The sequence below is a fragment of the Mercurialis annua genome, linkage group LG2 (genome assembly GCF_937616625.2).
Source record: "Mercurialis annua linkage group LG2, ddMerAnnu1.2, whole genome shotgun sequence".
Taxonomy (NCBI): domain Eukaryota; kingdom Viridiplantae; phylum Streptophyta; class Magnoliopsida; order Malpighiales; family Euphorbiaceae; genus Mercurialis; species Mercurialis annua.
In genome coordinates this window covers 50286723-50347670 of record NC_065571.1, presented here as the reverse complement: position 1 = coordinate 50347670, position 60948 = coordinate 50286723, and the positions used below count along the sequence as shown (strand labels likewise).

General features: G+C 30.4%; 3 protein-coding genes and 2 long non-coding RNA genes across 7 annotated transcripts; 4 read left to right on the top strand and 1 right to left on the bottom strand.

The window, feature by feature from the left end:
* The first annotated feature begins 16100 nt into the window (after positions 1-16100).
* On the top strand, positions 16101-16841 carry LOC126669316 (uncharacterized). The gene has a single exon (XM_050362761.2). The coding sequence runs from the start codon at positions 16234-16236 to the stop codon at positions 16666-16668; it is 435 nt and encodes a 144-aa protein (XP_050218718.1). The 5' UTR covers positions 16101-16233; the 3' UTR covers positions 16669-16841.
* A 3276-nt stretch (positions 16842-20117) lies between these two features.
* On the top strand, positions 20118-23248 carry LOC126667007 (uncharacterized). Its single transcript, XR_007638032.2, has 3 exons — positions 20118-20253; positions 21656-21754; positions 22954-23248. It is a non-coding gene; the product is annotated as an uncharacterized LOC126667007 (long non-coding RNA).
* Positions 23249-27198: 3950 nt separating this feature from the next.
* Positions 27199-30333, top strand: LOC130014627 (uncharacterized). Its single transcript, XR_007638033.2, has 3 exons — positions 27199-27334; positions 28741-28839; positions 30039-30333. It is a non-coding gene; the product is annotated as an uncharacterized LOC130014627 (long non-coding RNA).
* Positions 30334-35163: 4830 nt separating this feature from the next.
* LOC126669772 (uncharacterized) lies at positions 35164-35949 on the top strand. Its single transcript, XM_050363326.1, has one exon. It carries the CDS (start codon positions 35364-35366, stop codon positions 35805-35807), a length of 444 nt encoding a protein of 147 aa, XP_050219283.1. The 5' UTR covers positions 35164-35363; the 3' UTR covers positions 35808-35949.
* Positions 35950-36787: 838 nt separating this feature from the next.
* On the bottom strand, positions 36788-41694 carry LOC126668069 (homeobox protein knotted-1-like 3). 3 transcript variants are annotated; one of them, XM_050361286.2, is made up of 6 exons: positions 40662-41694; positions 39696-39816; positions 39333-39526; positions 38964-39095; positions 37712-37848; positions 36788-37211 (listed from the first exon to the last, which is right to left on the bottom strand). In XM_050361286.2, the coding sequence occupies exons 1-6, from the start codon at positions 41352-41354 to the stop codon at positions 37175-37177; spliced, it is 1314 nt and encodes a 437-aa protein (XP_050217243.1). In that variant the 5' UTR covers positions 41355-41694; the 3' UTR covers positions 36788-37174. The 3 variants fall into 3 exon arrangements, with proteins under 3 accessions (XP_050217243.1, XP_050217244.1, XP_050217242.1); XM_050361287.2 differs by having other exon boundaries at positions 36788-37203; positions 40662-41693; XM_050361285.2 differs by having other exon boundaries at positions 36788-37214; positions 40662-41692.
* Between the last annotated feature and the right edge of the window lie 19254 nt (positions 41695-60948).

The following is a 60948-nucleotide window of genomic DNA, read 5'->3' as shown; positions in this document are numbered from 1 at the left end:
CGGCGCCATTCACGGCCCTTATAGACGAAACTACCCTTTTGGTTTTGGCGGCTGTCCTTTTTTTTGGAAAAAAAACAAATAGTGGCGCCACATGTTAATTGACACGTCATTTAATGTCAAAACAAAATTGAAACACCCAAAATACCCCCTAAAAAATTAAACCAAATCAAATTTACTTAATCAAACCGAACCCACGGTCAATCCACCCGCCAACCCGAACCACTCACCGCACCCGCCGCCGACCACCATCCGCCGCCCGCCGCCGATCCATCGGAATCTGCTCTTGAAGAGCAGATCTGAATCTGTTCTTGGAGAACAGATTCAGATCTGTTCTCCAAGAACAGATCTGAAATCTGTTCTTGGAGAACAGATGCACATCTGTTCTCCCAGAACAGATGTGCAGAAGACGAGCAACAGGTCGTCTTCTCAGAGAAGACGAGCTGCTGCTCGTCTTCTGAAAAACGGAGAAGACGAGCTGCTGCTCGTCTTCTCACAACCGGAGAAGACGAGCAGCATCTCGTCTTCCCCTGAGAAGACGAGCAGCAGCTCGTCTTCTCAGATTTGAGAAGACGGTCGTCTTCTCAGGTGAGAAGACGACGAGCTTGGTCGTTTTCTCACCTGAGAAGATGACCGGAGGCGGGTTCGGTTGTGGCGGTTCAGTTTCGATAATTCAGTGGTTTGAATGGGTTGATTTGCTTTGATTTTTTATTTTTGTTTTAATTAAATTTTAATAGTTGTAAGGGTGTTTTGGGTTTTTCAATTTTTTTTTAGATATTTTGCCACATGTCAGATGACACGTGGCGCCGTCTTTTTTTTTTTTTTAGAATTGTAGCCACCAAAAAAAGACGGCGCTTAGGGGTATTTACGTCCATAAGGACCGTGAATGAGCGCCGCCATAAAGGTTGGGGGGTTTAGGGAAGCTTTTGAAAGGTTGGGGGGTTTACGGAAGCTTAGAGCAAAGGTCGAGGACCGTCGGTGATTATTAGCCTAAAAGTTAAGACCTAAGTAGCAATTTGCCTATTAAACTTATAAACAATGGCAGTTAGTACATAAATTAACTTCGTTGGCAAATCAATACACGACCTTGATGATTATTGGCAGTTAGCCCATTTTGGCAAATTAACTTACAAGTTAAGGGGAAAATTGCTAATTTAAGGACAATTAACTTAGAAATTGAGGGGGCAAATTGCAAAATGGGACAAATTGCCCATAATCATCAAGTTCGTGTATTGATTTACCCACAAAGTTAATTTATGTGTTAATTGTCATTGCTTACAAGTTGCGGGGGCATTTTGCCACTTAAGTGTAAAAGTTAAAACTAATGCATAATAATTTGCGCTTATTATTGTTTTAATATTTTAAATGCAACAGTTAATTTTTTTATACTTTTTAATAAAAATGAAATCATTTTATTTAGGGATAATGTTAAAAAATATCACGAACTTTACATGTTTTTTCATTTTAATCACGCAGTTTAAATTTTGTTATTTTCATACATGAACTGTCACTTTTTTCCAAATTCATACATGGTGCTGAGGTGACACAGTTCCACTGGTGTAACTCGCTGAGGTGAAGGTCATTTTTCACCAATGAATGAGTGTCACCTCAGCACCGTGTATGAACTTGGAAAAAAGTGGTAGTTCGTGCATGAAAATGATAAAATTTAAACTGCGTGATTAAAATGAAAAAAACATGTAAAGTTCGTGATTTTTTTGACATTAACCCTTTTATTCATTATAATAAACTGACTCCTCGAGTCTCGTCTCTAATTACCACACTTGGGCTGGAGAATTACAACAACAAAAACTATCACATAGAGCTTTTTGAGCAACGGAATGTGCCACCTAATTAACCAATCTATTAACAAAGCCTAAAGTAAAAAGAGAAAAAAAAAACTCGCTTAGCTTTCTACAATCTTCAATAACTTACTTCACAAGCTACATCCACCGTTTTGTACTCCGTCATTGCGTCAATAATAGTATTAATTTTTAAAATTTTAAAAAACTATTCAAATGATAATAAATAGGGTTAAATGCAAATTCATACACCAACTTTGACCTAATTTGCAATTACAACATAAACATTGAAACTTGGCAATATCAGTAACCAACTTTACACTTTTGGCAAATCGATACACCAAGCTCAAAAAACACTAACGTGGACATTGTAATAAACCGCCATTTGTCGTTTTATGATTGGTCGGTGTACCAATTTGCCAAGAAATGAAAGTTGGTTACCGACATTGCCAAGTTTAAAAGTTTATGTTGTAATTGCAAATTAGATCAAAGTTGGTGTATGAATTTGCATTTAACCCTAATAAATATTGCGTGATACAAATAGAAATAAAAATATGGAGAATTTTGAATTTTGTCAAATCTATCGATTTCAAAATCCCTCAATACAAACGGTACCTTAACAATGTATGAGGAAGGGGTTTAAATAGACCACTTTAAAATCATTAAGCGTAAATTAAATGAAAAAATTTATTAAGGGTTTAGTTATGCTCCACCATATACTACACGGACATATTCGCACCTTTTTCCTATCCTATTCAATCAAGGGCTAATTACCCAATATACTTAAATTTGGGCCAGGTTTACTTTTATACTGACCCAATTTATTGTTTACTTTTCACACCACCCAAAATAAGAATTATAACCTAATTGCTTTGAATTATAACTTTCTTACCGTTTTTTCTTTTTCCCTTTGATTTTGGCGGTTTCTTCTTCTTCTTCTTCGTGATTCTCGTTCTGCTCCTCCACGATCTCTGCGATCAAAGTTCTGGTGCTCCACGTTCTTACTCGCTTTCTTCCATTATCACATTCGTTTAAGTTTTCATCTCCATTATCTCATACATTTCCGTTATCTTCTTCATTATCTCCGCCTCCGCCTGTAATACCCCAAAATATTTAAGTATTTAATTGGACCATGTGTCCAGTTCTGATTCGCCAGGGTGGCGATATCGGAAATAATTTCCAAGAAATTAAAGTAAATAAGCATTTAGTAGGTCGGTCTTGGGAAAGTAATTATGCGGAATTTAATATCATATTCCAATTCTAAAGTTGGAGTTTAAATTAAAAGAAAAAATGTCAAGAAAAGTCCCAAACTAGAGTTCAGGGACTAAAGTGGTACTTTAACCAGTTAAGTCCCAAAAAGGAAAATTATTTCGCCAAGGTCCGCGAAATGTTTTATAGTATATGTGGTAAAAGTCTCGAGTTAATCGAAGACCTTTTAAAATTTGGACGCGGATGCGTTTTGGGCTAAATTGCAATTTTGAAAAGTTCAAGGACCTAATTGTAAATTAGCCAATTAAGCCTCGAGAATAGCAATTGAAAGATTATTGACGGAAAGTAATAATCTTGTGTTAGTATTATTTATTGGAATATAAATAATACGTAAGTAATTGAGTTAAAGTGAATAATTAACTATTTGGTTAAATTAGAAAGTTTAAAAGAGAATTGGTTTAAGTTAAAGAAATTAAGGACGAAAGTGGTTAATTAGCCAACATATATATATATGAATTCCTTAATAATAAGGAAAGGTTAAGATAAGAAGAGGAAAGAAAGAACAGACGAGAGAAATTTGGCGATCGACTTCGATCCGTCGTCGTTTCGCCGTTTCTCGTCCAAATCGCAAGTTCTTTATATCGATTTGTTCAGAATTCGATTCTCTATCCTCCTCAAGCTTCAAACCAAGGTAACTTTGTCGTTTTGAGTGCTGAAATTGAAGAATATAGGGCTGCCATGTCGAGATCGAATCGTATCAACCGTAATCACGTTGTTTTTGACGTTTTTGATGATTATTGAGTTGAATATTGTGTTATATTGATGTAGAAATATGTCGGAATGAGTTAGGGATGTCGGGAGCATGTCGAGATGATATTTAGGGCTGTTTTAAGGTGTCGCACGACGTGCGACAAGGTCTCACTACGTGCGACATAACCTCGCGACGCGAGCAGACTTGCGATTGGCATAATTTCTTCGTTCGGACTCGGAATTCAGCAATTCTCGTTGCGTTGGAAAGAGGAAAGGATTGTCTATCAATCCTAAGCATCATATCAAGGTAATATTGCTGATTTGGATGTTAAAATTTGAGGTTATAGGCTGTCTCAACGAAAATGTTACGCTCGAATCGCGTACGTCGGAATTGAGACGTTTACGGTTGATTTCGAAGTGATAAAAGTGTTTATAATGTGTTTAAATGATCTAGGTATGTGTTGGAATGAATGTGGAGTAATTTGAGGCTTTGAAAAAGGTCTAGGAGCCTCTAAAATGCTGCTTCCAATGTGCGCACGACGTGCTGCACTTCAGCACGTCGTGCTGGTGCGCGACGTGCACCACAAGGGTGCACGACGTGCACCAGTGAAGGGCACGTCATGCCCTTCATGAAAAATAAAGGGCACGATGTGCCAAGCTGGCACGACGTGCCCTACTTCGATTGTGACCTCCCTGGGAATCCGGGAGCGAAAACTGGCTTCCGCATGATACGGGTGTAGAACTCTGACAAATGTCTTAAAGTGAATATTAATAAGACATTATAGCAATGAACATTAGCATGATAGTGCAGTTTTTAAGAATATGATTCTCTAAGTATATATTTTAGCAATTGAATCCTATGATAGATGTGACAGACTATCGAGTTACGAGTGTGACGAACCAAGAAGCTCGATGAGGATTGACGGACCAGTCTCCTGAAGCTTACGTTCGGATATAAGGAATAGCGTTCACCGTGAGTGGCAATTTACTTTCGCGTATTATTTTAAAAGTCATTTTCTTATATTATGAATATTATTATTATATACATCGTATCTATATGATTTGTTCGTATAAGATATTGTGTTTGATGAGTTTGATTATATGCACGTTCTTGTATTCATTGTTTGAATATGAATAGCTAGTATGAGATCTATAGAAGTCAATACCTATTGAATGTTAATAGGCTATGAGATTATCAGTAAGTCAGTCTAGCGTGTCTAGATTGTCTATGAGACTACGAAATGCGCATACGATAAGAGTGCGATACGAGAGTGAACTCGGTTAAAATAACCTGAGCCCCACGAGAGTGAACTCGGTTAGTAACCTGAGCCCCGTATCTAGTGGGTTGGACCCACCAGTGAGTTGGACTCACACTTTGGAATTAAGAGATTGGTCGCGACTGACGTGGTCGAGTGTAAACACTCCCGGGTTGGACCATTTGGATCAAGTTGATTCGATTATATAAGTTTAGCGAATCAAGGATTAGAATTTTGATAGAGTCTGTTACCTAGGAATGTTTGTTGTGTGCTTATATTATGTATGGAATTTACATACGTATTAAGCATGCGATGCTATAATTTGATAATACCATTAGTAACTTGCAAACTCACTCAGTATTTTCCCAAATACTGACCCCTCACTCTGATGTTTGCAGGTATTAGAAGTCGGATCAGACAAGCCAATTCCATTGTGCCAGAAGTCCTTGGACTTGCACAAGCAAGAATTCCTAAATCTGCAGTAGTCAGTAGTTGTTAGTATTAGATAGACGCTTTACTTCAAATGATATTTTATATTGTAAACTCTGATATAATACTTTAATATCTATAAGTATATTATTTAAAAGAGTTCTTCTGAAAATGTTTTAATATATATCATATATTATACTTTTAATTGCGAAAAATTATTAGAGGTTTTAGGCTTGCTACGGGTTTCGGAGCTACCACTCCCATTCCCTAGCGCCGGTCTCGGCTCAATAATTTGTGTCGTGACAATTGTGGTATCAGAGCAGTTGGTCCAGTTACCTCTGCTGAGATGCATTTGTCGGTTATGTAACCTAGGAACTACTGCAGCTATAGAGTTGAGGTTTGTCTGATCCAAGTCGTTAGTGTGATTTGCTTGGTGATCATTATAACAAATTGATTTGTGAAACGTTTGTTTGTTTCTTGTGACATGTATATATGTATATGTTGAATTTCTAAATATTAATATGAGCAAATTACTCTAAGGCCCTTATATTTGTTATGATTCACAGTTTGACACCCTTTCTTTAAAAATCAAACGATTTGGTACTTTAATTTTGATTTTATACACTATAAGGCCCTTCTGTTAAATATAGGTACTAAATCGTTAACGAAATGAAATGTTAGGTACCAAATCGTTTAAAAATAAAGTATCAAATCGATTACATAATTTAAACTGAGGTAACAAATCGTTTATATAATCAAAACTGAGGTAGCAAATCGTTTGAAAGTAAATTTCAAGTTATTACGGAACTAACATAAGAGCCTTATAGTTTATAAAATCAAAATTGAGGTAACAAATCGTTTGATTTTTAAACAAGCGGTACCAAACTGTGAATTATGACAAACGTGGGGGGTCTTAAAGTAATTTGCTCTATTTATATTTACCTTGGGTTATTGATAATTTTTGAAGTTACAGTTCTTCATAGGCTCCCATCGTGTCAAAATCGTTTAGATGTGAGATGCAATGTTTTAAAAATTAGACCGGTAACCGAATTGGTAAGACTATCGGTTCCCGGTGCAATCGGTTTAACAAATTTAAAAAAATGATGGTTTAGGTTTAACCTCCAGTTTACTGATTTAAACCGCAAGCTTTTACCGGTTTGATTCGGTCAAACACGGTCCAATCATAAATTCTGCTTTTTATATTTTTAGATCGACCACTAGCCAATTTGCCATCTAACCGATTCGATCAGCTGATCCGGTCCAATTTTTAAACTACTGGTCAGATGAATTGAATTCGAGTGCAGCTCATTTTAGCTTTTAAATGAATAAAATATAAACTAATCACTTTAAGTTCGGCTCGTTTAAACATGTAAATGAATAAGAAATAAGACGAGGTCGGCTTCAGTTTGTGTTTAGCTCATTTAAATAAGTATAATATATTGTTAGATTGGGAGACACATAATGTCATTTAGTTTTTTAGTTAACTTGATTGTTAAAGTTAGTTTTTCCCTTTATCAATTTTAATTAAATTGTTAAATACAAATTTAGTTTGAATTTAAATGTAATTCATCAAAATAAAATTCATTTAATATAATAATCTCTATCTAAATTCTTGATAAAGTAAAATAATACTACTTTAATTTAATATTTTATAATTAAATAATAAATAATTTTTGATAAATCAAACTTTTATTTAAAACCTCAGAAAAAGGCAAAAAATAACAACCAACAAGCGAAAATGCCTAGAAGGTTACAACTTTAAAAAGGATAAGCTAATGAAGAAAAATAATGTCTGAATTTTTAAACAAATCTACACCCGAATAAATAAAAGAAGAATGATTACACTTATAATAGAAAACCGTGTTGGTGAAGAAAGGGAAAATAACATCGCCTGGAGACGAATTTTTATTAACATTCCATATTTTCCAAATGAAAATAATCCAAGTAATAGACTAAAACTTTTTTACTCCACCTTTCAGAACAATATCAATCCATTGGAGAAAAAAAAATCTTCAAAACTGGACGGTAAAACTCACGCCAAATCCATCTTTTGTAGAACAATACACCATATTTTTCTTGCAAAAATGCAATGTAAGAAAATATGGTCTAAGTTTCAATACCTCCACAAAAAATACAATTCACATTGCCGTCAATGATAATACCTCGAGAAGCTAGGAAAGAACGAGAAGTAATACTCTTATGTAATGTCGTCCAGAAGGAGGATTTGATCTTTGGTGGAGCGTATGATTTCCAGCAAATTTCGAAGGCTGATGTCCCGCCTACGGCTGCAGAATCTGATATGAGGATACAAGACATAGAAGCTGCTGTGAATCCCTTATTTCCAGACTTCCAAATGACTTCATCTTCCTCTTCCAAAATTACAGGTCTGATGAACCTCGCCATGGTTAATTTTCTGCTGAAAGTAACACAGTATCATACTCCTGGAATGATTTCTGCTACCATTGCAATTACTTCATCTGCAAGACACACATGCTGCATTAGCTACTTCAGCATTGGAGCATTGGATTCTCTTCTATTCCAGCTCAGCATTTGTGCCAGCTCATGACAGCTCATCAAAACACACTTTCAGTGTGTGCTCAGCTCCTTAGCTTGTGATTGGTAGATAGTTTATGAGCGGTTATTGTTAGAGTAGTATAAATAGAGAGTGTGATGCTTAAGCCATTTCTTAAGCTTGTAAAATCTTTTTGATTCAATAAAGATTAAGTTTCTCTCTGTTTTGATTTGTAATATGGTATCAGAGCTTTGAATTGCTCTTATTGATCTTCATCTTCTTCGTAGAATTGTTCTCTGGTTTTTCAAGCTTTTAGCCTCAACAATGGCAGCTTTTCATGTGAGACCTGAAGACTCAATGTCCAGTCCATATTTTGTTCATCCTGGTGAGAATCCCTCGCTTGTTTTGGTTTCTACTTTGTTAAATGGTAGTAATTACCATTCCTGGTACAGATCAATGCGTATGGCATTGATTTCTAAAAATAAGTACAAATTTGTTGATGGATCTATTCCTGTACCAGCTGTTGATGATATAAATTTCTCTGTTTGGGAACGATGTAACACACTTGTTATGTCCTGGATTTACAGAGCTTTGAATCAAACTATAGCTGATAGTGTTGCTTGTCTTGATAGTGCTTTAGATATTTGGAGTGATTTGAAAGAGAGATTTTCTCAGGGAGATTCTTGTAGAATTGGTGATTTGCAAGAGGAGATTTACAGTTTTAAGCAAAATAACATGTCTGTGACTGAGTATTTTACACATCTTAAAACTCTGTGGGATGAGTTGCATAGTTTAAGATCAGTTCCAGTTTGCTTCTGTGAACCTAAATGTCCTTGTGGTATTATTAATGCCATTAAGGTAACTCAGTCTAATGATGAAGTGATAAAGTTTCTTAAAGGTCTCAATGATAATTTCTCAAATGTCAGAACTCAGATTATTATGAGAGAACCTTTACCTGCTATAAACAAGGCTTTTTCCATGGTTATACAATATGAGAGACAATTAGCTGGATTGAACAAACCTGCTGTAGACTCAAACATTTTCATGGCAAAGGGAATGCATGATTCAGATTTTGAGTCAGAATATGAATCTAATGTGTGCTATGCTAGAGGAAGAGGCATGAATAACTTCAGAGGAGCTTACAAAAGAGGAGGTTATAATTCATATTCCAACATGAAGCAGAAACTTTGCTCTCATTGTGGAAATTCTGGACACACTATTGATTTTTGTTATAGGAAACATGGATTTCCTCCTGGTTTTCAATCTTCTTTTCAGCCAAGAACCAAACCAGAAAGCTCTTATGCTAATCAAGTTCAATACTCTGAACAAGATTATCAAGATTTTGATGAAGAAAAATCAATGTCACAGAAGTTCAATCACAAACAAGAGGTTTTTAAGCAGAATATACCTGGAGAGCAGATTCAAAATTCTAATTTGCAGGCAGGGCAAATTTTTCCTTTCACACCAGAACAATGTCAAAAGTTGATGGCATTGATACAGCCTAATTTGACTGAAGCTGGAACTTCTCAAGTGAACTCTCTAACTGCAACTTTTAAACCACAGATGAATAATCAAGGTATTGTACATACTTGTTTATTATCTGCAAAATCTTATGAAAATATATGGATCTTGGATACTGGTGCCACAGACCATATTATTTGCAAAAGTGAGTATTTTACTCACTCAAAACCAGTCAACAATGTGAGTGTGAAGTTGCCAAATGGATCTTTGATCCCAGTCTCTCATATTGGTTCTGTACAACTAAGCACTGATCTCATACTGCAGAATGTGCTGTTTGTGCCTGTGTTCAATTTCAACCTCATTTCTGTTAGTAAATTGACTGATGATGATGTCAACCTTTGCTTGATTCTCTATCGTGATTCATGTTTCATTCAGGACATGGTCACTTGGAAGAAGATTGGCTCAGCTAAAAAGAAGGATGGATTGTACCAATTCAGACCTATAGATTCAGTTTTATCTAGTTGTAATTCTGCTATTTCTAAAACAGAATCCAATAAAGATATGGATATTTGGCACTATAGATTAGGCCATTTATCTCATAACAGGATCAAACTTGTTCAACAATTTGATACCTCAATAAAATCTTCTTTCAATCCTGTTTGTGATGTGTGTCATTTTGCTAAACAAAAGAGGTTGTCTTTTCCTTTGAGCTCCACAGTCACTGCTGCTACTTTTGACATGATTCATGTGGATATTTTGGGCCCTATGTCAGTTGCTTCTATAGATGATCACAAGTATTTTTTGACTATAGTAGAAGATCATTCCAGATATACCTGGTTGTTTCTTATGAGGAACAAATCAGAAGCCAGAGGACATTTACAAAGTTTTATTAACTTTGTTCAGACTCAGTTTTCTAAAACAGTTAAAGTTTTGAGATCAGACAATGGAGCAGAATTTAATGATCCTCTATTCTATAAGAATCATGGCATGCTTCATCAAACCAGTTGTACATATACTCCAGAACAAAATAGCACTGTTGAGAGAAAGCATCAGCACATTCTCAATGTTGCCAGAGCAATCAGGTTTCAATCATCCTTGCCTTTACATTTTTGGAGTTATTGTGTACTGCATGCTGTTCATTTGATAAACAGGCTTCCCTCTCCTGTTATTAACAATAAGACACCATATCACATTTTATACAATAAACCTCCTACCTTAAGTCATCTAAAGGTATTTGGATGTTTAAGTTTTGCCAGTACATATGGTCCTTATAGGACAAAGTTTGATAGCAGAGCTACTAAATGCATCTTTCTTGGTTTTCCACCAAATACAAAGGGTTATATCCTTTACTGTTTGTCCACCAAAAGAATTTTTGTTTCTAGAAATGTCATATTCTATGAAAATTTCTTCCCTTATTCTACAGAGTCTGTTCATCATGAATCAGATTCTTCTCTCCCTTTTGATATCTTGCCATCCATTCTTGATTCTTCTCCTACTCCTGTTCCATCTACTTCTCCACAATCTCCTTCTCCAAATCCTTGGAGATCACCATCACCATCATCTTCACCACCTACATTACCATCATCATCTAATCCCTTATTTTTTGAGCAGGATTTTCCTCCTCTCAGAAAATCAACCAGAACCACCTCCCTTCCTTCTTTTCTAAAAGATTACCAGTACAATTTACCTTCTTCCCTTCTTAAAAACACCACTTCTCCACACCACATTTCTTCTGTCATCTCTTACACCAACATTTCAGATCCCCATAGAGCTTATCTTTTCAATATAGACACCATTACAGAACCTAGAACATACAATGAAGCTATCAAACACAACTGCTGGAAAAATGCTATGTCTGCAGAACTCACAGCTCTTTCACAGAACAAAACATGGCACTTAACTCCTCTACCTGCTGATAAGAAAGCAATAGGCTGTAAATGGGTGTACAAAGTCAAGTATAATTCTGATGGTGGTATAGAAAGATGTAAAGCAAGGTTGGTGGCAAAGGGATATACACAGCAGGAAGGTTTGGACTATTTAGCAACTTTTAGTCCTGTTGCCAAGATGACAACTATAAGGACTCTTTTGTCCATTGCATCAGTTCACAACTGGCATCTCCATCAGTTGGATATAAACAATGCATTCTTACATGGTGATTTAGAAGAAGATGTTTATATGCAGCTACCTCCTGGTTTTGAAACTCATGATCCTTCCTTGGTCTGCAAATTACAGAAGTCACTCTATGGCTTAAAACAGGCCAGCAGGCAATGGCATGCTAAACTCACTGGTGCTCTTCTTTCTCAAGGGTTTAAGCCTGCTTCTTCAGATCCTTCTCTTCTCATAAAGCATACTGATTCATCTTTCATTATTCTGCTCATATATGTTGATGATGTCATTCTGGCAAGCAGTTCTCTTGCAGACATTCATTCCATCAAAGATTTCCTTCATGCTCAATTCAGTATCAAGGATCTAGGTGTTTTGAAATACTTTCTTGGTTTAGAGGTGGCTCATTCTTCTTCTGGCCTAAATCTTTCTCAAAGAAAGTATGCCCTTGATTTGCTCACAGACACTGGATTTTTGGATTCAAAACCAGTTCCCACACCAATGATTACATCTAAGAGATTGTTTAAGGATGATCAGGATTTATTAGTTGACAATACAGAATATAGAAAGTTAGTTGGCAAACTTCTATATCTCTGTTCCACTAGACCAGATATTTCTTTTGCTGTGCAACAACTTTCTCAATTCTTGGATTGTCCTACTAATGCTCATTTAGTAGCTGTTCACAGAATCTTGAGGTATATAAAAGGATCTCCAGGCAAAGGTCTTTTCTTCCCAAGATCTTCTTCTTTGCAGCTTAAAGGATTTTCTGATGCAGATTGGGCAACTTGTCCTGATACCAGAAGATCTATTTCTGGATCCTGCATATTTTTGGGCAATTCTTTGATCTCTTGGAGATCTAAAAAGCAGACAACTGTCTCCAGATCCAGTTCAGAAGCAGAATACAGATCTCTAGCTGCTTTGACCTGTGAGATTCAATGGTTAGTTTTTCTATTGACTGATCTTCACCAAAACTGTGCTTTGCCTGCTCAGCTTTATTGTGACAGCAACTCAGCAATACAACTTGCTCACAACTCAGTCTTTCATGAAAGATCCAAGCATATAGAGATAGACTGTCATATAATCAGAGACAAGATCAATGCAGGTGTCATTCATCTTCTTCCTGTAACTTCTGCTGCACAACTTGCTGATTGTTTCACCAAGGCTTTACCTCCTGGAATGTTTTCTGCTAACATTGCCAAGCTGGGAGTACTTGATATATACTCTCCAGCTTGAGGGGGGGTAACACAGTATCATACTCCTGGAATGATTTCTGCTACCATTGCAATTACTTCATCTGCAAGACACACATGCTGCATTAGCTACTTCAGCATTGGAGCATTGGATTCTCTTCTATTCCAGCTCAGCATTTGTGCCAGCTCATGACAGCTCATCAAAACACACTTTCAGTGTGTGCTCAGCTCCTTAGCTTGTGATTGGTAGATAGTTTATGAGCGGTTATTGTTAGAGTAGTATAAATAGAGAGTGTGATGCTTAAGCCATTTCTTAAGCTTGTAAAATCTTTTTGATTCAATAAAGATTAAGTTTCTCTCTGTTTTGATTTGTAATAGAAAGGGAACAGCAGCTCGACAAAGATGAAGCTTTCAGCTATTCGAAGTCTTCGTCATCATCTCCATCCGATCGTTAAAACAATATTCACCATAGCTAATTATTATAAGAAATTTCATTAATTAGAAAATTATGTTCGGTAAATTACAGGTTCCTCATTCGTAGGTTTACAAATTATATAACATAAAATATTGTTTTAACTCATTTCATTTAGACTAACAAACGAGCACGAATTGAGGTCGTATCAAGCTGACACCGTTCATTTATAGTCTAAAAGAGAGATTTTATAATTTACTATATAGTCTATAAATAAAATGACAAAATTGTTAACAGGGTATTTAAATGGGTATAACTAAACTAATGAATACCTTAAATAAAAAATAATTTAAAAGATGGTCAATTGTCCGCCATTTATGATCATTTACATTCAATTTTTTTCAAACTAACAAATAAATTTTTAATTTTTTTACTGTAATTTAATCTTTATAGTTAAATTTTTATTAAAAATTAATAAATCATTTTCGCATAAAAAAATCCCAAGATTGTTAAAAGAAATTACTATAGAAAAGATAAAGCACTATACTTTGTCAAAATCGACATATGAAAATACTCCCTCCGTCCCATTTAAGAAGGGACATATCCCATTTTTATTTGTCCCACTTAAGAAGGTCATATCGTGTTTTTTGTGCCAATTTATATGAATTTTCTTTTTTTACCCCTTTTTCTCTTTCCATAATTAATGACTATTAGTCTATACACAATATACAATACTATCATAAATAGGGGTAAAATAAGAAAAGACTATAGTAGTTAATGTTTTCTTAATATATGTGAAAAGGTCATTTGTCCCTTCTTAAACGGGACGGAGGGAGTAGGATTTAATTTTTGAGGGAGGCAGCATCAAAGACGCGTGGGTACGGATCAATGCATTTGGATAAAGTTTAATCTCCATGCATGAATCTATTATATCTAGATTATACTTAAAAGGTAGAGACAACAAATATCGTTAATATGTACTACTAATGTCGGGATTAACAGATTAATCAATTTTGCTAATTTTGAGATTAGAAAACTGAGTATAGTACAAGGGGGAGCTACTAATAAAACAACCCACTCTATCCAATACTGAATACTATTTCCTCCAGTACATAATATTTGTCGCATTTGAAAAAAATTTATGGTCCATAATATTTATTATGTTATAATATCAAAAAAACATTAATTATTATTTTTTCATATTTGTCCCCCATTAATTTATTGAAAGCATACAATAAAAAAATAAAAATGGTAGTCATAAATGTAAACAAATTTTAATATAGGATTAACTTAATTAAAACATATTAATTGTTTTTTTAGTTCTTGTGCCAAAACCAAATGAGATAAATATTATAGACCGGAGGGAGTAGTTGTTAATGATATTCTCTTTGTGAAAGGAGCTAATAATTACCATTTTTTATGTCCTTTTTTTATTTTCCCATTAAACTAAAATTATACATATCAAAATAATATTATTTTTGTTTTAAATTATAAATATAAATATCATATACTATTAACAATACTAAATGTTCATAAATTGAATATTAAAATTATTTATTAAGAATAGATACATTTGGAATATAATGATTATAATCATCTTGAAAATCTAAATGGACGGGTAATTATAGACAAATACATTTATCGAAATGGACAATTAATAGAAAACGGGAGTGGCTCCCCTCAAATTCATAATTTCCTCCATTTTCCACAAGTCTATTTAGATGAATGACACATAAACAAATCTTAATTTAGTTTGATATTATTTTCAACATTTTACTTATATGTCATCCATTTAAATGGATTTAAGGGAAATGGAGGGGATTATGGACTTGAGGAGAGCCATTTCCATAGAAAATAGTGAGAGTAGCTATTGGATTATTGTATAGTAAGTAGTTAGTATGTGATTTAAACTAAAACACACCGATTTGAAAAAAGAAATTAAATTCTACAAGTAATATTACCATAAAAATTCATTACCTCTTCTAAATTGGTATAAAATGTCAAAATATTCTAAATTTATGATTTTAGATAAATAACCATCAAAACTGATGAAGGCTAGTGCCATATTAGGGTGTAAAATAGTAGCGGAACCACTTACAGCCCGAGTTTTTTTTTTTGAAGAAATACAGCCCGAGTTAATCTCCAGTACGTACTATCATTATCTTTTAATATGGTTTGTAAGTTAGAATTAGAAGGGGGTTAAATTCAGACGATCAGAAGGCAAATATTAACTAAATAGTTCACATGTTATTTAACTCGGGCTCATTTTCTTTTTAATTTCGCAACACTGGACACAAACGACCTAAAACTTGTAATTTTAATTTTTTTTGTTGATAATAAGTTTAGATTCTTTTAATTCTTTGTCCCATTTTTTTTTCCAGAGATAGAGATATTTTATGTTAGGTGTTAGCGGAAGTTAGCAGAAATTAATTAATATTAGTATTCACTTTTCAAATCAGGCAAAATAATTGTCTACAGAAAATCAGAGTCGACCCCTAATTTCCGGATGTACATAAAGGGACTTAGCCATTAGATTAAGCCTTCAAGTACATTTGTCCCAAGTTAAGGACCTGTTTGGTTCAACTGTTTTTTATAGCTGATAGCTGATAGCTGTTAGACCATGAGTGTTTGGTGAAATACAAAATAAATCACTATTAATTTTCTACTATAATTAAAAAGTACAAATCAAAGATATTTTAATTAATTACCCCACATAATCATAATAAGTAAATTTATCATCATAACTAAGTAGAGAAAAAAAAACAATTCAATTACTTAATTTATTTTTTGCCAAAGAATTCAATTACTTAATTTAGAGGCCGGTAATAGTTCCGTTAAGCAAAGTCTAAAGTTTTAACGCGGGGGAATTGTAACCATAAACCAAACCCACGCACGCTCCGCGGTTTTTTCGGTTAACTTTTTCCAGCCTGTACACTCAAAATTTACTCTCTCGTCCTTATCCTCAATGGCTCCTCTTCAATTCCAACTCTATATATAAAACACCATCACTCACTCTCCTCCTCCACCACCACCACCGCCGCCGCCAGTTTTTTTTTCTCCGTCAACATTCAGTTAAGTTTCACTCTCTCTCGCAAATTCTCACACTAGCAAAGCTATGAAAATGACAGTACCAATAATTTACGAATACAATTCCCCGTCTCTGAAGAACAAACTCAAATCCTCCGTTTGCTGCTTCGCTTCTCAGCATCTGCAGCACCACGAGACTCTCGGAGACGGAGGAGCCGACGACGGCGTCAGAAGGATGACTTCACCATACGCGTGGCTGAAATCGACTGCTCAAGAATTTGAAATTAGGGAGAAATGCCGGAGTTTAATCGGAAGAAGAGGGAAAAATCGAAGACGGCATAATTCGGGTGATTTTAGATACGACGCTGCGAGTTATTCTCTTAATTTTGAGGATGATATTAATAGAGAAGAAGATGATTATATGTGTTTTAATAATTTCACGGCGAGATTACCGGCTACTCCTGACAGAATATTCCGGCAGGAGGTGGAAGCACCGGAGCGTGTTCTCATAGCCTGGTCTTAATATAGTTTGTATTTAACAGCAGTTACGTAGTAGTAATTGAGTAATGTATATATAGAGATTAAAAAACCTAATCCTCCCTAAAGAGAGACGATCGGAATTAGTGTTTGAGTTGTAATGTAAATCGTGTGTACTTTGAGATTCTTCATTTCTTAATCAACTGAATCTTGAACTTATTAGTTAAATTTTATTAATTTCATAGCTTATTAACTGACCTATGTCTGTGTTCTTCTTAATTAACATTTCGATTTCTTTTTTTTCCCCATAACATTTCGATTTCTTTATAAAGAAGACTGGCAATTTTTGAGATAGATAGCACGAACACGGTGAAACGGAACACTTGGAAACGAATACAGTAAATTAGTGTTCTTTTAAGAATTTTTATATTTTAAATGAAAATTCTTGTCCGAAACATCAAATCGTCAGCATGTTTTTGCAATAGAAAATGTTGATTGAAAGAAATATTTATGCTATCTCAACTTTGAAATAAGTATTGATAAAAGAGACATAAACAGCACAAGTTTGTTTAGGGCCATAGAAAAGTGTCAAGTAGGACCAAATTGACTGAAAAAGATAATTGAGTAGTAAATTATAGTAGTTTTTATAAGATTTATTTATAATTTCATGCAAACTGTTTTAGTTCTTTTACTTATTTGAAATTTTAGAACAATAAAAGATAATAGGTATAATATTGAATAACAATTATAGCCATTCTCGATCAACTTACAATTAGAGAATTTTAATAAATAAATTTTATTACTCATGTTTTGTGAATTCTGGATCTATTTTTTATGCAGTAGACTAAAAAATTTAAAGGAAGATGAAAAGTGTCTGTGTGATAGTTTAAATTTAAAATTTTCCATTATTAATTTTCTTTTTTTGGCTTAGATGGGTGCTTAGTCAAGGGTGATGTGAGAATGAAGCAAGCAATAACTACTTCTAACCATCTTCTATTTTTCAATCTAATTGTATGTTTTTGATAGAATTTAACCCTATTTGTGCATTAGAATTTAATTATTACTATTGTCATAGGGGCCAAAACAAACAATGATAGAAGAGATTATGGTGAAGAAGCAACAAAGAAATGTAAAGTAGTCTAAATTTTGATTAGTCATATTCTCTGAACTAAAAATGCTCCATTTATTATGTAGTTTATGAACTAGGGATTGAGCCGAAATGAGATTATGAGGTTCTAGCTCCTTATATGAATGAGGTTTTTCGTATTTGGCTTGAACTCGGTTTCAATTTTAACCAATGAATTCGAATTCAGTTTATTTAAACTTAAATATTTGTATTTGATTCACGCTCGGCTCAGGTCCATTCGTTTAGATGTTAAAGGAATCGAGTTCAACCTCAACTCACACTTAAATGAACAAATATGGACTGAGTTCAAATTCGACATGTTTAGTATCTGAACCAATGAACACGATTGAGTTTGGACTCAGTTCCTCTTTAGCTCATTTAGGTGTTAAACAATTCAAGTTCGAATTTGAATCATTTGAAATTCGGTTCGTTTTAACTTAACTCATTTTCCACCAAAATGTATAAAATGTGAACTAAATTTAAATTCACGTAAAACAGTTAATAAGTTTAAAAGAGTAATAATATATAATAGTTTTTATTTTCAAACATATACTATTTCAATCATTATTCAAAACATCAATAATAAGAGTTGGTTCAAGTGATAAGCGGCTTGATATTGCATAAGAAAGGTCTCGGTTTCGAGTCTTGTGAATGTAGAAAATTCCCGCTGGCAGACTTATCCACTATATCAACGGCTAAAAGTCCTAACTTTATAGAATCAAACTAGATCGTTTGATTTGATACTTGTAGGCCAACTAGTTAAATGGATTTTTATCAGAAAGCCCATAATAATATATGTTGCATGTTAGGTGGGCCTTTCAACAAGCAATAGGCATTTACAACAACTAGAGTTATTTTATGAGTTAATTAGACAATATACTACCATATATCATTTTAATCTCAAAAATACGGGCCTAGGTTTCATTTTTGGCAATTACGTTTTGACTTTTTTTTATTAGATTTCTACCTTTTTGCTTTTTCATAAATATTTCTTACTCCAATAAATTCCTTTAAAGCAGCAAAACCTAATTTCATTCAAGAAACCTAATTAACTCGCCGCCTCTTCTCTTCTTCTCATTCCGGCGCCGTCTCTTTTCGTCTTCTCTTCCCGTCCTCTTCTCTGAGCTTGAATCTCACTCACTCACGCCGTCGTCATCTTCACTATTGTTGCTATTGAGATTTTCGATCTTTCTTTTATGTCGCTGTTAAACGCCGTAACCGCTTTCCGTCTCGTTTTTACTTCCGCTCCATTCCACCGCTCTGCCGCTTCTGCTGCGTTGCGCCGTTCGAAGATGTCGCTCCCTTTTTCCGCTAGTTGCGGCTGCTCTCTTTTATAACAGGCTTTGTTTTGTTCTTTGATGTGGCTGGATTATTGAGTTTTGTTGGGTTTATTGTGGAAGTTGGTGGTGGATTGTCGTGGATGTATATATAGAATCAATGTTCAGCTTGCACTCTAGGTGTTTGAAGAAATGCTTATGAGAATTGTAATGTTTTTGGGTGGGTAACTAATGGTTAATATTGGGTAAACCGTTGGTTAACTTGTAATAAATTTTACTTTTAATATATTATTAATAAAATCATTTGTAAATTGTTGCTGAATTTTATTTTTGTTGCTAGTTAACTAATGGTGTATTAATGGTGCACCAATAACCTTGTTTTTAGTACACTATTAGTATACGTTAGGTTAATCGTTGACAAACCTATAGCTAAGTATTATTTAGTATATCATGAATAATTTTTTAGTAAACCTTAATTGCGCATTTTAAAATAAAATTTATTTTAAGTCTACTGTTAGTAACCTGTTAGTATACCATTGGTTAACCAAATCGTATTTTTTCGAATATTGAATATAATCAGCTTTAATTAAATAAAATTTGTTTTAAATCTACCGTTAGTAACCTGTTAGTATACCATTGGTTAACCAAATCATATTTTTTCGAATATTGAATATAATCAACTTTAATTATATATCAAGATAAACGTTTACCAGATATTACCCTTGATTTTTGTAATGCCCCGCATTTTTTGGAGAAATGTTTAATTGGATTAGACATATTATTTTAGCTAAAGGGAGCTAAAATAAGGAAAAATAGCCCGTATAATTTTTATCATTGGAAAATTCGGATTTAAGCCCGGAATTATTATCGACGTGCTTAAGTAATAAATTAATTTAATAAATTAATAAGCAAAAAAAAAATATAAAATATAGTGTAGAGACATATTAAATAGTAGGCCTAATTAACAACAATACAAGTCCAAACAAATAGTAAAAGAGAAAACTCAAAGTCCAAGCCCAATTTCTTTCATTATTAATAATTAAAATAGAGGTATTAATAAGGATAATAGAAACAAAGGAGAAAAAGAAGGAGATTTCCAGAATTTTCCTCTCCTTCTTCTCTAAACCATTTCTCATCCCAAAACTTCCATTTTCCACCAAAATCATGAAGGAATCTTGGATATTTTGAGGATTAAGCTAAGATTCTATCTATAGCAACAATAATCAAGGTAAGGTTTCTAAACTAGTAAGTTATTTAATTAGTTAAAGTTTTTAGGGTTTATGAAATTTATTAGAAATTGATTAAATTGGAAGAAAATTATTGTTAGAGTAATTATTATGAATATAAACACTAAGTATGAGAAAAGAAGATGAAATTAAGGTGAAAATTGTCAAATTAAATGGAAATTAGGAGTTTAATATATTGCTGGAAATTATTCAAAAATGACTAAATATTGAAGTTTTATGGGTTTTGCTTAAGGATTAATGAAAGTAAAGTGTATTTGTTGATTAGAGTAATTAGTAGTAATTATAAACACTAAAGAAATTGAAGAATTGATGATTTTTAATATTGCTGGAAATTTTTAATTGTTGGTTAAATATTAATTTTTGGAAAACGAAATCGGAGTCGGAGTCGGAATTGAGCGGAGGGGCGGAACCGGTGGCCGGAGGAAAGACCGGTCAGGCCATTGGCCTGACCAGTCTGCTCATGGTTGAGCAGACTACGGTCTGCTCAACCAGAGCAGACCAAGGTCTGCTTGCTGAAGCAGACCGAAGGTCTGCTCTGCTGAGCAGACCGAGGTCTGCTCGGCGGCAGACCAGCCGGTCGCTCTCCGGGACCCGCCCGTCGCTATGAGGAAAAATATATTTTTTTTCAAATATGACGTTTTTAAAAATTTAAATAAATTTGAATTTTTGAATAGTTAAAAAAAATAGGAAATAGGAGTAATAAAATTTGATAAAGAAATTTAAATCGAGCCTAATTTTAAAAGTGGCTTTGATAAAAGTAAATTAGAGTGTATTTGAAATTGATTTAAAAAAAAAAAAAATAATGTCTAATATTAAGGATTAAAGGTATAAGTTTAAGTTAAAATGGAAAACATAAAATGTAAATTGGTAAATGGAATAAATAATATTTTTTTTATATTTGGGTTTAAATTGATTATGACATTTTGAATTGATTTGAGAAATAAATTAAAATCTAAAGTAAAGGGTAGAATGAGTATATTAAGTTTAATGAAAGTCAGACTTAAAATTTGGTATTAAGTTTAATACACGGTTTATTAAAGTTGGTTAATTCAAGTTAAATTGGATTAGTGAATGTTAATAGAAGCTTTAATTTAAAATAAATTAGTTGATTTTAATAACATAAAGTAAATTAGTTTACATTGATAAAACTAAGTGAGTTATGAATTAACCTAAGTATTAGAAAACTTAGAAGTTAAAGTAGTAATTAGACGATTTGGTTAAGTATTAACCAAATCGATTAAGTTAGACTTTAAGAAGGCAAGAATTTAAAATAAGGACTTAGAATATAATTCAAACTTCAAAGTTTGAATATAAGAATGGAAATGGTAGGAATAAAATATATTATGAAATCAAGTGTTAATATGAGATTTGTTCAAATTATAGATATTGAGCGACTTTGGCTTGGAGAAGTAGTGGACTAAGGAAATAGCAACGGGCAAGATAATTTGATTATTGAAACAAAATTGGATTTAAGCGATCGAGGTAAGTTCGCAAGTTACTTTCGATATTGTATTGTTATTATTATATATATGTTTGATTATGTATTTTAAGTAAAACTTATATATTATTTATAGTGTCTTTTATTGCGCATTTGATTGATTTATTATATTTTAGTATAGCTTACAAATTTTGTTTTAAAGTTTGTCATAATATTTTAATAACAAACTCTATATTTTATTTATATTTTACTTTATTCTACATTTGAATTATATATTTTAAAGTCCATAAAGGTCGCATAAATGGAATTTATTCATGACAAATGATATTATATATATTTGTGCTATAAGATAATATCTATGATTTGGAAAAGAACTAGTTAATTGGAAATGATGATTTTCAAGGTTGAATGCTGTCATAAAGACGATGTGCTCTTTATGAATATGTGAATTAACAAGTATATGTTCTATTTTAAAAGTTTGATTTATTTTTGTGAAAGTATTTATGAATTGATTGTTTCCTTTAATCTATTAATTGTTTTATGTAAAGCATGAATTACGTATTTTATGAATTTAGTTAATTTAACCCGATATGAGATCCGAGGGAAACGTGCTACCTATTGGGCGTCAATAGGCTGTGTGATCACCAGAATTGATACGAGTCTAGGCGTCTATGGTCAATATCTTGAAATGATTAATTATGAATATCGATCGATTAATGGATTAAGGAGGACAAAAAGAAAATTGATAGACACCAGGTAACTCGGTCGAACTATCTCGGGACCTGTGTCTCGTGGGTAACTCGGTCGAATTATCTCGGGACCCACAACTTGGGATTAAGTAGTGGCATGATGTAACTCGGTCGAATTATCTCGGGACTATGCCACGTGGTAGCGGGTAACTCGGTCGAATTATCTCGGGACCCGGCCACTCGGACGATATGATTTAAAAAAACAATTATCGTTGATTATGTTCTATAGGTTCATAGCATTTGGGTTTAGGGTTTCAAACGGATCGAATATTGGAAATCTTTTATTTATGTTTATTTATACTTTCTTTATTTAAGGAAATGTTTATTATCAAATTATGTTTCAAGTATAAGTATATTCCAGTAAGAGATTATAAATAGATTATTTGAGTATCGTATGTTATCGACAATGCGACCTTAGTTTTAAATATAATATCGTTAGTAAACTGTGAACTTACTCAGCATAGTCTGACCCGTTGATATTCCAAACTTTTCAGGTACTCAGTAGATCAAGGTTGACCCGAGCTTCCATTCTTGATCCGGAAAGCTCGCTCTTTTGACATGTACAGTTTCTGTCTTTTGCTCTAGCGCTGCAGTAGATAGTCAGGCTAGTTTATTTTTGTCGAGGTCTATAGCGGTATGGTTGTATTTTGGGTTATCACCGCTTTTTGTTAATAGTTTTTGATAGGTCTCGTTTCTGGGAATAAAAAAATTATCAGAGGTAGTTTTAGATTAACTGTTTAACTTACAAATGATGATTAATGATATTTATATAATGGCTGTTAAGTTGTATACGTTTCCGCAGGTGTTGGTTAGTTTAAATTACAGCCGTTATATTGCCGAAATTTTGAAAACGCTCAATTAAAGTTTTATAAAGATTTTTAAAACGCGAAAAAGAAATTGCTAAATTTAGGCTTGCTACGGGTTTCGGAAACGAAAATTCCCATTCCCTAGCGCCGGTCTCGGCTCGAGATTTCGGGTCGTGACAAATGTGGTATCAGAGCAGTTGGTCCAGGATACCACTGCTTTGTGTGAGTCTACCTAGGAAACTACTGCAGCACATAGGATTCGAGTCATGTCTTTTGCATGTTGTCTTCTGTTTTCTATAGTTTCAACCTTCCTATTTAGGATATAAGCCGCGATTATTGTGTGATACTGCGTGCGACTTAAATAATTAGTATTTATGCGACTTGGTGACTAGGCTTAGGTAGGAAGTAATGTATAGTGTGGGGGTGTTATGATAAGCATACGATATAAGCGTTTAAGGATGACTGATAGAAAGGTGTAGATTTAAAGAGGCGGAAGAACTTACCAAGTTACAGAGTTAAAGTCTGGAGAACTTACAAAGTTAAAAGTTTATGAATTAAAGTTAATTGTTTAAACGATTTTAAAAGCATAATTGTGCCTAGTCCCGAGATAGAAATGCATTATTGCCACGACATGAATAGAACTGCATCACTACATACACATTAAATGGAAAGAATAATAAATGAATTCATACATTAGTAGGACATGCATCATGCTCATTTGGCCTAGACAGGAGGTAAGTTATGGCAACTCTTTGGGGATGAGAGACGTCATCACCCTAGAGCACAATTATGCTAATCTTTAAAGGATTTAAATGTGATTTTTATAAAGGGTCATTTTCTTTGAATTGTAAGATAATTGAATTATTTTTTTTAGAGATTTGTTTTAAAACGTAAGTATACCTAGACCGGAACTCTGTAACGAAGGTAAAATGCTCGAAGTTAGGTAACAAGCAACTCTAAAAGGCATGACGAACGTGTATTAGAACACAAAGTAAAGAATTGTGTTTTGAATATACAACGTTGGTAGTAGTTCAACGAACTATAGTGCGAGTAGAATAGTAAGGCGTATCTGTATAGCAATATATATATGATTAAGCAATGAGTTAAAATTTTCTTATATGTAAATGAGGTGTTTAGGACATTATGCTATAAGAGAGTAGATGTATAAAAAAAAAATAATAGCAGAACCTAGCAAGTAAATTGTAAGACTAAGCTAATAGAGATAAGGGACGATCCTTACTAATTACAGAAGCGAATTTTAAGTGATATTAGGGAATCGCTAAGATTAGTAAAACTAAAGTATATTAAGAGTACTACTTGGAACTCCGTATAAATACGAATATTGTGAAGTATTTGGTTAATGAGATTAAGAGACGAAACGTGTGTATTATACGGAGTAAGTTAGGAAATTAGATATGCTAATTAAGGAACTAAGAAACAAAATTGTTATGAGACTTAAATCTGAATAGCAAAGAATGAAAGTTATAGTACGATAGTTATAAAGATTATCGGTGACTCATAAAGGAGAACATGAACGCTGCATGTGAAAGGTTAACACATGTTTCATGTTGCACATGGTCCTAAGTATATAATTTAAGGATTTGTATATTAGGACCAACGAAGAAATCAAAGTAAACTAATGTTTAAAGTATATAACGTATTAAAGACGCATGTAACTGGATAAGAACCTTGTGATAAGGATAAGAAAGGGAATAACTTAATGCAAGAAAGATAGAAAATGGTGTATAATGCATATAGAGATGTCTAGTATAGATTCAACTCTATAAGATTCGATACGAGAGGTCATGAAGTGGGTAATTGACATCAAAGAAGAAATATACCCATCAACTATAGAACATCGATAAGGATATCATGTATACACATGTACATGATTGAACGTAAAGAAGGCGGAAGACGTTAAGGAACGTGACGTCGAACTTCGATGAATTTATATGTTAAAAGATAAGTGTTGAAACAGGATATGAGAAATGACTCATGACGGAATAATACAAATTATTTATGAAAATTTTAGAAGCAATGAAGGCATATGATTTGAAAGAAAAAGCTACATGAAAGACGCAAAGATATGCAAACCTAATGGAAAAGATTGAAGTAACGAAACTTCACAAGTAGTAAAGCTAATTGCAGGATAGCTAAATCATGTTTTATAATAAGTCTTATTTAATTATGTGCTCGGATCAATGAAGTAAGACGGAAATATGGTATATAAGTTGTAAAACTTTAAGGAAGGGACAAGCCATTAAAATAGATGTATAAGGTCGTAATAGAAGAAGAGGTATGGAGGAATGAGTAAGCATGTTAGCTGTTGGCGTTAAATTATTACTGAGTTTATAGTATAGGGTTCAGGCGTCCGCAGAATGGATGCAGACACTTGATAAAGGGATTTCGATGGATTATTCAAGGGCAATGGAAGGTGAAGGTGAACATAACTACGAAAATTTCATAGACTTTGGTTATATATCAAGTGGGATAATCCAAAACTTATAACTAAGCTTGGACTAGTAGTTAACTTCGGATAAATTCAAAGAATTCAACTAAAGAAACTACATGTCAAACTAAGAAAAGTTTAGATGCCCGGGGTAGGTAGTTTGGACAAACTTTCCGACCTCTAACGCTTGTCAAGGTCAATTTGAATCTAAATGGAAATTGCAGAGAGAGTTGCAGAGGGTGCATTTAAAGAAAACTATTGGACGATTTTAAGTGATTTATTTAATGGTTTAAAGTTACCATTAAATACCCCAAATTTTGGAAATGTATTGATTTTGATAAAAATCCGTAATACCAGGATTTCGATGATTAGAATATCCTGAGTTTATTTGTAGAAAGGATCGTAGCTCGTTTAAATTGGAACACAACTTTATAGTGAGAATCAATTAAAAAAAGAGAGGGAATTATTAAATTTAAGAAAAGAAAAAGGAAAATTGAAATAAGAGACTAAAACAGCTTCTTTGGAAGCAAGTTTGGGCGTGCTCGCTGAGATTTTTCGTAAAATCTATTAATGACACGCCAAGGGGGTATGTCGGAAAGGATAACGACAAACCCATATCGATTTTAGAAAACAAGACCTGCCTTAGGCAAGCAGGCAAACATATACCCTTAAGTAAGCCTATAAGTTAAAGGAAACCTAAGTTTAAAACCTACATAGGAAAGCTAATTCTGGATCAATTTCCGATCCCAAGAAGTGTTATTTTGGACCTAGGACCAAAATAAAAGTTGTAGGTAGTGTAGCATAGAATAAGTTTCAAGTGATAAATTAAAACTTGGATAAATTTTAGATGCTGGTTTTGTGGCCTGAAGCGGGCTAAAAACCTAAAGTTTACAAAATTAAGAAGAAGTGAATTTTAGTTAGTTTGGAAAACTAACTACGTAATACATGGATAACGTAATACAAAATAAGTATAAGTTAGAAAATCGTAGAATAAAATATCCTATGAGATTATGCCTTAAGGGGATGGCGGAAGTAGTGAGCACTACCAATATTAAAATAATTGGATGGTAAGCATTATAAGAAAATTCGAGGACGAATTTTTTTTAAGGGGGGAAGAATGTAATGCCCCGCATTTTTTGGAGAAATGTTTAATTGGATTAGACATATTATTTTAGCTAAAGGGAGCTAAAATAAGGAAAAATAGCCCGTATAATTTTTATCATTGGAAAATTCGGATTTAAGCCCGGAATTATTATCGACGTGCTTAAGTAATAAATTAATTTAATAAATTAATAAGCAAAAAAAAAAAATATATAAAATATAGTGTAGAGACATATTAAATAGTAGGCCTAATTAACAACAATACAAGTCCAAACAAATAGTAAAAGAGAAAACTCAAAGTCCAAGCCCAATTTCTTTCATTATTAATAATTAAAATAGAGGTATTAATAAGGATAATAGAAACAAAGGAGAAAAAGAAGGAGATTTCCAGAATTTTCCTCTCCTTCTTCTCTAAACCATTTCTCATCCCAAAACTTCCATTTTCCACCAAAATCATGAAGGAATCTTGGATATTTTGAGGATTAAGCTAAGATTCTATCTATAGCAACAATAATCAAGGTAAGGTTTCTAAACTAGTAAGTTATTTAATTAGTTAAAGTTTTTAGGGTTTATGAAATTTATTAGAAATTGATTAAATTGGAAGAAAATTATTGTTAGAGTAATTATTATGAATATAAACACTAAGTATGAGAAAAGAAGATGAAATTAAGGTGAAAATTGTCAAATTAAATGGAAATTAGGAGTTTAATATATTGCTGGAAATTATTCAAAAATGACTAAATATTGAAGTTTTATGGGTTTTGCTTAAGGATTAATGAAAGTAAAGTGTATTTGTTGATTAGAGTAATTAGTAGTAATTATAAACACTAAAGAAATTGAAGAATTGATGATTTTTAATATTGCTGGAAATTTTTAATTGTTGGTTAAATATTAATTTTTGGAAAACGAAATCGGAGTCGGAGTCGGAATTGAGCGGAGGGGCGGAACCGGTGGCCGGAGGAAAGACCGGTCAGGCCATTGGCCTGACCAGTCTGCTCATGGTTGAGCAGACTACGGTCTGCTCAACCAGAGCAGACCAAGGTCTGCTTGCTGAAGCAGACCGAAGGTCTGCTCTGCTGAGCAGACCGAGGTCTGCTCGGCGGCAGACCAGCCGGTCGCTCTCCGGGACCCGCCCGTCGCTATGAGGAAAAATATATTTTTTTTCAAATATGACGTTTTTAAAAATTTAAATAAATTTGAATTTTTGAATAGTTAAAAAAAATAGGAAATAGGAGTAATAAAATTTGATAAAGAAATTTAAATCGAGCCTAATTTTAAAAGTGGCTTTGATAAAAGTAAATTAGAGTGTATTTGAAATTGATTTAAAAAAAAAATAATAAAATAATGTCTAATATTAAGGATTAAAGGTATAAGTTTAAGTTAAAATGGAAAACATAAAATGTAAATTGGTAAATGGAATAAATAATATTTTTTTTATATTTGGGTTTAAATTGATTATGACATTTTGAATTGATTTGAGAAATAAATTAAAATCTAAAGTAAAGGGTAGAATGAGTATATTAAGTTTAATGAAAGTCAGACTTAAAATTTGGTATTAAGTTTAATACACGGTTTATTAAAGTTGGTTAATTCAAGTTAAATTGGATTAGTGAATGTTAATAGAAGCTTTAATTTAAAATAAATTAGTTGATTTTAATAACATAAAGTAAATTAGTTTACATTGATAAAACTAAGTGAGTTATGAATTAACCTAAGTATTAGAAAACTTAGAAGTTAAAGTAGTAATTAGACGATTTGGTTAAGTATTAACCAAATCGATTAAGTTAGACTTTAAGAAGGCAAGAATTTAAAATAAGGACTTAGAATATAATTCAAACTTCAAAGTTTGAATATAAGAATGGAAATGGTAGGAATAAAATATATTATGAAATCAAGTGTTAATATGAGATTTGTTCAAATTATAGATATTGAGCGACTTTGGCTTGGAGAAGTAGTGGACTAAGGAAATAGCAACGGGCAAGATAATTTGATTATTGAAACAAAATTGGATTTAAGCGATCGAGGTAAGTTCGCAAGTTACTTTCGATATTGTATTGTTATTATTATATATATGTTTGATTATGTATTTTAAGTAAAACTTATATATTATTTATAGTGTCTTTTATTGCGCATTTGATTGATTTATTATATTTTAGTATAGCTTACAAATTTTGTTTTAAAGTTTGTCATAATATTTTAATAACAAACTCTATATTTTATTTATATTTTACTTTATTCTACATTTGAATTATATATTTTAAAGTCCATAAAGGTCGCATAAATGGAATTTATTCATGACAAATGATATTATATATATTTGTGCTATAAGATAATATCTATGATTTAGAAAAGAACTAGTTAATTGGAAATGATGATTTTCAAGGTTGAATGCTGTCATAAAGACGATGTGCTCTTTATGAATATGTGAATTAACAAGTATATGTTCTATTTTAAAAGTTTGATTTATTTTTGTGAAAGTATTTATGAATTGATTGTTTCCTTTAATCTATTAATTGTTTTATGTAAAGCATGAATTACGTATTTTATGAATTTAGTTAATTTAACCCGATATGAGATCCGAGGGAAACGTGCTACCTATTGGGCGTCAATAGGCTGTGTGATCACCAGAATTGATACGAGTCTAGGCGTCTATGGTCAATATCTTGAAATGATTAATTATGAATATCGATCGATTAATGGATTAAGGAGGACAAAAAGAAAATTGATAGACACCAGGTAACTCGGTCGAACTATCTCGGGACCTGTGTCTCGTGGGTAACTCGGTCGAATTATCTCGGGACCCACAACTTGGGATTAAGTAGTGGCATGATGTAACTCGGTCGAATTATCTCGGGACTATGCCACGTGGTAGCGGGTAACTCGGTCGAATTATCTCGGGACCCGGCCACTCGGACGATATGATTTAAAAAAACAATTATCGTTGATTATGTTCTATAGGTTCATAGCATTTGGGTTTAGGGTTTCAAACGGATCGAATATTGGAAATCTTTTATTTATGTTTATTTATACTTTCTTTATTTAAGGAAATGTTTATTATCAAATTATGTTTCAAGTATAAGTATATTCCAGTAAGAGATTATAAATAGATTATTTGAGTATCGTATGTTATCGACAATGCGACCTTAGTTTTAAATATAATATCGTTAGTAAACTGTGAACTTACTCAGCATAGTCTGACCCGTTGATATTCCAAACTTTTCAGGTACTCAGTAGATCAAGGTTGACCCGAGCTTCCATTCTTGATCCGGAAAGCTCGCTCTTTTGACATGTACAGTTTCTGTCTTTTGCTCTAGCGCTGCAGTAGATAGTCAGGCTAGTTTATTTTTGTCGAGGTCTATAGCGGTATGGTTGTATTTTGGGTTATCACCGCTTTTTGTTAATAGTTTTTGATAGGTCTCGTTTCTGGGAATAAAAAAATTATCAGAGGTAGTTTTAGATTAACTGTTTAACTTACAAATGATGATTAATGATATTTATATAATGGCTGTTAAGTTGTATACGTTTCCGCAGGTGTTGGTTAGTTTAAATTACAGCCGTTATATTGCCGAAATTTTGAAAACGCTCAATTAAAGTTTTATAAAGATTTTTAAAACGCGAAAAAGAAATTGCTAAATTTAGGCTTGCTACGGGTTTCGGAAACGAAAATTCCCATTCCCTAGCGCCGGTCTCGGCTCGAGATTTCGGGTCGTGACAATTTTATTTAAATTTGTTTTTGAAATTTTTTAATTGATTTTATTTGAAAAGATATTTAATTGGTTTTATTTTGAAAAGATATTAATTGATTTCATTTGGAAAAATCTTAATTGAAAAGATCTTAATTTATTTGTAAAGATTTTATTTGTAGGAGAGTCTTGACTTTCATCTAAATACATTCCGTATATAATGATTATTGTATTTTTATAATAAACAAAGTATAGTTTTGCAAAAACAAAATGGATATTGTATTTTTCAATTTTGAAAGTATGACTAGTATTCTTAAGAATATTTTGCAATTGTATAGGTACTTGTTAAAAAAAACCCTTATTTTATTGTAGAGAGATTTAGAGAATTATCTAAATAAAAAAATTATTAGTAATAACCTACCACAAATTTTGGACTTAACTTACCTATCTATCCGTGTCAGCCAATTATTTTTATACCTTGTCCTATTTGTTTTTATACCTAAAAATTACTCCACTTGTTTTTATTGTAATAAACTTCTTCTTCCTCCCCTAAACTTTCAGCTCAGCTTTTTTTTTCTTTTTCAGATCTCTAATTCTCTCAAATGTCATTATTTCATTCTTCACTTCTGTCAGATATTTTCGAATTACTGCTTCATTATTCAAATTCATATATTACGATCAATAAAAACTGCGGATTCAGTAAAAAAAAGGATGTAAAATTGTTCAATCAAATTATTTTATAATTTCAGTATGTTTAATTAGGTTTCAAAAAATTTCGAGATGTTTAAATAGTTTAAAATGTAATAACAGTTGCAAACTGTTTCATTTGTTTATATTTTTTTAGTGTTCTATATTATCATATTCAAATAGTTTCTGTTTTATTTTATTTGTGTTTACAATAGTTGATAACAGTTGCAATGATATGTTTCATGAAAATTGAATTAATATATGATTAGAAATGTATAAGTCTGTTGCAAATAATAACAAACTAAATAAAACAGTTTATGAGTATATGAAATAAAGTATAGTTCAGTTTCTAACAGTTTCAAACACAGTTTCAAATGCAGTTTCAAACTGTTTACAAAGGTCTCAAACAGTCTAAAACAGTTTCTAAAAAACACTTTCAAACAGTCTAAAAATAACAGTTTCAAACCGTTTCAAACAGTTTTAGAAAAATAGTTTCAAACCGTTTACAAAAGTTTCGAACAGTATAAAACAGTTTCAAACCGTATACAAAGGTCTCAAACAGTCTAAATTAGTTTCTAAAAAACACTTTCAAATAATCTAAAAATAACAGTTTTAACACAGTTTCGAACAATATAAAAGAGTTTCAAACCGTTTACAAAGGTTTCAAACAGTATAAAACAGTTTCAAACAGTATAAAACAGTTTCAAAAAAACAGTTTCAAACGATTTTTAAAATTAATTAAAAACGTTTGAAAACCAGGTCAAAACATCATTACTGAAAAAAATGACGCTTTTTTTTTAAAAAAAATTATAGAAAACGATACTATAATAATTTAAAACAAAGAAGAATAAGAAAAAGTTTTTCATCTATCACCCATCATATTATCTTTTAAACTCATTCACAATTAGTAAAAAGAAAAAGACTAAGAAAAAGAAAAAAGTTGCTGAGAAAAGGAAAAGAAGAAGAAGAAGGAAAAGGAAAAGAAGGAGAAGAAAAGAGAAAAAAAAAAAAGAAAAGAAGAAAAATGAGGAAAGAGAAAAAAGAGACTAAAAAAAGAGGAGAAAAAAGAAAAAAATGAGACATACATGTTCTTAAAAGAATGAGAGTAAAAATACAAATAAGTTATTTTGCTAATTGAGAGTACAATTAAAAACAATAGAGTAAAAAAATAAATTTTTAAAATTGAGGTATTGAAAATAAATAAATTTAAAAAGGGAGTTCCTCTTTATTGTAAGTTTGTAGTATTTGAATGTTCTTATGATTTAATTCGTAATCTAGCAGACTAGCACCAATATAAAATTGTACAAATTTTAGTCGCTGTTGAAAATTTTGCAATTGTATATAGGAAAATTAATTGTCATAAACTAACAATGTAATTGAATTTAATTCCATAATTAAATACTTGTCTTTTAAGTAAGTATCTTCTCTTAGAGAAATTCTTATGTAGACTCAGTCTATCACGTCATCTGTGGACTAAGCCAATTATATTATAACACTTCATTAAAATAAGGGTATTCTTATAATTTCATTTGTTATTTGGAAATTTTTAAGTAGACTCAGTCCACCACGTCATCCGTAGACTAAGTCAATTATGTTATAATACCTCATTGAAATGAGAGTATTCTTATAATATCATTATTCAAAAGTGTATGCAAATAACAAACGAAATTATAAAAATACCTTCATTTTAATGAGGTGTTATAATATAATTGGCTTAGTCCACAGATAATATAATAGACTGAGTCTACATAAGAATTTCTTCTTATCCTAGGAATGATAATTACAGTCATTTGTTTCAAATTCAATAGAGTGGCAATTAGTTGCATCCACGACGAAGTTTCCTAGCTGGCTAAATGGCAAATTGGCAATCATGCACATTTTGTTTATTTGTTGATTTTGTCTTTAAATTCCCTATCTTAGTATAACGTAAGTCCACATGGCACCATTTGCAGACATTCTTGATATAAAAATTATAGTATTTCATAAAGTAAACAATAATTCAAAAATTTAATAATTCATAATTATTCTGTCTACCAAAAATCCTCAATTAAAGGCTATTTTTGCCGACTTTCATGAACTAAAAAGACGACAGCAATTCGTATTAATTACCTTTAATCCTATTTCTAGCATATTTTATAATTTTAATATAAATTTTTAATTCTAGTAAAAAAAATAATGGATAATTTTAGTAAAAAAACCATGACTATTTTTTTATTACTAGTTTCGCATTACGTGCTACGCACGTGGCTCGTAACGTAACTCGTCAATGTATTTTATATGTTATTAATATAAAATTAGTTAGAGTTTTTATTAGATTAAAAAAATTATGGACTAAGACTATTATTTATAATTGATCAATTATACTAACAATTAAAATAGTAGTAAGTAATGTTAATTAATTGTTTCATTAAACATACCCTACATAATAATATAAAAGAAATTGATATTTAATATAAAAAAAATTATTTTATTATTTATTGATATATATAAAATTCCAATAAATAAAAAAATCACGTTTTTTTTTGTATTATATTCATAAACATAATATAAATAGTTAATAACATACATTATTAATGAATCAACATAACAATTTGTACAAACTAAAAAACATAAAATATACTAATGATTTTTTTATACGAAATCAAAAATACAATAAAGTTTACTTAGTTAAATTTATTCACAAAAGTTGTTATAGTTTTTATCAAATAATAGTAAAATAATAATTTAGTGGAAGTAATGCATTCTTAATCAATCATCTTCATAAACAAAGTAGTAGTTCATTAAGATTAATAGTCTATTTTAACAGTATTAGGAATAGTTTAATTCAATTAGTATTCTATATTAATTATAGTTAATTAAATAATAAAAAAGAGAATATTAAGAGTATTAGTGTAAAAGTGCATGTCCACCCCTCGCCCTTTCCCCCCTTCCGTATTTTTATATATAATATAGATAATTCAAAACACCAGCAATTTTTCGTTAAAAATAATGATGTGGACTCCAAATATACACTATTAACGTCTACATTAGCAATTCAATTATATAAGATTGTCCGGTGTTTAAATTGAAAAATTTGAAAGTTTACGCTCAACATTGTTAAAACTAAAAGTTCGTAAAAAAATAAAAAAAACGCGTTAAAATTTGTTATTTTTTAAAATAATTAAGCGTGTATAATTATATAATGATATAGTATTTAACTTTATATACAACTTCACCGCTAAAAAAAATTGATGTTTGGTACTCCCTACGTTTTTATTTAGTTGTGCATTCAGGCAAAATTGTACATATTAAGAAAGTGGACTTTTTGTTTTAAATTATAGGAACAAATACTAATAGAACCTTACTTTTTAATATTTTTTTTCCGTCCCAATAGAGTTGTCATTTTGAAAATTTTCTTTGTCTCAAATTTTTTGTCCACTTTCAAAAAGTAACTAATTTTTACACTCAATTTTTCTATATTACTCCTATTTAAAATCCACTAATAAAAGTAAATTGCAAGTGGACCCTATATTAAATAGGGGTATGACAAGAAAAGTAAGGAAAATTTTACAAAAGCTATAAACAATAATTGAGTTTCTTAAACTGTGTGATAAACAACGTGAACAACTCTTTCGAGACAGAGGAAGTAAATGCTTTGTAAATTGAGTCATATAATCATTTATTATTTATTAGAAATAGATAAATTTGAAAAATAATAGCTAAAATCATTTTGAAGTTCTAAATGGACAAGTAAATATAGACAAATTCATTTAACTAAATGGACAGCTAAAACAAACGGAGGGAGTATTTTCTTTAGATTATTTATGTCTTTAACATTTGGTTTCAGAATCAAGCAAGCCTTTAATGTTTAAAAAGTTGAATGTTAAAGTTTAGGGATATAAACGGCCCTTTTCCTTTTCTATTAACTACCATAGAAAGCAACCGCCGGCAAAGTTGTTAAATAAATAAATAAATAAAAAGCCTAATCAAACGAGCATACAACTAACTAATGATCAAGTCAACAACCTGTCAATCACTGGCCTAATTATCACAACATAATTTGGACGGTACTACTTAATCATACTCTGATACAGCTTTATTTCTTCTTTTTCCTTTTGGATTATTAACTCGTCGCCTTAGATTCTTAGGGTTTTAAGTATCTTTCTTCTCAAGTTAGGTTTATAGTATCTCTTTTAATCATGTCTAATCAAGAAGAGTCAGAAGAAACTCATAACGGCGAAGATCAAGATTTTGAAGAGTCATCAGCGGCGTTTAATCCTTATTGCTGCGGTTGTTTCAAAGGGTTAGTTTTCTGGAAAAGAAACGCCGACGGATCCGACAGGTTATTATTGCCGCCGAAACAAGAGGAGAAAAGAGAGTGTTATTTAAGGGAAAAAGCTAAGAAAGTTAAAGAATTTTCAGAGATTTTAGCGGGACCAAGGTGGAAGAATTTTATTCGAAGATTTAGTGTTCATGGCATTAACGGCAACAGCAATAAAAAAAGAAGATCGCAAAAGTTTCAGTATGATCCTCAAAGTTATGCGATGAACTTTGACGACGGAGTTGATAGAGAAACTGATTCTGCGTATCCTGATTTTTCAGCTAGATTTACTGTTGCTCCGGTTGGCTCTTTTAAGAGCTAGTTTTGGACTTGCATTATGATGATCTTCCAATTTCAGTGGATCAATTGTTTATTTTTGTGTAATCTTGTTGTTAATCTGATTGTTTATATTAATTCTTTTGTTGGACAGAAAAAAAGGGGAATTGAATATTCTTTTGATATAATTTCATGTGTTGATTCAACAAACCCTAGCTTATGAGATTGTGGTTATTACTTAGATTCAATTTCCAAAGTAATTAAGCAAGTTTCGGTTGAAACGAATGCAGAATTGGCACGAATGGCTGAGTCGTAGACTAGGTCGCTTTTTTATTTGGTAATTTCGTTCCAATTCTATAATTGTTTCAACAGTTTCTGTCATTAACTTGCAGGTGCCTCAGACAGAAATCCATACTCTATTTGATTTGCACAGCAGATGATTATTAATCCTTAATCTTTAAATTGGAAATTGGAAGAGCTTATGATACAATATCTTCAGTTGCAAGAAAACGTTATTAGCAATTGTTACAATTCTTTTGTCAATTAATTACAAGATTTATAGTCTGCTCACAGTTCATTGAGCATTTAAATTAGTTTGTTGTCTTCCAAAATCATATATATATTTGGCAAAACTCCATTGCCAGTTACCCAATTACCTTTTCTCCTGCTGCAGTCCTTAATGATTCTAAACTATTTGATAATATCGATCTCATCTAATAATATCCAACCTCAAACGAGCTAGGAGATCGCCCGGCTAGATCACCCTTGCTTGCTTAAACAATGTCCGGAAAATACTACACAAGAATCGCGTACTATCATAACGCCTTCGCCTATGATTAGGATTTGGCGAACCAGAAATGTCATCGTCCCCATTATGCGCATATATATGAGATATAAACATATCTAATTCTATAAAACTTAAAAGAATTACTAAATACATTTTTAAGTAAATCAAGCACAATTATATTCTTTTAGAGATAAATTAGATTGCTGCTAATTAACTCAAATCATTCAGATGAGACCATGTGGCTATTCAACAACATTAATTATAAATTTTACATTCCATACAGTTGCTGTTCAATTCTACGGATGCAAAAAAAGAAAGCTATAATCTTATAGCAATCAGTAACTAAGCATAAAAAATATTATACTATTACACTGTATATACACCCCTTAACCACCTCTCCCTATTGATCTTATTCACAAATATAAATAAACCTGCAAAATCCATATATTTTGCTTCTATCTACATTCAATTTCACTAATTATATTTTCTTTGAAATTCTTAATAAGTCTGCAAGATCGCATTCTTCCTGATCATCATCCTCTTTGTTAGCCTTTTTATCTTCTGTCAATGCAGTATCTACTGTTGATCGAGTGAAATTCGTGCCGATTACTCGATTGTTCTTCGATTTACGCGAACCGATCGCTGCTGTTATCACCTGCATTACTTCTTTTAAAAAACATTAGGTTGGTACCAACTTCTTGAAAGAAAAAAAAGAGTAAAGGGCCAACCCGGCCTTCAAAATTATATTTAGGAGTCAAACAAGTAACTTTTAATTCTTTTAGTCAGTTAGATTTCAAAATTTATGTTTTAGAAGTCAAATTAATCACTTTTTAACTTTTTTAATTAATTAAATCCTAAAATTTGTGTTTGGGAGTCAAATAAGTTACTTTTAATTTTTATATTTAATTAGATCTCAAAACTTATGTTGGGGTCAATTAACCCCTAATCTGTATATTCAAACGCGTGACTTTTTTTATTCCGAGATAAAAGTTTTGCGATCTAATTGACTAAAGTGATTTATTTGATCCTGAAACACAAGTTTTCGGATTTAGTTGACTATAAAATTAAAAATGACTTATTTGATCCCGAAATACAAATTCGAGAGCCGGATTGACACATTTACAGTACTGATCGTTTCAAATTAATTACAATAAAATTAATACCTTTTGCGTTTACTTTTCAAGACTGTTGAAGTTGAAGGATTGCTATGCCAATTCCTCTTTCTCTGATTAATAAACCAATTATTAATCTGCTTTAATTGCAATCCTGTTTCCTGTACTAATCTTGCTTTATCTTCCTCCTGAAAAGTCATAAAGATTGAAAATTTAGCAAATTATAAGTTAAATGTGAAGACTTTGCCTTAACTTAAGCACCCACTAATGTCTTATCAGAAGAAATTTTCACAAAACTCTGCTTTTCTGTCTGGTGTGTGCTTATGCATGTGATGATCATTGCATTTTATCCATATGTATATATATCATGTTCTTTAAGGTAGGAAATTTCATGGCCTCTTTACTTTACTACCTAATTTAAAGCACATGTTTTTTGTCCCCCGACACACCGGAAAAATGGTGGGCTTGCAATCACTCTATAGCTAATTAAAACTATAACTGTCAACTCGTGTTTACGGTAGAAGCGTAATCAGATCGAGTCGAAGTGCTGTTAAGTTCGAATTCTACTTAACTCTAAAATTTCAATTTCGAAATTTGACTGGAGGTCGATTGAATTTTATTTTAGGAGTTTGAGCTCGAACTTATTAAAATATTTGAAATTCAAAATCTACTCGGCTAAATTATCTATATAAATAATTCAAAATTAATCTTAATACAAAAATAAAATTAGTATTATAAATAAATGTATATATAAAAAGTAAATTAACTCAAATGTCAATTAGGATGAATCCCCTATATTTCTCTTGTAAACCCTTTCTTTGGAATTTATTCGAGTAGTGGTCATAGAACTAAAGCTCGATAAGGCTTGAGGGCTTATCGAGCTATTTTAAAGTTCAAGCTATTTTGAAATTCGAGCTCAACTCGATAAATAGCTCAAGCATCTCAAATTAAAACTCGACTTGAATTAAATCGAGCTAATCCCGAGTAATTCGCGAGTTGGCTTCACTCGGTTAAACTCCTAATTTACGGGTCAATATATGGATCGTATTTGTCTTTTAAGCAAAAACATGAATACGACACGATTAATAATTGTGTCTGATTCAAATACAATACTTTTATAATACTTTTTTTTAAGCTAATTACACATTCATGAGCACATTTAGACACGGAAAAAATTGTGTCATAAACGAGTTCTTATGATACAAATTCTTTAACTTCGTACAATACCATTTAGTCATGTCGTGTTTAAAATTGGCAGGTATAGCTAAAACCTCAGTACAGTACTTTATAGAAGAAAACTTACAGTAGGATATGGCCATTTTGAATGTGATTGCCACCATTGTTTTAAGACAGAGGTAGTGTCCCCTGGTAGCTTTCCTGCTCTTCTCTTACGCATAATTTCTTCTCTAATATCAGCAATTTTCTCTTTGTAACCCTATAAAATTAACAGAAAAAGTTAGCAAATTGAAAAACTTAAAATGATACTCCATGCTTTGTTCTTCAATGGCGTACGGAAACTTAAACTCCGAAACTGAAAATGTCGAAACTAAAAACAGCAAGATGGCATTTTTTATAAGAACAGCTTACAAATATAGAGTTTTGAAGTTTCAAAAGCGTTTATAAAAATGAAAAACTTAGAAAGTTTCAATGCAATATAAATTACGGCCATTACCTGCTTTAGTTCATGCTTCAGCTCATGCCTCACCCGCTCCATTAACGACCTCTCGGTTTCTGTTGGGATAAGCGGACCAAATCCCATTGTATCTCCACCGTCCATACTTGGATCAAACAAATTAACATCACTATCTACTTGGTCATCCTCATCGTCGGACATTGTTGCACCTGTACCTTCTCCAGGAGAAACTCCTGTTGGTTCAACACCAGGATTTTCAGTTTCAGTATATCAGAAAATTAAATAGTTGTTTAAATTTTTTGCAATTACCAAACTATATAAAGTATTTTTACATACTTTTAAAATTATTACTAACCAGGCTTCAATTTTACATACAAGGGGAGGTCATTAAATGAAAATCACCTGTTAAGCTTTGTAAAGATTGCTCAATCTCCCAGCAGGCCATTACTGCTTCCATAGCATGGACTCGAACATGTTGTTGCAGTTGTTCTTTAAATTGACAAAGCAATAGAAAATAATGTGCCTACAAATAGGAAGAACTAAACTTTTAATTCATACATTATCTCCTGCATTAAACACAGTCAATTTAATTGAAACAAGTAAAAAGAATTAGAGTTGCAAAACAAATCAAGTAATTCCTGGTTCAGTGTCTAAAAAGACAAGCTTCAATGATCAATTCTTGAGATCATATGCATATCCAATAGAAATGATTTAAAAGAATGAGTATAACTCCAATCTTTAGTTTAATGATTTTACTTAAACTTTAAGTCATACTAAAAGGGGTGAAATCAAGAGTGTTAAATATATTTCATCATTGCTAATAATAGCTAAAAACAGAGAATCACTACAAAATCACAAATTTTACAATTCTTAAAAATAAGGTACACATTTTCACCATGTTTGCATGATTGAATTCAATTGAAAATTCCAGAACTTAGCCTAAAAAACAATTTCAAATTTTTTAGGAACCAAAATTGGAGAATTTTGTTATGAATGAGCCAAATAACCTCAAAGTATCACATAAATCCACTAAGCAATCAAAATTAGCCACAATCAAACTTTCCAACTTTAATTTTCACAACAATCAGCTGTCGGTGCATTCATCTCCACTCAAAATTTCCAAACAAAGACTATACAAATCAAAAGTCAACAAAACACTCCAAAATCCCATCTCATAAAATCCCAAAAGCCATTTCACAATAATTTCCAAAATTTTCGACCAATTCACTCCAAATTCTCGTTAAACTTGACCACCCATGTCATCAAATCGAACAAAGATTCTAGCTTTGCAAACCTTGATTAAAAAGATATTTAAAATTCCAACCTTTTTAAAGAGAGAACAGAGTAAAAACTAACAACATAACTTACCATGAACTGATCAAGCTCCTTATCATCACCAACCAAACCCTGACCAAGAGCTGAATATTTAGTCACAACATGCTGAGACTGAGCAAGCTGAGCATCAATTCTCGGCAACTGATCGACCGGAGTAGCGATCCGTAAACAAGCTACATGAGCTGATAACAGCTGATCATACAATGGATGACTCAAAATATCAGCTTTACATCTTGCATTTTGCCAATTCATTATCCCATCTCCACCGCCGCCGCTGCCACTCTCCCCTCCTTCACTCTTGTTATTATTCATAGTCTCACTGTTGTTATTAATATTATTCTTCAAATCAGCAGACTCTTGAGAGATAGTACCGGCCACTAAAGAATCAGCAGCAGTTACCGTTACAGCATGTGACACGTCATCAATAACATCACTGTGATTTCGGTTATAAATTGAAGACGAATTACGAGATAACCATTGAGTTGGGTTTTGTGAGGAGTCGGAGTTTGTAGTAGCAGAAGCTGTATGAAGATTTAGAAAGTTGTTAGTATGATCGGTGAAATGATGCTGCTGCGGTTGTTGTGTACGGAGAAGAGCTGTGTTCAGCCAATTCGGCGGCGGAGAAGTGGTGGTTTCTTCCATGTTTTGTTGGGTTTGGGACTGAGTTTGGTTTCTGAAATGGTGAAGTGGGAGTTCTTGGTGAGATAAGTTATGGTGAAACGCCATTTTTTCTCAACAAAAAAAGCTTTTTTCTTCTCTGTATGTCTGTGTATATATATATTCGAAGAAAGAAAAGGAAAGATTATAAAAAAATGGAGATGGATAGATTGAAAAGTGTGTGCAACTGTGTAAAAAGAAAGCTAAAGAAAATGATAGACAGAGATTGTATATTATATGTGAATAAAGAGAGAGATGAAATTGGTACTGTTGGATGCAGTATAAATTACTGGAGATGAAATAGTGGAGGAGTGTGAAAAGAGAAGACACAGTAGAGAGAAATAATTAAATATAGTAAGGTGCAGAGAGAAAGAAATATGGAGAAGATGGTGATGTTTATATGTAAATTATCAGGAAGAAGAGAGAGAGAGTGGGGACCTTGAGAGAGAAGAAGGTTTTAGTGAGAGAAAGTGTGAGATTTTCAGGCGATGAAGAAAGGAAAATGCCGGTTCTTTGTGAAAATGACGAGTTTTTCTAAGTATTGACCTACCTAGCACTCTAACTTCATTATTTCATTTCTTAATTCTTGCCTTAATCAATTAATATATAGTACTTTTTGTAGTTATATGAAATTCGGAAAATTTGAATTGAATCTGATGATCTGACATGGAACAAACTATTTATGCTTATCATACATTGTCTGATTTGTAAATCTATTTATGAAAATAAAAATTAAATTATTAATTATTTCGTTTATTTAAATAAAATAAAGATTTTAAAATTAATAATATAGGCGGAGAGAAGATTATTTTCCGACTATAGCCGGTAAATACACCTTTTCCCCACAATAAAATGAAGATGAAGAAAGCTATTTTAGAGAGAAGGAGGAGCAATTTTTTTAGAGAATGAGTGAGTTCCGATTTACCATATAATTAACATAATAGCATTATTTAAAACCATTATTTTAAATTTGACAAAATGATGTCATTTTTAAATTTATTAGAGGTAACAATATAATTTTACATTAAACACGACTAATTAAACACAATCTACTGAATGATGCCCACACGTATATAGATATAGCGGAAGTTACAAATAAGTAAGAATAATTTTAATAGTCGGGAAATAAAGATTAGATAGGTCTAGGTGCTGTAGCTGATGTCGAATAATAGGGGATGTACAAAAATACCAACAATTAATCTTCTAAACTCTATTGATTGGGGAACGGATATTAGAATTTAGGCATTAAATAACATTGATTTAAAAGAATACTTATCTTGAAAAATATACAAAAATTGTCTCAGCAGCATCAAATTCGCTCTCTATACTCATAAAATTGTTTAAATACTAAAATAACTGAAAACCCTAATCCGGACATAAAAAAATAAAAATTTAAAAGTTTAAAACCTGACATAATCAAAAATTGTCATTCCGAAGGCCCAAATGATGAAATATGGCCAAAAAGCAACATAGGTCAAGAGCGAAATGACGTGTTTTGATCGTTGGACCGTTTCCAATGAATTTAGGTTTAAGAACCGTCTAAATCGCACACCTCCAACTTTAATAAAATTACGAAACTACTATTACACCACTTTTCGCTCCCTTTTCTCCATGAACTCAAAATTCTTCTCCGCAACCACATTTTCAAATATTATTAATTATCACTTGTTTATTCGAGAGCGTATATCACACGTATATTTAGGTGTCGAAAATAATTTCGGGACTACTTCTTAACTGAAAGACTCAAATTTTTCTAATAGGTTATTATCTGTTAAACTCTAAGTAGTGTTTAAATTAATACTTTTGTAAAAGATACGATATTGTTTTTGTAAATAGCTTGTATAATCGGGTACTTTCATAACCATTCAATTTTTTTAAAACATTTTCAAAATTCAAGTTTTAGTTTACGTAAATTTATTGCAACTCTCAGTTTTGCCCCTAAAGAATATTTCAATTCGGCCTCATGTAAATCCTTTAGAATATTTAGGAGTTCAAACCTTTGTTAACTCCATTTCTTCTACAAGTATCCAAAGAATAAACAAAAAACAACAAAAAAAGTCATCTTTTTATTTTATGATTTCAAGTTTGTCATTATTGACTAACATTATATTATGTGATTTAACATTTATTGTTTAGCAAAAGAGGTTTATAATAAAATCAAATAAGATATAATAATATGTCATCTGACCGTGTATAATATGCAATTTTAATATATTATTTTAATTATAAAATACTCTCTTTGTTTTCCAAACAAAAAAAATTTAATATCATAATTTAAAACATATATTTTTATTTTTCAGATAAATAATATGTAAATATATATATATATATATATATATATATATATATATATATATATATATATATATATATATATATATATATATATATATATATATATATATATATAATGCTCATATAATAATAAAAAAATATTTGATAATTTTATTTGAAATAATCTTAAAAGTATCAAATTTTATAATTCTATGGGACAGTATAAATATAAATAATTAATTTACTATAAAGATGTAAAATATTTTAACATGGATAATACTTTATTTCTTCCGGGCTATAATATTTATCGTATTTGAAATTTTTTTTGTTCATAATATTTGTTATATTAGAATTTTAAAAAAAATATTAATTACAATTTTTTAAATTTATCCCTAATAATAAATAACGTATTAAGGTTAAAAAAACTAGTCAAATATAAAATTAGTGGTAATTAATATAGATAATATAGTAAAAATAATATAAATTAAAATATATTTATTAATTTTTTAATTTATATATAATGGATAAATGCGATAAATATTATAAATAGGAGAGAGTATTAATTAATACTCCATATTAAATAAAGATGATTGCCTATGGATCGGAGAATTCCGAGGTCGGATGCTAATGATGAGCCAATATTAGAAATTAATAATTGTAGTCCATAAACAATGTTTTACTTTTTGTAAAACCAAGATATAAAGTTTTGTCTGTAACTTTTTACACAGTTCTTCATGGATCAGATGGTGATCAACAAAAGCCTGTTGGAGTAGATCAGAGCGTGAGTAACACGCCGCTATTACTCGCAATAAATAGTACTTCTTCTATTAGGAGTGGAAAAAACCATCCGAACGAATTAACTATTTGAACCGATAAATTTTGATCGGTTTGATTTAATTAAAATAGTTAATTCAATCAATTTGATTTTTGTATAAAAAAATTTAGTTATCGATTTAGTTTAAATTTTAAATTATTCACATTAACCGAACCAGTCGTATTAAAAAATTCTGATGTTTTTTGGTTATTCTTTTTTTGAATTTTTGACCAAACCGATAAAATTAAACGATCTATTCGGTCGTTTTCGGTTTTGAATTTTTTTCTATCTTATTCAATCAGTTTGATTTTTTATTATAAAAAATTACCCGGTCGGTTCGGTTTTAACTATTCGGTCGAATGTTTAGTTCGGTTAAGGAGGTGTCGGTTTGGTTTTGACCAAACCGACCGAATGCTCACCCCCACCTTATATCCCCAAATAATTGGTTATATGAATAAATGCGATGATTAAAAATATACTTATAAATTAATTGTAAATTATTATTTTATTTACTTTTATATTTTATAATTTCTTAATTCTTAAAATTTACAAATAATATATTGATGCCCGGTTTTATTGTTGCATTTCACATTAGCATTAAAAATGACATTGATCAATGTCAGAATATGGAGTGTTAATTTATCTGAGAATAACTATGCATATTTACTAGAAGTATATAAGGTTTTTAATTTTAAAATTGTCAACTAAAATAAAAAGTAACCTACATAAAATAATAAATTGACCTATCAATTCAGAACAAAGAGACTATTAAATTTTAAAAGTTGTTATTACTCAATTCAATTATATACAAATTGATTATATTAGGTATAAATGAATGTTTTGAATCACTTAAAATGTCGTTTATTACGAAATCTATTCAAAACTGAAAACGACATCAGTTAATGATGGAATCAGGTCTTCGCAACAAATGTTTAACCTATAAAATAAGGTAGATGGTTGTTTAGACGGTGTTTGTTCGATAAGCTCTCTAATGCCTAAGTTATTATTTGAGTTTAAGAAAGTATTAATGCGTAATTATAATTTGTCTGTGCGTAGACATACCTCAACTCTTGTTATTGTGAAAATATAGAAATACCTTGTAGAATATACTTATTCAGTAAGACTTTGAATAGAAAAGTGAGTTCTATTCAGAGGTGATTTCTAAATAAGGATACGATTTCAAATCGAAAAATATCTCTTTGAAATTTTAAGAGATCTTGGACTTCTATAATTTTTTTCATTGTCATAATTGAAACGTATATGGAATTAGATCTTCAACGAGTCGTACCAGATCTGATAATGGAATAATACCGAATCCTATTGGATTGTTGTGATTTGGGCAAATCCTCTTGGATTGATCTAAATGGGTGAGATATCTTAGAACTCGGCCATGGCTTGTTTGGACGAATTCTGGGGTTTGCTTTAATGGGTGGATCCTATGAGACTCAATTTATTATATTTTTTTGAAATTGAGATTCCAGTTATTAACGATGAGAGTATACTTTTAAACATCATTAATTATCACTTTTTTTAATATGAAGAATTAATAATAAAATTATATTTTACTATATTAAAAAAGTTAGCATTTTCAAAGTAAGGATATAATAAATAAAAAAGGCATATAAGATATTTTCTAACAAAATAATGTAAAATTACTTTTTTTTTCTTTATGGGATGAAGGAATAAAACTTGTAAAAATAATAATTCAGGAACAAACAATGAAATAACTGTTTTGTAAAAAGTTAGATAGAAAATATATTTTTTATTTTTATTTAATTGTTGTTTTACAATAAATTATTAATATAAGAAAAGTTTTTTTAAGTTTAAAGTACATTGACTTATTTATTCAAATGATTAAATAAAAAATCAAATATAATAAAATTATCTAAAAAATCATGTATTTTATGGGAAAGAAAACCCCACAATTTTAACAAGTTAGTAGAAAGTCATTTACTTTTTATTTCTCCGTTCCGTTTGAAATTAGACATATCTCAATTTTTATGTCTCATATAAGATGATCATATCATGATTTTTGCGCTATTTATAAGGGATTCTCACTAATATTCTCTTTATTTATTTTTTAATTAATGTCTACTACTTCATACACAACTATAATTATTAAAGATAAAATAAAAAAATTAATAATAATTATTGTCCTTATAATCTATATGTATAAAGAATATGTTTCTTTTTAAATTGGGCGAAAAAAATACATCTTTTGAGATATAATATATTGATAAAAAAGACAATAAATAATATGATTTATCTGTTGGCTAATATATTTGTTTAAGGAGCAATGTTATATAATTTTTATTTTTTAATTCACCTTTTTTAATATATTTAACGTGTCAATAAATAGTGGATAAATTTAAAATTGATTTTGACATTTTTATTTTCAAAAGAAAATTAAACAAATAAAATACTGACATATAAGAAGATACATTTAAGTTAATAAAAATATTAGATTAAATAGCATTTTGTTTGTTTAAAATATCACTAACGGAATATTATTTTCCTTTTATCTATTGTAGTCTCGAAAGTCGAGAAAAGCATAGTACTACTGAATTATCATCCTTAAACATTGGAGGGTGCTTTCCAGGTCCCTTTCCTTTGGCCTGGCTAATTAATTATTTTTAAATTAAAGCAAAAAAAAAAAGAGAATTAAAAGATTTAAACAAATTTTTAACGTTATCAATCAAAATAAAAACAATTCAATTGTTGTTTTTTTATTCAGACAATCAAATAAAAATTACTTCTTCCATCTTTAGGATAATATAAATATTAAAAAAAATTATTATTTAGATAAAACGACTAAATTTATACAAAAATACCACATTTATTCTCATTTAATATAGTATTGATTGTTATGTTTTAATAGTACCTTTTATTTTATTTATAATAAAAGTTCACTATAATAAACGAGGATGTATATGACGATTCTTATTTAAGTAAATGATTTTCTATAATTTAGGACAAAAAAATAAAAAATAGTACCTATCAATTTGAGACGGAAGAGTATTTTGTTGACTCAATTTGACAGGTAATTTATGATAAGTAAAAAACGTTATTAAAAAAATTAGTCATATAGATAAAAAAATTAATTTATAAAAAATTTAATACTTATTTTAAGAGAGTAATTTTTATATTTAGACTCTCTCCGTTTCGTTTAAAATGGACGGAAGTATATTGAAACAAAAATTAATAGATCATAAGAATATTTTATTTTGTATTTCCATTAATTGTTGGAATCACATCTATTATAAAATGGATTTCATTTAATCTATATTTAAAATTATTAATGAATAAAAACAATAATTAAATATAAATATAAATTAGCACATAAAATATGATATGAACTCTTAAGATGAGATATGTAGAAATATATATATTTTCTTTTAAATATGACAAAAGAAGTGTTTTTTTTCAAAGTCTATAAACGAAAGTATTAATTGGAATTTTTTCAAATCTCTCCTCTATTAATTTATTAAAAAAATATAAATATATAAATAAAAAATAGTAATTATAAATGTTAATAAATTTCAAGAAAAATTAAGCATTTTAATAATTTATTTATTTTTTGTGTTAAAATTAAATTCGATAAATATTATAGACAGGAATGAATATTAATAAAAATAAAATGAGAGATGTTGTGGTATTATCCGCCATTAAAGCAAAAAGGGAAGGTAAAACAATAAAAATGAAATCTACGACGCGTGTAAAAGAAACAAATATCGCAAACAAGGAGAAGCGTCGGGGGACCATAACTTACGTCGCTCCTCGCTCCGCCACGCTTGGCACACCATCCCCACGACACGCGTCATTCATTGATCGTCTGGTCCACAAGTGGTCCTTACAATAAGAGCACGCGCCAAAGGATAAAGCTCATAAGATTCATACACGTGGACTAATCGAAAAAAAGTGGGGACCAATCTTTTAGAATTTTTGACTTGTCTGACAGCCGCCGGCTTAATCATGCGTACCTGTTTATTGTGGGGCCCCCTTAGTGGGACCCAGAGTGTAAAGAAATAGAGAAACTTGGGACCCAGTGAAGAGAAATGGTATGAAAGGCAAACTGTCCGGCTACGAGACGCATGGTCCCCTACCTACTTACTTTGCCAATTAATTGTTGTTTATTACACTGGTTGTCTTTTTAATATTTTTGTAATGAAATATTAATTTTAAGCTGCCGTCAGGCAGACGGCAAAGAGAGGGCTGCGTTATTATATAGGAAATGTCTGATTTTTTTGTCTTTTGCTACGGTTTCTTTTAAAAAGAAATCAGATAATCATCAATCCGATCCATAGAAATTTAAAAAATATTATAACTTGCGGATTGGCGGCGGCTGTCTGGTCCGGTGGTGTCTCCAAAATTGTACCTGAAAGGCACAATACGACCGTTAGAAAGGTGCCGGAAGGGGATTCCGGCAAACTGCTCCAACGGTCAAATTAATAAGTGTTTTAGTGAGAGAATGAATAAGAAGTGAAAGTGAATTAAGAGTTGAGAGAAAAGGATAATTAACCTTTTTACCTACTTTTTCTAAACCTTTTATATTGTTTCTTTGTTTCTCTTTGTCTAGGCCAACAAGTTTAACATAATTCTCTTTGTCTGTGCAGGGAGAGCAGAGAATGTCAGGGTACTTTCTGTTCAGGCTGTCTCCTGATTATCAGAGTGGTTATGTTCGGTAAATCCGAGATGTGATCAGTTGGGTGTCTTGATCAGTTTTATTCGAGGATGGCTTTGCCATAGTCTCGGTTGTTTTATCTGAGTTGGCTTGCTTCAGATTTAGTTGGTTGTTTGGTCGGGATGTGTCTTTCTCGGTTTTTAAAGTATTCCTGTCTCTGCTCGGTTATCTGTTTACACTTGGTTGTGAAGTGCCTCTTATTGAGGTCGGTTCAATTGTATTGTTATCACGTCTTCATTCCTCATATTGGGCTGTAAATAAATCAAGGCGAATCAAATTTTGAGATATTTATATTGGCTCGTGTATATTGGATTAATGTTTGTTTGAATTTTAAACAAAATATTATGTTTGATTTATTTAAAATTTATAGCATTTATATTCAGTTCACATTTAGCTTGTGTTCGTTCGTTCAGCAGTTAAACGAACGCACACGAACTTAACTCGTTACCAATTAAACGAATGAATGAATGAATATGATCTGAACAAATTACAAATAATACTAATGACCTTTTCAAACTCATACTATTTATCCAAATTGAGCTTCTACACGAGACAGTTCGTGAAATTTTTATCGATCTCATATACAATCTAGTTTTCTAACCCTTAATCGAGATTATATGCAAACACGTTCGCGAACAGTTAACTGAGCTCTAATACGAGCTATCCGTGAACATAAACGAGCCGAATATAACTATGTTCATGTTCGGCTCGTTTAAATAAACAAACATAAAACCAATTTTAAGTTTGGTTTATTTAAAATACGAACGAACACGAACCAAATTCTTATCGAATTGAATGTCGAGCTGCTCATGAGTAGCTCGGTTCATTTATAGCCTTATCTTCCACTTCTCTTTTTCGTGGTGACAACTTCGTATTCCATTCAATAAGAGGTATCAAATCTGATTTTTATTCCCCGTTTTATTTATTTGTCACCTTTTTATTTTCACGCATATTAAAAATATATTAAATGAGGTAGATAATTTTCTTTATATTCCTGATTTTTGTCTTAAAATATAATATAGTCAAATAAATTGTGAATTTTATATATTAGCCTATTCAGAAAATTTATTAACGTCAAGGGTAAATAAGATAAAATATGTGCTAATAATACGAAAATAACATTCTTTTTGAGACAACAAAACGCATAAAAAAAATAAAATGAGGCCAAGAGAGTATTTATTTTATATTTATATGAATATTTGAAGTAAATAAGTTATACTTAAATTAGATTTATCGTATTTGATTCAAAAATATTTATTTTTAAAATTTTTCTAGACAATGTTAAAATTATTTTATTTAGTAGCACAAAAGCAACTATATTCGTTCTTATTATTTAAGAAAAGATATATTTTTGCCTATATAAACTATGTTTTAAATGATATACTCATTAATTTTAGAAAAAAAGGTATAAAAAGGAATTTTTTTTATAAATAACAACAAAATATAATATAAACTTTTTAAATGGAACATAAAAAATATGAACATAATATTTATAGACGACATATAAAAAGTAAAAAAAATACAAATAAAGGTCAAACTAGCCAAGTTCTCTTTTATGTTTAAGACGGTTAAATAAAAAAAAGCGATGTGCGGCGGAAGTAGACAAAGGGAAGAGAAAGTCGAGAGAAGCAGACGAACGGAAGAAAAAAAGAAAGGAAAAAGTAGTTTTGACAGAAAGAAAAATATTAAAAGAAAGAGAAAAGTGCGGCTATATGAATTATAATTTAAAATAAATTGAAGCTTTCTATATATAGTATAGTATTTCTGTAAATATATTTGTAACTAGGTTAGCGTGCAAACTATTGAAAAAACAGTAAAAATGTATAAATAAATGGGTTAATTTCTAAAAAAATCACGAACTTTACACGAAGTTTCATTTTAATCATGAACTTTAAAAGTTGTCATTTAAAGGCACGAACTTTCATTTTGTTTCAAATATATCGCCAAAGTAAAATCCGGTGTATTTTATCGAACCAAAAATTCCTAATCCTATATACTATAACTAAAAGATAATAAGATTTAATGTCGATTTATAATTTGGGTCTTTCATTAATGGATTATTGAAGAATTTAATCAACAAAAATACACTGAAATGATAGATTTGAAACAAAATGAAAGTTCGTGCCTTTAAATGATAATTTTTAAAAGTCATAATTAAAATAAAACTTTGTGTAAAGTTCGTGAATTTTTAGAAATTAATCCTAAATAAATTGACAAATTCACATATTTTTGAAATAGTTCTAACTAGAGATCCAAATTAATCTAAAAATGATCTGTCAATAGCAATAGTAGAAAAAAGGAATGTAGTAGGGTACATTTCCTTTTGTCTTTTATGCGAGACATTTGCATTTTCAGGGTCAATGGTTATTTATGAGCAACAACTGGGAGTTGGTTCAGATGATAAGCGGATTGATATCATTTATGTAAAATCTCGGCATTAAATCTTGTGAATGCAAAAAATCTCTGCTGACGGACTTACTCACCATGTCAAATGCGCGATGCAAGTCAAATCCGGATTAATAAAGGCAAAATTCTAAAAACCGGATGTGCAATAAAAAAAAGACTGTTTATAAACAGTCCTACCTGAGTTTGCATTACTATTTTAATTTAATTTATATTTCAAAATTCAAATCATCGTTCACATGCTTTTGAAATCTATATATACTCTTTAATCCATAATTTATATAATTTTAAATAAAATATTATTCGCCAATTACTTCAGATTTATTTTTAAAAAAAAATACTAACAATTATATTCAACGGTGAATCTATCTTATGATTAAAGTAAAATTTTATTTAAAATATTACATATTTTCTCCTTTAAAAAAAGCTTTCTAATGGACCTACGTTAATTTTAAGTTGTCGGCTGTGGAAAATTCCATAAGAACTATAATTATGAGTGTGCAAAAATCAAATTGAACCAAAAAACCGAACTGAACCGAAGTTTTAATATTGGTTCGGTTTTTTGGTTAAAAACGGTTTGATTTGGTTTTTGTCTACCTAAAATTTGATATTCGGTTTTCAATTTGATTTTAGGTTTTTGCAAACCGAACTGACCAAAAAACCGAATAACAAATAATTTTTATTTGAGAATATCACAAAAATACCACAAAAATGGCTCAACATTTCATACATTGTCACCTAATTCCATTATTTATCATTCCTACCACAAAAACACAAAAGTTTACAACAAACACCATTCCATTAAAAAGGTGACACATGGCAAACATGACATTATCTTAATAAAAAAGAATAAAAACAGCTAGCACATGTGATTGGCGTGTCAGAGCGCGTCAGAGCGCGTCATAGCGCGTCAGCGCGTCAGGGCGTCAGCCAATAGCACGCAAGCATCAACAAATTATAGACACAGTTTTGTAATATCATCCGATACATCTCTGATACATCTCCGATACATCTCCGAGATATCATTGATACATTCTCCAAAAAATAAAATTGACAGTTTTTTATTTATCTTTTAAAAATATATTTTGATTATATATCGTATTTTATTATTCCTGTATATTTATAAATATAAAAAAATCCACAAAATTATTCAAAGTAATATTTACAAAAATTAGAAAGTTAGTTTAATTAACTACAATAAATAATTATGTATCAATGATGTATCAAACAAATATATGTAAAAAATATATAGTGTGTAAATTTAATAAAAATGTATTAATTTAATAAAAATGTATCTATCATGTATCTATTTAAATACATTTAAAAATATATCTATCGTGTATAAATTATGTATCAGCGATGTATCTATTAAATACATTTAAAAAAATGTGTCTATCATGTTTTTATATATATTTTTTACGATTTATTTGAATATATCAGATATGTATCCACGCTATAAATAATACTCCAACGATGGCAGTCCTTGAAAATAGAACTTGACAAATCAGAAATGTATCAGCGATGTATTAAATATGTATCATATATGTATCAGCGATATATTAAATTATATGTTTGGTAATTTTTCAATTTTCAACGTAATTTGACAATAGTCTTTTTAAATATGTATAAATTATGTATCAGATATGTATCATATATGTATCCGATATGTACCAAATATTTATCGAATATTTTGTATTTCTACTCATTTTTTTCCTTTCTTTCACCTTGGGCTTCCGGTCAAACCATGAAATCAAACCGATCGAATATAAACAAAACAATAAATATAATAATACTAATTAAAATGAAATAATTATTTCATTTTAATTAGTATTATTACATATATGTTTATAAGCTTTTTAAAATATAAAAACGAACCAATCGAATTATGTATCATGTTTAATATTTTTTTTATAAATATCACGTATTATTATATATCGAAAATGTATCACGTATGCATCTGAGATGCATTAAATATATATCGGAGATGTATCAAATATTTATCGAATATTTTGTACTTATACTCTTTTTTTCCTTTCTTCCACCTTGGGCTTCCAGTCAAATCATGAAAACAAACCGATCAAATATATATAAAAAACAATAAATATAATAATACTAATTATAAGTTTTCTTATATATAAAAACGAATCAATCGAATTAGTCAGTTAATTCAATTAATGTATCAAATATGTATCTATCATGTATAAATTGTGTATTAGAGATGTATTAATAATATATTCAAATTGCAATTAAATATAGTCGATTAGAAATCAATAAGCACTAGAAAAATTCATTTTAATTAGTATTATTACATATATGTTTATAAGTTTTTCTCAATATAAAAACGAACCAATCGAATTAGTCAGTTCATTCGATCAATGTATCAAATATGTATCTGTCATGTATAAATTGTGTATCGGAGATGTATTAAAAATATATTCGAATTACAATTAAATATAGTCGATTAGAATTCAATAAAATATGTATCAGAGATGTATCAGAGATGTATACATTTTTTAAAATATAATAACAAACCGATTGAATTACTCGGTAGATTTAATTAAATCGATAAAAAAATAAAAAAAAATGTCTGAACGATCTAAATTATATATCAGAGATGTATCAATTATGTATCGGAGATGTATCGTATATGTATCCAAATATGTATCGAAACTACAATTTGTTTAGCATAGCTGCCTAAGAGATCAGACCTTCACTGTTTAATTTTTTGCTTGCTAAAAATCGAACACAAAGGAGTTTTTCTTGAAACTCAGAGAAAATAGAGCTGAAAATATGAAGTTTGTTCTATATTTTTGTTTCCGTACACTATTTTGTCTCTAAAATTTTATTAATTTTCAAATTTTGTTAATGGGTTCCACTAGAATCCATTAAATTGCAGTACTAACTTAGCTAAACTTGCGTGTCTTAGTCTTCACCGGCAACCACTTTTTCAACGGCAACAACCGGTTCATCCCTTCATCGGTAACAACGGCCAGACACATCGCCAGTGTCTTCTTCCCATAAAATCATCAGTAGATGATTCTTGATCTTTTTCTTACGGTCTTCATCATTAGATGAAATAATCCGAGTTAACAAAAGCCGATTTTTTTTAAAATGTTAACTATTTTTTTTTTTGAATCTGTACAGTGTTGGTGCAGTAAAAATTTAGGAGAAATTATGAGGATTTAATTCTTTCTTTTCACTGCTAAGCATGATTTACTATATGGGTGTGGGTTTGGAAAGATGACGATGAAGAAAGAATTAACTATAGGTGTGGGTATCTAGAAAGATGGTGCTGGTGAAAAGAATTAGAGAAAAATTGTAAGGTTGTAATAAAATAGGTAAGGAAGTAAACTGTATAAGAAAAAAAGTGTTGTGTGAAAATAGAAGCTCTTTTTATGGTTTTCTTGTTATTTTCTCTTTTTATTTTTCTTTGAAAAAATTAAAATTTATATGTTTATTTATATTTTTTAGTATTTATTCTTTAATTATATGTAATATATAAGTTAATAAATTTATTACAATAGATAAAATATACAAATAACATATGTAAAATTATTATTAATCAATATTTTTTTAATTTTTTATATTAAAAAATTGAAGAAAAAAATTTAAAAAATTGGTTTTTAACTGAATCGAACCAAATTTTTTGGTTCGGTTCAATTTCAGTTTTTGGTCTAATTCAAAACTGATTCGGTTTTGAATTTTGGCCTATTTTCGATTTCGGTTTTTTCGGTTTGATGAAACTGACCGATGTACAGGCCTAACTATAATTCCACCACTCTCTGTATCAAAATTATGTTATAAAATATCTGTGGTGGTAGCAAAAGAAAAATAACAAGTAAAAGAATATAAATATTTAATCATTCAAAACATCTTATCTTTATAAATTTTTTGTTCATGGTTCAAACTTTTACAATCATTAATTTTAGTCAATTTTTATTTTTATTTTTTTTAATTTTAGTTATAATCATTTATTTAAATTAAAGCGGAAAAAGTTCTAATGTGTCTTTCATATAACTTTATATCGTTTTAATATCCCTTCTATTATTAATAATTTTAAATATGAAGCAATTTGAAAGATATATTATATATATTCCACTCCAATTTAAATAAATAATTATGATTGAAATTAAAATTAGAAAAATAGACTAAAATTTAAAATTTCGGACTACAAATAAAAAGTTCAAAAAATAAAGTGTTTTCCAATGATTAAGCTAAATAAAATAGTAAAAACTAAAAACTGAAGAGAGTGTTACCAACGCGAGCATCAAAGAAGGTAAGAAACTCCGATCAAAATTAATGAAATATCCGGAGTAACAGTGTGTGAATGGTTAACCAATTGACGCGTGTCCCATTTTAAGGCCTTAAGTAGAAAGAATTTAGTGAGACCGGCTCTGAGTTCCGTCGTGGACGCTATCATAATACTTTTCACCAATTAGACTCTACCACGCTCCTCTATGTTTGGACGGAAAGTTTGGGCCCCACGCGTCTTTATGCTATTCGTTACCCAAGTCCAAAACAACGGCGACTTCATAAATTACTAATAATAACCGGTTAACCAATAACATAAGAAATTGTGTACAAAAAACAATAATTTAAAATTTAATATATTGTAATATGAACAAGTCATCAGAATTAGTAAATAAGATTGGATGTGTTGGATGTGTGGACCAAGCATTACATTATGTTATTAAAAATAATTTCAAATCAAATAATTTATATCCTTTTTTTTTTTCAAAAGCAGCGGTAGTATAATTGAAACAAAGATATAATCAGTTTACAACATTATAAGTAAAAAGAAAAAAACTTTTAAAAGAGGTTGCTAAGTTATAAGCTAAAATATTAAGATTTCTACGAATAATATCTAGATTATTTGAATCTTACTGTGACCGATAAAAAAATCGAAATTATCATTAAAGCTACTAGTATAAAATAAAAGTAAACTAGTTATAAAAGAGCTAAATAGTATTATAATTTTTTAATTATATTGTAATAGGTGTTAAAGAATTATTATTTATTTTTATTTTCCTTCCTTTCAAAGTATTATTTATGTTAACAAAAATGAAGAAAAACAATTAATCAAATATATAATCAACTTCGATAGTAATTTATGGGTGGAAAGTGGAAGACATTGCATTTGCAAGTTATTAACTAACCCTATTATTATAGTTATTTATATAAGATTCTTGCATTTTCAAAAAAAAAAAATATAAGGTTTTTGCATAGACCAAATCTATATTTTATTTATAAACTCCACCATTCAAAAAAATTAAAAATAAAAAATAAAAAAATACTATTTAAAATATTTAATTGATTCGGTCTATAAATAACTCACAAATTCAGTCTAAACAATAATGTGTAAATATTTATATATAGACATTTCCTCTATTTATTTTGAGTTAAATTTGCTTCTTCTTAATAGTAACCTATTTAACCAACATGTCACTCTCGAAAACTTTTTAGCTTAGTTAATTTTTTTACCCTTTAATAGAAATACATTGTCTACCATATAAATATGTCTTTTATTGACAATTGACATGAAGATATTGGCTAGCTAAATGTATATATAAATACTCCAAAAATATAAATTCCAATAGCAACTTTTGCTTTTGGATAAGGATAGCAATATTCTCTTGCATGTATGTTTCTTTAATTATTAGGTTCTTTGATTTCCTTTTTAATGTTTGAAAATTGGTTCTTTGATGACTATTCCACAATACAAAAGTGATAACGATGAACTATAACTCAATGATATAAATACCGGACTTTAAAAATCGTGAGTTCAATTTATTAAACAAACGCTCATCTTCCAATGATAATATAAAAATAAAAATCAAAGGTGGATAAAATGTTTATAATAGCTTGCCCATAGAGGAATTAACTGATCTATAGAACTATATATATATATATATATATATATATATATATGGTTAAGTTAAAAGCATTAACTATAGGGAAAAATAGCAAAGTGGTTTCTTAAAAGGTTGTATTTCTCATTTGTTTAATAAGGCAAAAGTCTTAGGTACTACAAGAGTCAATTAAAATAAAAGTTGCAAATTGAAAGTTCAACACAAGTCGGGTTCTAGTTTGATGTATAGTGCATTATTGGGGAGCTTGACCAATGTGGGGAAATTATGGTTATCAAATCCGATCCGATATAAAATCGGAAAAAGTAAGGTTTGATTGTAATTGAACCATAATTTAAAATAGTAATACTATACTTGATTTATCAAGGTTGAATCTCATTGCTATCTATTGTTTCTTAAAATCAAGATTATATTTAAATTTACTATTGCCATCACTAGCTTTTTCAAGAAAAGATATTTTTGAGCACCAATATCATATTTCACATTATCATTGCTTTCAAAAATTTCCAAAAGATTGAGGTCAATATTTTGACAAAACCGATCTTAAGGTTTAAAAACTTTCTTTTTACTTCGTATTTAAGTGTTTATATTTTTTATTTGGTCCATGTATTTTTAAAAACAGTTTTATGAAATTCTTTTTATAACAAAAGTGCGGAAACATGGTGCACTCTTTGTTAGTACAAGGATCAAGTAGAACTGTTTTCGAAAGTATAAAAACCAAGTAAAAAAAAGTTCATAAAATTGTTCTCGAAAGTAAAAGTATCAAATAAAAAACAAAAATACTTAGGAATGAAATAAAAAAAAAGTACATAAACTTTGGAATAGTTTTCACCCAATATTTTTTACAATATTAAGTTCATATATACGATTTCATCTCCTATGATGTAAGAGCATATGAAACTAGTAATAAAAATATCTTAAATATAATTATTTTTAATGATGAAACCATATTTTAATAAGAGTAATGCTATATAATCCAACATTTTAAATCCACCTTTGGGTTAAAAGAGTTGGATTAAAAAGGTGAATTATAAAACATATTCTTTTTAATAATTTAAGTTAGAAGAAGTCTGGCTGTCAACGTAGTTGAAAAAAAAATTATATCAAAAGAAATTTGGGGTTAAATTTGATCTAATAAAAAAAATTCTAAATTTGTCAATCAGTTAAACTGGTTAAGATTTGGCAACTATGGTAAAAATCAAAGTAGTTGGAAGGCAAAAACATTAAAGTTAAAGTTATGAATTTAACTAAAATAGCCAATCAGTATGAATGGAAATTGTGCTAAGCTAAAAGTGGTCCCAAAATTTAAATTCCCATGAAATACCAAAATTGGTGAGATGATATATAAGAAAAGAAATCATCTTATAATTGATTTTAAGTGGAAACTTACCAATTAGACTTATTGATGTGTACACCAATTTGATGCATGCTAATTGGTAGGGGGGGCCAAAATGAAGTAAACGAATTAGGAATGGTATTGTCACACCTTTTAGGAATAGTATAGCAAATAGACAAAACACAACTCCTCACAAACTTTCAATGTGCCTAAGAGTGAGCTACAGAAAGGAAGTTTGGACATTGTAAATAATTATAGAGAGAATTTGGCCAAAAGTGACCTTTAAATATATAATATATTTACTTCTTTGCTATGTTTCTTTTAACTAGAAAAAAATATTTCTTTTGTGAAAGATAAAAATCGACTCTTTAGAGTCTCAATTGTTAGTTTGTTAGTTACGGAGGCGTGGTTCGAACTTACAACCTCTTATTGCAATTAGAGGTAACTTAGCCATCCAAATTAGACCCATATTGGCGAGAAAAAATATTCATTAACTCAAATACAAAATATTTTTATTTACCTGACATAAAAACGAGTATGCATGAGAAATAAAAATATGCTATAAGGTGTACAAATTGTCAGATAAACGAATAAAACGATAAGTTAACAAAACAGTTTGTTAATATTAAACAATCATAAATGACACTACTAAAAATAGCGTTACATCGATGGACTTTATAAGTAGGCAATAGTCTGTTGGTATTTGAAATAAATAGTGATGAAATTAATAACGACATACAAACAAATTTGACAAATATATTTTACCAACAAAATGTGTCGGTCAGTGATATCCATCGATAAATATCTATTGATCAACTAAGTTCTAATCCATAACATTTATAATATTGCCAATCCGTCGGTGGAATCAATTACCGACGAACTTGTTCCAATTAGTGATGGAAATATCTGACAACAAATGGTTACTCTTTTAGTAGTGTGAACACTTCATTGTCACCTTGCAATCAGTGGCGGAACTAAAATGTTATTTTAGTCCAGATAACCTCTAGTTCATTTCTAACTTCTCGATAGTTTAACTTTAACCTCTTATTCTCTTAAAAATTCCTGAAGATAATTCAAATTAGAACCTATCCTAACTTCTGTATTCGCCAACAAATTTTGAATGTCACCCATAACTTCGAGCGAGTCGGACTGAATAATCACATTACATCACTACATATGTTGAAGTTGATAAATATTTCGAAATTCGATAATGTAAAATGACTATTATAGCCTTGGAGAAAGGATGAGAATTGTGTGCTGGATGAGATTGTCCTGAATGATAGGCCACACCTTGGCATTGTTCCATGTTCTTCTCACCCTCAAATTAGGCTTTGGCTTTTGCATGGACCACTAAACCACTTCCAATTTGCATGGACCACAGCTCCACTTGCCGGCCCCTTTTATCTCTTCTCTGTCTCTCTCATAAGTTAACGATAACATTTCAATTCTTCACCTTTCTCTCTACTTTATTTTTTCCCCTTTTATTACTGAAATTAAATGTCACCTTTGTTAAAATTAGATTACCAGTTTTGGGGAGAATTAGATTGGGAAAATGTACAAAAAGGCCCTCGTATTTCTACTAAAGCACAAAAATGACCTCAATAATTTTTTAGGGTTGAAAATGACCTCAAACGTTTGCAAAATTAAGATTTTTAACCCTCTAATAGATTGGGAAAAGTTACACAAAAGATCCTCAAATTTCCACCAAAGCACAAAACTAACCTTTAGGCACAAAAATAACCTCAACGTCATCAAATTTAAAATTACGCTCCTCTATTATATGAGTTAATTGAACACATTAAACCAAAAAAAAGTACAAAAATGACTCTCACGTTACCAATGAAGCGCAAAAATGATCTAATGATTTTTAAGAGGTAAAGATAACCTCATAGTTTTCAAATTTAAGATTTATAACCCTCTATTGGATGAGATTAACATATAATATGAAACTAATAATGTGACAACTGATTTAATTTTTAAAACAGTGCTTAAAACTGTAGGAGAAAAAACAAAAATAGGTAAAAAGGTAGCAACTACCCCACCAACTAATGTAGGTGATATGATAGATGAGGGAAAAGGCATCAAAGGACATTCATAATTAGGGCATATAGTTTTGATGATTTTTTTTCACTAAATCATGTCATATGATGTGATACCGTTTTGCTTGCTTGAAGAAACTGAAAACTCACTCAGACATATGCTATGGATAAGAGAACATTTCTCTATTTAGTTGATGTAATGATATGATGCTACACATTCATACAATTGGGTATAAAGACAATGACATT

Coding starts and splice junctions, on each gene's coding strand:
- LOC126668069 (XM_050361285.2), bottom strand. CDS start 41,354: ATGGCGTTTCACCATAACTTATCTCACCAAGAACTCCCACTTCACCAT. Junction 39,096..39,332: donor TGAAGCATGAACTAAAGCAG/GTAATGGCCGTA, acceptor TTAATTTTATAG/GGTTACAAAGAGAAAATTGC. Junction 37,215..37,711: donor TTGAAAAGTAAACGCAAAAG/GTATTAATTTTA, acceptor GTTTTTTAAAAG/AAGTAATGCAGGTGATAACA.
- LOC126669772 (XM_050363326.1), top strand. CDS start 35,364: ATGTCTAATCAAGAAGAGTCAGAAGAAACTCATAACGGCGAAGATCAA.
- LOC126669316 (XM_050362761.2), top strand. CDS start 16,234: ATGAAAATGACAGTACCAATAATTTACGAATACAATTCCCCGTCTCTG.